The sequence below is a fragment of the Quercus robur genome, chromosome 5, assembly GCF_932294415.1.
Source record: "Quercus robur chromosome 5, dhQueRobu3.1, whole genome shotgun sequence".
In the NCBI taxonomy this organism is placed as follows: Eukaryota; Viridiplantae; Streptophyta; class Magnoliopsida; order Fagales; family Fagaceae; genus Quercus; species Quercus robur.
The window spans coordinates 24,338,758-24,410,846 of record NC_065538.1 but is presented as its reverse complement, the minus strand read 5'-3'; the positions used below and the strand labels follow the sequence as shown (position 1 = coordinate 24,410,846).

The window sequence follows — 72,089 nt, the reverse complement described above, 5'->3', positions numbered from 1 at the left end:
ACATGGTTATGACTTTTGTTTTGCATCCTCTTTCTCACTAAAACTCTATTACCGAGCCCCGTGCTCGATTTTTGCTTTCTCTTTTAGAGTATCTTACTATAGATTTTCCCTTTCATTTTATTCTTTCCATCATAGATGTCTATTGGGATACGATGACTCGTGATAAGCTTATCTTCCCTTCGGCTATCAAGAGGATTTACGCCATTTTTTTGTTCCCTTTCCCGTTTCCGACCACTTCCATGTTATGTATGCCATTGACGCCGCTATCGTAAAATGCAGCGAGGCGTAGTTTCATTCGAGGCGGTCCAAGACGGCAACTCCTCCCACTCCTTCAGTTCCATCCACCTCTGCTCCCTCTTCTTCTGCGAGTGGTGTGACTCTTGATGCGATCATGGCGCAGCTTCAGCGCATGAATGCTTGCCTTGACACTCTCAGTGATGAGTTGTGTTAGGTGAACACTCGTGTTGGCCGCATTGCTAGATGGCAAGCTCGCCTTGGTGGTTTTGTAGGGTCTCCTTCTACTCCTCCCAAGGACGATGAGGCATCCGAGGACAATGTTGACTCTAACGATGATGATGATGAGGATGGAGATGCTAGCTTGTCACGCCCCAAACCCCAAAGGGTCTAAACCATGAGAAAGACATCTTAAAGTACCTATAGATATTTTTTTTCTTTCCTTTGACAATCCAATCCACATAAATCATATCCAATACCAACATCAGGAATTATCATAACAATTCCATTGAATATACTCTCAGAGTAAGTTAGAGCTTTAAGCAATAATTACAAGGACCAATGGCCACAAAAGAATAAATGTTTGAATAAATAATTACATATCAACAGCTTGTCCCATTAGTGGGAATAAAGTCACAACCACTATAATACACAAAAGAATGAGTCAAGCCTACTCTAAGATGTACAACATCTAATATCTCCATTACAAAAGTTCAGCTTCCATCAGTAGTTAGTCTAACTACTATTAGCCACCAAAAAGCTGTCTCAAAAGATTGTTGCCTACTCTGAAAAGTTTATAAAATAATGGAATGAGACAGAGTCCAGTATGTAGCATATTTAATGGGGGTGGGGGAAATGCAAGTTTCATCTTCAAAATAATAATATGACAAGAATAATTAAATAATGAAACACAAAGTTTCTCAAAGTAAATACTTTGAAACTATATACTATAATCTGTGAGCATCAAGAATATAATTTCCAAAGCCATAATATCTAACATAAGATAAATTATCACAAATATACCACACTACCACATAGACCGGTTAGGGGATCCACCAATTCACAACTGGTATGATATTGTCCTCTCTGGTATGCAGACTCTTGGCCCCATGGATAGTAGCCTCACCCATACCCTCAAGGTTTTTCTCTCCCCCCATGGGCAGCAGAGAGAGGGCGTCAAATAGGACCTCTCTTGCATGTGGTCTCTTGGCCCCATGGATAGCAGCCTCACCCACACACAATCAAGGAACCTCTTCTCCCCATGGGCAGTAGGGAAGAACGTTTCATCCAAAGTGAAAGGGCACTGACTTGGATTTGATTCCATTATCACAAAGACTACAGAGACCAAATCGGGTGATCACTGGGAAATCACACATGGCATGGTGTTAAAACAACTCACAGGTTACATTACTTTGAAAACACATAGTGCATATCCAGGTAGTTTCAGAAAAACCTTAAATAATCTAACTTCTACAAAGTTTTTAAGGTTTTCGACTTCATTCTTGTCAAGAGATTTTCTATCAATTTCCCACATAACAAGACAAGATAAGCATCTTTAATTTTCTAATATACTATAAAATCTAAGATTTCCTTATCTAAGATTAAATAAAAGATGCTCATTTTTCCATATCAACAATTCATGCATTTCCCCAAATGCAATACCAAATATGATGCATTTTCATATATAATCATATATATATTAAGGTTACGACACAATAGTTTTTTTTTTTAAGGAAAATATAGTTTTCATAAGTAGTTTCCAAAAGCATGTCCAACCCCAAAACAACATTTATGCAAAATGTTTATTTTTCAAAAATCCCATTAAAAAGCTACTTACCTTGCAACAGCAAAATCCTAATTCTCCAAGCTCCATGGAGATTAGCTAGAACCTAAAAAATATCAAGTAAACCTATCACAATAAGTATAGAGCTTGAAATTGCATCTAACCACAATTTAGGAATTGCCAAATAATCACTTAATTAGGGAAGCCTAGTATTTAACCTCATCAATACTAATATATTCCACTTCCATAGTTTCTCAACAAAATGATTCAGAAGGCGTAAACTCCAATTTATAAAGTTAACCCATTTAATATCATCTCCAACATTATGACTAGTTTCCATAAAATTTACACTACATCATTAAGAGACCCATGAAAGCAAAATCAATATATCCTCTAAGACAAGAAATTTAGAATTTCAGCTAACTCCAAATAAACCCAATGGCAATGAAAAAATTAAATTTACCAACCATCACATGTTATAACTTAAAACCCCTAAATTTTCCACCATACATAAGCCTTAAGTAGTCATCAATAGCACAAAATATATACCCACTCATCAAATAATTCCACCAATACAAAACCCATACATAAAAACACATAAATATCACTTCCAATGCTCATAAATCACATGGGTATCATTATTAAAACTTAGATAAAAATAATCTCAAGCAAAAGTGCAAAACCCATCAAAAAGATGAGAAATTTTTACCTCAAAAAATGGATGTGAAGGTGTTTATGGGTTTTCAAGAATTTTCCGGTGATCTTGCCAGAAAAATGATGGTGGAAATGGTGATGGTGGTGGTGTGGAAGTGCCAGTGGAGAGGATGAGAGTAGAGAGGAGAATGTATGAGAGAAAACAAAAAAATGAAAAGAAGGAAAGGTTGAGAGTGAGCCGGCCAAAGAGAAAATAAGATAGAGTAATTGTGAGGTGGGTAGTGGGGTTAGGTGGGGCTTTGGCACGTGGGAACCCAAAAAAAAATCTGATCTTGACTTTTTTTTTTTTTTAAAAGGCTGACTGGGATGTTACATAGCTCACCCAATGATGATGAGATGTCATACTCTTACCCTTTGTCACTCGTGACAAAAAGGGGGAGTAGTTTTGGATATGAGAATAGTCATACTCATAGGGGGAGGGTTAGTATAGGAGATTTTTTGTTAGGGGGAGTGTTCATACTTTGAGGGATGTAGTGAGGACTTCATGTATCTTTTTCTTTTCTCTATATTTTAGATATCTTGTTCTTGTACCTTAGATCTTGTGATCATATTGTGATACCAAACCCTGTACTTGTTGATATATATACATTTGAGGTTGTTATTACAGTTCTTTTACCTATCTCACCATGTGTTGTTTTTTCTTTCTTTCTATCTTTATACATATGTTTCTTATATAATGTGTGCAATCTATTATTTCTATTTCACATTAAGATGCCGTGATGAGTTTTGTTTAAAGTGTTTCAGTGTTACAGGTTGTCAAAGTCTACTTACCATAAACTCTCTTCTTGCAAAGTTTTTCAAGAGTTTATGTTAGGATAGATTTTTTTTTATTTATTTTTTATTTATTTAACAAGTGAATGTGAGTTGAGGGATATATGACTTCTCTCATATCTCATTTTTTTTTTTTTTTTTTTGTTGTTGTGGTTTTGTCACGGATTGCTAAAGGGGGAGATTGTTAGGACATATGTGATTCAATGATATGAACATATGTCACCATTTTATGTAATTGGCTAATCCTTTGACAAAACGCACTTTACTTGTAATTGGGTAGATCTAAGATGTGTTTAATACTTCAAGAAACAAGGTTTCAAGTTCAAGTGTTAAACCCATGCAAGTTTGTCTAAGAATCAAGTCAAAAAGTGCAGAATTTTAAAGCTCGACAGCTAGCATCTATCGAGGTTTAAAGAGAGCAGTTTCAGCTCGAGGCTCAATAGATAGGGTATCTGTCGAGATTTTTGAAGTTCTGATTTTTAGTTATGATTTTCATCCAATCCATGAACGTATGTTTGGGATTTCTTTTCTCACAATCCTAAACATATATAAGGATTATTTTAAGGGACGTAAAAGGACACAAGTTGCACAAGAGCACAATTCCATAGTGTGAAGAAAAGTGTGACTGGAAATCTAGTTTGCCCTAGTTCTTGAAGAAGCTGTTGTGTTTGTACACCATTAGGTTTTGTGACCAAGCAACTTCATGATCTTCATCGTGTGATGAACTGAAGAACTTTGCAACCAACATCCTTCTCAAGTTGGTGATCAAGTTGCGTATTGGGATCCGTGCAATTGGTTAGTCACGTAATGGGAGCTGTGCATTGAAAAGGAGAGATTGTCACTACAAAATAAGTCCAATTGGGTATTGGGGTAAGGGTTCAACTGTAGATTGGTATAAGGTACTGGAATTCCTTTACTTGTAACCGCTTGTTGTGATAATGGTGAGTGGTGACCTTAAAATCACCCGGTGGGGTTTTTGCTGTGTAGGTTTTCTCAATTTGTAAACAAATCATTGTGTCAATTTATTTTCCGCTGCATACTTTAGTTAATTGGTGATTTGTTTGTGCTACCACGCGCTTTGCATGTTAATTTGATTAATTAATAAACTTGGCTAATTAATCAATTAATTCATCACAAGGGGTCAATACATTTTTAACCTATCAGACAATACTTCAAAGAAAGATAAAAGGGAGGAAAAGAAAATTCAAAAATACAACTAACATTAAATATAATAGAGAAAAGAAAGCAACAAAAGAAGCGTTACACTATTTTTTTTCTTCTATGGGAAGTTAATGATACAAAACAAGTGTTACGCTTGTCTGTTTTGGTTTGATGAGAAGCATTACACTTTTACTTAAAAAGGCTTTAAACTTTTTCCCCCCTTTTTTGGAGAAAGAAACATTACACTTTAGAAGTAAGAGTACAATGATTGGGCTAGTATAGATATATGCAGGTGACATACATGGTAAAATTTTAATACTAGAAAATTAAAGGGATTCAAATGCATTATTAGGAATCACTTAAAAATAAAGGATATTATGGGAAGAAAATGGTTAAAGATTCTTAATTGAGAGAACAAGGTAGCAATTTGATTGCAGAAAAAAAAAAAAATCTATCAAGAAATGCCAAAATTTCCATAAATTTATATAGTGCCCATTTAATGTAATAGAAATTTGAGGAAACATTGGTCCCTCTTGGAGTTTTCTACAAAATTGATCCAGGTTCAAATTCCCCTTCACCATTGTCATAACTATCAAAAAAAGAAAAAAAGAAAAAAGAAAAAGAAAAAAGAAGAAGATGAAAGTAAACATAAAGCCATTTAGGAATGATAATTGTATTTATTATTGACACGTAGCATATTTAGACGCACTAAACCCATGTGTTCTTATTATAACTTGCCATGTGGACTTTATCATTCACATGTTATGAGAAATTTGAGGAACACACCACATGACAAACATTGGAAAGTCTCATATATGTCAAATGATGAACTCTCAAGTTAGGTTTCCGCTTTATTTAAATATTGTTAATAAACAATAACTCGAGCAATCCAAGGACAAATTCAAGATAATATAATATTTTTTTTCCAAGTATGAAATTTAAAAATTATGGTATTTATGAATAGACATTTATTATGAGTTTTTTTTACGGCAACAATAAAATGACACGATATTTTCACCTACCATCATATGCAAAATCTAGTTTAATGCGTTACACTAATTCCAAGACATTCCTAAGATGACTCCTACTATTGCCAAGTGAAATATTATCCATACCTCTATTTCCTAGCTTCTCAAGACATGAGAGAGAGAGAGAGAGAGAGAGAGAGAGAGAGAGAGAGAGAGAGAGAGAGAGAGAGAGAGAGAGAGAGAGAGATTGGGTTTGGAAGGAATGCGAGCATAGATGGTGGAGTAACCAGTGGAAAGGATGGGAGAGGTCATGGCAATGTCTTTCCAGCCTATGCGGAGTTGGGAAGGAGTGGGGTTTAGGTAGGGCGATTCCATTTAATTTGAGCATTGGTTAAAGTTTTATTAGCAACTTTAGATTGTCTTTAATATATTGTTATGGGTTTAATTTTGAAATGGGTTGAAGAGGTTAGAAGCTAGAATTTGGAATTGCAAGCTAAAGGAATTCACAAGAGTGAACTTGGAGGGTCATGCATGCAATTTCGTTCTGAAATTTCATTTCTTGAAAAATAGTCAAGGTAGCAACTTCTCCAGCCTCTCTTTATGAGCTTCGTTTCCAACAAATTTTCTACTCCCAATTTCCAAATTGAAGAGTTAGAGAGAGTCCTAAAACCCTTGTGTAAAAACCCATTCCATTTCTCTATGTTCTCCCTTGTAAATTGTCAAATTCTATGGGAGGAAAATTCATACCATCACACACATTGAAATCTTCAAAGTTCTTGGTATATTAAAAAAAGTGAAATTTTAAAAACATGTATATTAAAAAAGAATACTAACATTAATAGGAAGAAGAAAGAAACAAAAGAAGCATTAAACTTTCTTTTTTCTTTTTTAAAACTTTTTGATGAGCATAGAAGCGTTACACAAAAAAGTAGAAGAGGAGAAAGATTGGGATAATACAGATAAACATAATTATTATATATGGTATTCTTTTTCCTTTATTGAGGAATGACATACATTGTAAAATTTAAAAGTGTTTTAAATACATAATTAGGAATCACTTAATAAAGATGAACAGGAAAAAAAAAAAAAATAAATAAAAAGTCAAAGATTATTATTATTTTTATTATAAATTTGATAGTAGGTGATGGTTTTAGACCCCTTAAAAACACAATAGGATTAACTTAGGTAATTAGCCAAGTTGTTACTTAGTCCAATTTAACAAAACTAGGTTATCACAATCAAAACAATCATATCATGCAAAGCAGCGGAAAGATAAATAACACAAAGATATGATCACCCAGGAAACCAAACCGTTAAAAACCTGGAGAGGATTTAACCTAGCTATCCTCAAGGTAAACTTGAATCCATTATCTTGAAAGAATCGAAGTTCATACAATAAGACTTACAAGCCTCCATGCTCGACTTCTTATTACTACCCACCAGTAGAACTTACTGACACGACCACGTGCAAGCTCCGAATCCACGGACTCCTTCTTTCTTGGATTCACCACCAGATACAAGCACACTCGCTTGTGTTTCTTTAAACTTCAATGGTAGCAACTGAGTTGATCATCAAGGTGTAGATAATATCTCCTCCTTGAAAACCCTAAGTTTGTGTAAAGGAAAGCTCCTCTAGATCTCACAAGAGATTTACACAAACAGCAATATGAGCAACACTAAAATGTGGCTAGGGTTTTCCTTTTATACTTAGGACAAATTAGAAAACCCTAAACATTTTGAACAAACTAGGGTTGAGTTGGAAATCTGCAGAAAAATGTATTCTGCCCGAGATTCAATTGATCGAGCCTAAGCTTCGATCGATCGAGCCAGGCCGAAATGCACAGTAACTTCTGCATCGGCTCGATTCCAACTTTACATAAAAGATACAAATTTGAGCAAGTCTAAACACAACTAAACATATTGTTTTGATCATGGTTTGCCAACAATACACATTAGAGTTCTAAATACATAAAAACCTAAGTCTTTAGAACCTAACAAACTCCCCCTTTGGCAATCCGTGACAAAACACAACTAGAAGCTCAATGTTTACAAAGAAAATCCCTTTACAAAACAAATGCTCATAAAACAAACTCAATCCTAACTACTATCCTTCAGTTGCAAGTGTAGACAGCAGCTCAATTGAATCAACCTGTATATTTCCTGAAACACTAAACAAAATGCATAACCGCATGTGTGGAAAATACAAGTAAACAAATTAAATTCTTGTTTTCAAACAACACACAATAAAGACATATATTAATGAATAACTCATAAATATAAATCAATAAACAGTTGAAAACAAGAGACATATAAAGCAATAAAAGTAACTCCCCCTAACATGAATATTCCAACAAAAATATGGCAAGAGCTAAAAAGATAAAATACAATGTGAAGCACCTAGATACAATCTAAACTTCACAAGCTCCAACCAACAAAAATACTCTCCCCCTGAAGACAAAACTCTACAAGCTCAAATATGTACTCCCCCTTTTTGTGACGGAATGCCAAAGGGCAATCAAAATCCATCATTAAAAGGGAGGTGGCGGTGAAGATTGTCTAAACTATGCCAACTCTGCACGCAAAGCACGGATCTCATCAAGCACGTCCACCAAAATCTGTCCATGAGCCGCTTGAACAGTCAAGACATGATCCAATGTACGTCGAATGTCCGAATCATCCAAAGTAGTTGGTGGAGGAACATTAGCATCAGCAGCAGTAGCACCAGACGTCTTAGCAGCATCAACACTTGTAGAAGAGGGAGGAGGGGGAATAGCACCAGATGACGCACCTTTAGGACGCGAATGAGCAACTCTCAAGTGAGCAGTCCGTTGCTTAAGAAAGGTTGCACCTATGGGAGCAACAACATGAATAGGCTCACCGGAAGGAAAACCATCTAGACCCAGAAACAACAAAATCCTATGAATGAAAATAGGATGAATAAGCGCATGCCCTACGGCAGAACTCTTATGAACCTCGTTCAAAGAATGAAGGAACAGATAAGGGAAACTGATAGATGCACCAAAAACAAAAGCATACAAAAACATACATTGCTTTAGAGGGATGGTGTGGAGATGAGAGATAGGCCACAAAGAATGACACGCTATCCTAAAGAAAAGATAGGCAGTCTCGGTAAGCTCAGCAGACGTGATCCGAGGATCAGAACCTCACTGGATAGAAGACCCAGTGATATATGACATGACAACATCTATGGGTGGAGACTCATTATAGGGTTAGTCAGGCTCCCGAACAACCGAAACCACAAGAGCTTCAACCACTACCCGAGGAGTAATGGTGAACTCAACACTTCGTATCCAACTCCTAACAAAAGTGTTGGAATCATAGACGTGGCAAGAGAGATTCGAGAAGAACTCTCTAATCAGGGCGGTCGGGGGTGGATGATCTATCTCTAAGAGGGACAACCAACCTCTAGACTCAAAGTTAGCCCTAATGGCTGGATCAATCTCATCTAAAATCATAGCACACTTAGCCCAAATCTTACGCTTACTGTTTAGTTTCTCAAAGGCCTCTTTGCTTTTGTCATTCCTAAATACCTCACTCATAGAGGGAGACTCAGAGGAAGTGGAGGGGGTCCTATGGGCTCTAGTTTTCCTAGGCATAGTGCTAGGATAAGGACCAAGACACAAAGCAAAAAAAAAAAAAAAAACAAAAACCAAGGGCAGACTGCAAGTTAGAACAAAAACAATATAGAACAAAAATCTATATGATGCATGAACAAATTAAATGTAGTGATGCATGACCTAATGCAGTGCAATTAAGTTCAAATTTAGTTCAAGTTCACAAATTTGGCTTGAGCATAGAGTTTCTAACAAAAAAATCCCAAAATTTTGAAAAAACCACTTGATCAATTTGTAATAAATTGACGAATTGATCATCATACAAGATAGATTTCAGAAAATAAAGACCAATTACATCAATTCAACAAGCCAATTTCATCAATTGAACCAATTTGAACAAAAAGCCCCAATTCAGATTCAAGACAAACCCTAGAATTTTTTATTTTTCACAAAGCCCCAAATTGATCAAATTAACCAACATATATCATGAATATAACAATATAGGAACAAAACCCAATGATCAATTTTAGAAAAAGAGGATTGATTCAACAAAAATCCCAACTTTGAAAAGTTCCGAAAATCCCACAAAAATGCATGAGTTTATGCATGAAAACATGAAAATAAATGCAAAAGGAAAGGTATAAAGGTCTTACCGGCCTGGGAGAGGAAACCTTGCAAAAAAAAATGGTGAAAACGACAAAAATTTGTGAGTGAGCCTTGACCGAGTCGTATCGAGAGAGAAATAGCAAAGAACATTTTGAAAAAGTGTTTGTTTGATCTGAAACTCAGTTTTTTAAAAATGTCCCATACAATTTTCGATTGATCGAAAAACAGTTTCGATCGAAACACACAGAGGCTCACAAAACTTTTTAAAAACAATTTCGATCGATCAAAAAACATACTCGATCAATCGAAACAGACAGAGACTCACAAAATTTTGAGAAAAACACAGTTTTTGAAATTTTTTTAAAAACAACTCAAAGCATAGAAATATAGAAATCACAATGCATGAGTATGTGATGATATGATTTTCAAAAATAAGAATTGAAGCCCAAAATTCCCAAATTTAAAATCTCTTACATTCTCCATAAATTTTCAAGCATCAAATCAATTTTACACAAAATTCGAAGTATTTGCAAACTTGGTTGGTCAGACCATAAACATACACAATAACATGTACAATGTTTTGCAAAGAGTAACTCGTGTAGTGTCTGCAACTAGCAAAAACTTGAAATACATGTGAGGTGATATGTAAATAGCAATCAATCACACAGTCTACAAAATTCATCACATAGAATTTAAAAGAGACTATCACCTGAAAAGTTACATAACTCCCACATCTCCTAGATCATAAGCTTGCAATTACGTAAGTTTCTTGAATTTTGCCTCATAATATACATACCAATTTTAATTTATTCAGAAACTTATTAAAGATTCAGGATAATGTACACACCAATTTTAATTATGTGATTTGGCATCAAGCCTAATAGTACACACCAATTTTAAGTATTAAGCAATTAAACCGAGGCTACACCTTATGTTCCTTTTGTGCATGTGCTACACTTTCTCAAGCACAAAATCTTACGATATGCACTAAGGTGTTCATGATTGGCTAGTGAACAGTGGTGAGATGGTTATTTATGCCTTTCTCTAAAAGTTTAAGTCTGACAGTCAAAAAACATGTGACTTCAAGATCAAGACAAAGTGATCAAAACCATAAACATCTTTCCCACACAACATGCACTACAAAGCTTCAACTAGTAATGTGCAATAAGTAAGTTCATCAAGGCTAAACAAGGTATAAAAGACATGTTATGTGAAAATAAATTGACCAACCTTGTTTTCAAAAACCAAGAAACTAGTGCAAAACACAATTTCCTTCCTTTTTCTTCCCTTTTTTCCTCCTTTTTATTTATTTATTTTTTATTAAAAAAAAAAACACCTAGAATGAAATGCATGAATGTTATGCAATGCAAATCCTGGAAACAAAAGAACACAAAACCAAAAAAAATGGTCACAAAGGGTAGAGCAATGAAGCACAAGGACCAAGAAGACCAAGATAGATCAAGGACACAGAATCACACCAATTACTTGACGAAGTGTCTCAAACTTACTTCTATCAAGAGGTTTGGTGAAGATGTTGGCATTCTGACGTTGAATATACTCAAGACACACAATCTTTCTTTCAACAAGATCCCTAATGAAGAGATACCTAATCTTTATATGCTTAGTCTTAGAATGTTGAACAGGGTTCTTAGATATGTCAATAGCACTAGAGTTATCACAATAAACAACCATGGTATCTTAGGATATCCTATAATCAGTTAAAACCTTTTTCATCCAAAGAAGTTGTGAGCAACAACTTCCAGCAGCAATGTATTCTGCCTTGGCAGTAGACAAGGACACAGAATTTCGCTTTTTACTCATCCATGCAACAAGATTGGCTCCAACATAAAAACACCCACCAGTGGTGCTTTTTCTATCATCAGCATTACCAGCCCAATCAGAATCAGAAAAACCAGCAAGAGACAGATTAGACTCTTTACTATAAAATAATTCATAATCACAAGTTCCACCAACATATTTAATGATTCTTTTGACAGCATTCACGTGTGAAGCTTTAGGATTAGATTGAAATCTAGAACAAACACCAACACTAAAAGCAATATTTGGCCGAATAGCAGTCAAATATAAAAGACATCCAATCATACTTCTGTATAATGTAACATCAATAGACTCACCTAACGGATCATTTATTAATTTTGCATTGGTGGCCATTGGTGTTCTGGCATGTGCAGCATTGTCCAGTCCAAATCTCTTGAATAGATTCCTTGCATATTTTGCTTGGTTGATGTAGATCCCTGAGTCTGTTTGCTTCACCTGTAATCCCAAGAAATAAGTTAGTTCACCAACCATACTCATTTCGAACATAGCCTTCATTTCATCTGCAAAAGAATGAGTAAGGGAGTCATTAGTAGCACCAAAAACAATATCATCAACATAAATTTGAGCTACAACAAAACTGTTCTTATCCTTTCTTATGAAGAGAGTAGTGTTTGTAGATCCCTTTTTGAAGCCATGCTCAGTGAGATATGCAGTCAATCTATCATACTAAGCCCGTGGAGCTTGTTTCAAACCATACAAAGCTCTCTTCAATTTATATTCATCATCCGGTCTGTGAGGATCAACAAAGCCTTTCGGTTGTTCAACATATACCTCTTCTTGCAACATTCCATTCAAGAAAGCACTTTTGACATCCACTTGCTACCGGAGCAAAGGTCTCATCGAAGTCAATCCCTTCCACTTGTGTGTAACCTTGATCAATAAGTCTTGATTTATTTCTGATAACAGTGCCATGTTCATCTGACTTGTTCTTAAAGATCCATTTAGTTCCAATTACATTTACACCCTTTGGTCTAGGAACTAATTCCCACACATCATTCCGAACAAATTGATGAAATTCTTCATGCATAGAGTTTACCCAATCAGCATCTTGAAGTGCCTCATCTACCTTTTTCGGTTCAAATTGGGACAGATAGCATGAGTGTGTAATTACACTTAAGGCTTTTGACCTTAATCTCATGTTATCATTCAGACTTCCCAATATGTTAGAGGAGGGATGATTAAGCCTTACTCTAGAGGAAGGACCTTTAACTAGAGATGTAGATGTACCTTTCTGTTCTGATGAAAGACTAAACTCATGTTGAGCCTGTTGAGTCTCATGAATCGAAGTGGATGGTTCCGGACTTGAAGGCACAAAAATTGCATCATTCAACACCATTAACTCTTCATCACTATGCTTTCCAACATAATCAATAGGAAGTGAGTCATTAACCTCCGTAGGCTTATCTTGAACCGGAGCAGTACTTTCTGAATGTGCTTCTGGACATACTTCATCATTGATCACAACATTTGACGATTCCATGATTGTTTTGGTTCTCAGATTATACACTCTATATGCTCTACTAGTAGAGGAGTACCCTAGAAAATATCCCTTGTCACTCTTTGCATCAAATTTTTCTAAGTTCTCTCTATCACGTAGAATGTAACAATCACTACCAAATCTCTTGAAAAATTTAAAAACCGGCTTCTTTCCTCTCCAGAGTTCATAGGAGTCTTTTTGGAATCAGGTTTGAAATACACCCGGTTGAGTGTATGACGAGCAGTGTTAACTACTTCTCCCCAGAAGGATTTGGGCAACTTTTTATTGTGTAGCATGACACGTGCCATCTCCTAAACAACCCTATTTTTCCATTCAACTATTCCATTTTATTGAGGTGTCTTGAGTGAAGAGAACTCTTGATGTGTGCCTTGATCATTGCAGAAAGTAGCCAGCTTGGTATTCTCGAATTCTCTTCCATGGTCACTTCTGATCTTGGCTACCACAGTATCTTTTTCAACCTACAATTTTTTGCATAGATGTATCATCTTCTCAGGAGCCTCAGCTTTATCTTTCAAAAGCACAACCCAAGTATATCTAGTGAAGTCATCCACAACCACTAGAATATATTTCTTTCCTCCTAAACTCTGAACTCGAGCAGGACCCATAAGATCAATGTGTAGTAACTCTAAAGGTCTTGAGGGTTGAACACTTGCTACAGACGGATGTTTAGATTTTATCTGTTTACCTATCTGACATGGTCCACATATGCACTTATCTATCTTCTCAAACTTAGGTAAACCAACAACTGCATCACATTTGGAAATCTTTTCTAACTGCTTATGACTTGTATGCCCCAACCGTTGATGCCACAAATCAACTTGATCAATCTTTGCACTAAAGCACTTCTTGCTTATGCTTGGTGTCAATCCATAACCGTTGTCCGCTGTCCTTACACCAACACACATACAGTCACCTCCTCCATCAAGTATCTCATATTCATACTTAGTGAAGAGAACATTCAGTCCATTGTCGCAAATCTGACTGATGCTGAGTAAATTTGCCTTTAGTCCATCAACATACCAAACATCTTCAAAGATCGGTAACCTTGGAATGTCCACAGTTCCAATGTCTTTGATCACAGATTTGCTTCCATCTCCAAAAGTAACTGTCCCAATCTTTCCTTCAAAGAGAGTCTTGAATAATCCTTTGTTTCCTGTCATATGCCTGGAACAACCACTATCCAAATACCAAAGACAAGAATCACGTGCCTTTAAGGTGGTTAAGATAGTATAACACAAATAATTATTATCACATATGATAAGACCAAGATGTTCAAGGAAAGATTTAACAAAAACAACAAGCGACCAATACACAAAGTAAGCAAGTTGATAAATAAGCAAAAAGATTTTCCAAGTATCCATAACAACAGGGGTCAAGGATCAGCTCAGTGATCAAAAGATCAACAATAAGAAAGCAATCTGCTCTGACACCACTTGATGGTTTTTAGACCCCTTAAAAACACAATAGGATTAACCTAGGTAATTAGCCAAGTTTTTACTTAGTCCAATTTAACAAAACTAGGTTATCACAATCAAAACAATCATATCATGCAAAGCAGCGGAAAGATAAATAACACAAAGATATGATCACCCAAGAAACCAAACCAGTAAAAACCTGGGGAGGATTTAACCTAGCTATCCTCAAGGTAAACTTGAATCCATTATCTTGAAAGAATCGAAGTTCATACAATAAGACTTACAAGCCCCCACACTTGACTTCTTATTGCTACCCACCAGTAGAACTTACTGACACGACCACGTGCAAGCTTCGAATCCACAGACTCCTTCTTTCTTGGATTCACCACTAGATACAAGCACACCCGCTTATGTTTCTTTAAGATTCAATGACAGCAACTGAGTTGATCATCAAGGTGTAGATAATATTTCCTCCTTGAAAATCCTAAGTTTGTGTAAAGGAAAACTCTTCTAGATCCCACAAGAGATTTACACAAACAACAATATGAGTAGCACTAAAATGTGGCTAGGGTTTTCCTTTTATACTTAGGACAAATTAGAAAACCCTAAATGTTTTAAACAAACTAGGGCTAAGTTGGAAATTTGTAAAAAAACACATTCTGCCCAAGATTCGATCGATCGAGCCTAAGTTTCGATCAATCGAGCCAGGTTGAAATGCACAGTAACTTCTGCATCAGCTCGATTCCAACTTTACATAAAAGATACAACTTTGAGCAAGTCTAAACACAACTAAACATATTGTTTTGATCATAGTTTGCCAACAATACACATTAGAGTTCTAAATACATAAAAACCTAAGTCTTTAGAACCTAACAGTAGGGATTGAGGGATTTGAAGAAACCAATATCGATCATATAAAACAATTTAGTTGAAAACAATGATACTCAGTAAAAAGTTCATTAAGCATTTTAAAGCTGAAGTATTACAAATAAATGCTACATACGGTTATGTTCTACTATTGTGGTTAAGCTAGAGTTTGCGTGTGATGGTGGGAGATAGAAGAATAAAAATTATGTGTCCCTCTTTTGTATTCTAGTTTATGCTCCGCTAATCATGGTATGCCAAGTGTTTGATTATTAATTTTTTTTTCCATTTTAAAATTAGGGACAATACTTCAAAGAAAGGAAAAAGGGGGGAAAAGGGAATTCAAAAAGACAACTAACTTTAAATATAATAGAGAAAAGAAAGAAACAAAAAAAGCATTACACTTTTTTGCTTTTATGGGAAGTTTGTGAAACAAAAGTGTTACACTTGTCTGTTTTGGTTTGTTGAGAACCATTACACTTTTGCTTTAAAAAGCTTTATACTTAATTTTTTTCCCCTTTTTTGGATAAAGAAACGTTACACTTTAGAAGTAAGAGGACAACGATTGGGCTAGTATAGATATACTTGAGTGACATACATGGTAAAAAATTAATACTAGAAAATTAAAAAGATTCAAATTCATAGTTAGGAATTGTTAGGTTCTAAAGTCTTAGGATTTTATGTATTTAGAACTCTAATTTGTATTGTTGGCAAACCATGATCAAAACAATGTGTTTAGAAGTGTTTTAGACTAGCTCAAAGGTGTGCATTTATGTAAAGTTGGAATCAAGTTAAAGTAGGAAAGCATTGTGCCTTTTGGCCTGGCTCGATCGATTGAAAGACAGGCTCGATCGATCGAAGCTCGGGCAGAATGATTTTCCGCAGATTTTTCCAACTTAGCCCTAAGTGTTTTAAAATGATTTTAGGGTTTCTTATTTGTCCTAAGTATAAAAGGAAAACCCTAGCCACGTTTTAGTGTTGCTCATTATTGCGGTTTGTGTAAATCTCTTGTGAGATCTAGAGGAGCTTTCCTTTACACAAACTTAGGGTTTTCAAGGAGAAGATTTATCTACACCTTGATGATCAACTCAGATGCTGCCATTGAAGCTTAAAGAAAACACAAGCGGGTGTGCTTGTATCTGGTGGTGAATCCAAGGAAGAAGGAGTCCGTGGATTCGGAGCTTGCACGTGGTTGTGTTAGTAAGTTCTACTGGTTGGTAGCAATAAGAAGTCGAGCGTGGGGGCTTGTAAGTCTTATTGTATGAACTTCGATTCTTTCAAGATAGTGGATTCAAGTTTACCTTGAGGATAGCTAGGTCAAATCCTCCCCAGGTTTTTACCGGTTTGGTTTCTTGGGTGATCATATCTTGTGTTATTTATTTTCCGCTGCTTTGCATGATTTGATCTTTGTTATTGTGATAACCTAGACTTGTTTAATTGGACTAAGTAACAACTTGGCTAATTACCTAGGTTAAATCAATTGTTTTAAGGGGTCTAAAAACTATCAGGAATCACTTAAAAATGAAGGATATTATGGTAAGAAAAATGTCAAAGATTCTTAATTGAGAGAACAGGGTAGCAATTTGATTGTATTAAGAAAAAAATATCTATTGAAAAACGCCAAAAGTTCCATGAATTTATATAGTGCCCATTTAATGTAATAAAGATTTTTTCTTCCCCTCATGTTATAGAGATTTAAGGAGACATTGGTACCTCTCGGAGTTTTCCATAAAAATGATCAGGCTTCAAATCCCCTTCCCCCATTGTTGTAACTATCAAATAAAAAAAAGGGGGGGGGGGGGGGGAAAGAAGAAGTGATGTAGGACATGGTTTAATATTTAATTTTTATAATTATTTAACTTTAGTATTATTAGGTAATTTTTGTTATTTTAGGTGTAGGTGATTTACTTCCTTGTTTTAGGTGTTTTTAATGTTTTTATTTTATTTTATCAAATTAGGGTTTTACATGCTTTTGTATCCACCTTAGGGTTTGTCAGCCGCCCTAGGGTTTCTAACCACTCTAAGTTTTCTTTTACTATTTAAATGCATTGTAGCCTCCAAAGGCAATTCAGTTTTCAAATTATTATCAACAAAATTACTGAGTTTTTTCTCCAACTTTTCTCTGGTAGATTCTAGTTTATCTTCTTATGGATTTAGGAAACCCCTCGTAGACTCAAGGTTTACTACCTAGAAACTAACAATTTAGTTTTGTTCAATCAAGAGAGCATTGTGTGTGCTTTCTTCAAACTTCCGCAACGTCAGTTGATATCAGAGCCTTGACGTATCCTGGTCTGATGGTTAACCAGCGAGACGGTAACCACCACAACAATGACGGTGGTGATGACATCAATAACCCAGTCCTCACTAGGGCTAAGTTCCTCAAGTTTGGTAAAGAGGCTCGTGATGAGAATCAACAATTTTGTGAACAGAGTTAGCAAATTATAGGTGAAATCAAGCAAATGATTGCTACCCTTCTAGCTAGGAAATCATCTCACAACAACAATGATCAATATATTTAATGATGCACTCCTAACTACAAGAAAATTCCATTCTTTGATAGAGATATGTGTAAGTTGGATTTTATTGACTAGCTTCTTGATTTGGAAGAGTATTTTAATTTTTGGAAGATTTGTGATGAAGAAAAAGTGCGGCATCTAACAAATTGGACGGTAAAGCAGAGGAATGGTGGGAAGATATTCAAATTGATAGAAAGTGATGAGGTAAGCATCCAATCTGCTCTTGGCAAAGAATGAAAAGGGTATTAATTGATTTAAAGTTTCCTAATGACTATTATGATATACTAGATTATACAAGTGTTGATTATAAATTTGTATATTCATATGAAAAGCAATATGTTCAAAACATAGAAGGTTAACCACAAAACCAAAATTATCATAGTCAAGTCCATGTGTAAAGTAAAGGAAAGGGTTTAAGGGTTGTGAAGAAGCAGCCTATTTCTAAAGAAAATTTTGAAGTGCTTAAAAAAGATAAATAATTTTAACAAGTTTTTGAATTGAAGATTGAAGATATCACTTGCCAAAAACTTGATGAAGAGGTCAAAGAAAAGAAGGTTGAGCTGATTGTGGATAATGACAGAGATAAAGAGATGGTAATTGTTGAGAATATTGTGGAAGATCCAATTGAGATTAAATATGAGGATAAGTCCACAACTCACAATCCTCATGTTTCGGTAGATTTGTTGAAGATGACTACACAATATGTTGATTTTCATGGAGTAGAAGATTTTAATTTTATTATTAGTCCTTTGTTAATTGATGTTGCAAATAAATTGACGGTAGATGAGAATAAATTTTATGCTTCGCTTTATGAAGAATTCATGTATCAAAACTGAATCAAGTCATTAAAGCATTCAAAGTATTTGTTTATTTGGAGTGGAAGATTTCAGATTTCAACCAGCAACTTGAGGACGAGTCTGTTTCAAATGGAGATGTCTGATGTAGGACATGGTTTAATATTTAATTTTTATAATTAATTAAACATATGGTCACTTCAAAATAATAAATGTATTTATTATTGACACGTGACATATTTAGATGCACTAAAACCAAATGTTCTTATTATAACTTGTCATGTGGACTTTATAAGTGGCCTCGTGTGGAGCCTACTCCAGCGGCGGCTACTTTTCATGTTGCAGAGGATTCTACTTTTGCCTCTCGACCCTCTTCATCTTTCAGAATAGAGACATCTCTTACTGCCATTATGGATCAACTTCAGCATATGCGTGCTGATTTTTGGTAGTCGTCTTGACCATATTTCTGATGAGATGTGTCAGATGAACTCCAAAATTGGTCGCATCTCTCGATGACAGTCTCGTCTTGGTAGTTTTACTCATTCTTCCTCTCCCAAGCTTGCTAAGGAGTATTTTGATGGTGGAGATGATGATGATGTTGCTTCTAGCTCTTTTAGCGATGATGAGATGACTGTTTCTCAGTGATTCACCCTTTGTTACTCTTGACAAAAATGGGTAGTAGTTTTGGTTATGAGAGAGTAGTCATGTTGTTAGGGGGAGAGTGCTTTGAGAGATGTAGTGAGTTTTTGTTGTATCTTTCTCGTTACATGTGCCATGGTCTTGAGACCTTTACCTACATTTTTGTACTTCTTCTCTTTATATATATGATGGTGTATGCTATTTCAACTTTATCTCACATGTGTTGTTTAGGGTTGCAAGTCTTTCATGCCATGATCTCTTTTCTTGCAAAGTTTTTCAAGAGCTTATTGTAATAGTTAGGCTTAGTTAGTTCTTTATGTAATGGTTATGGAGATTGTTGTTTTATACTTCTCTCATAATTATGCTTATGGTTTTGTCACGGATTGCCAAAGGGGGAGATTGTTAGGGTCATATTTTCTATGTAATTGGCTAATCCTTTGACAAAATGCACTTTACTTGTAAATTGGGTAGATCTAAGTTGGGTTTGATACATATCAAGTGATTGTATTAAAGACATGAAGATTGATCCAAGAAACAAGTGAAGAAAAGCTATTTAACTGAAGCTCAACAAATAACTTGACAGAGGCATTTATCAAGATTTATTGGGCAAGCTCAACAATAGCTCAATCTATTGAGCTTTACAAATTCATAAATTCCAGATCTGAATTTTGGCCTATGTTGATGTATTTGTTTAGGGTTTCTTCTCTTATAACCCAAGACATATATAAAGCTTATTTTAAGAGCCATCATATACAAATATAGTGAATAAGAGCTTAATTTTTTCTGTGAAAAGCTACTGCGTTTGAACATCATAGGGTTTTGTACCCTAGTGTTTCCTGAACTTCATTGTTGATGAAATGAAGAACTTTGCAACTAACAACAATCATTCAAGATGCTAGAGTTAGTCATGTAGTGGGATCTGTGCAAAGGGTTAGCCACAGATTGGAGATTTTTGCATCAAAGGAAAGAAGGCTACTACAAGATCAAGTCCAATTGGGTATTGGAGCGAAGGTTCAACTGTAGGTTGGTATTTTGGGATAGGCCTGGGTGGTGGTAAGATTCCTCATACTTATAACCGCTTAATTATTGATTAGTGGATTCTTGGCAGTAGTGACCTTAAATTCACCTGGTAATATTTTTGCTTTGCGAAAGGTTTTTCCCATTTGTTAACAAATCACCATGTCAATTTAATTTCAGCTACACTTAGTTTATTTGGTGATTTGTTGGTGCCTCCACAATTTGCATGTAATTTGATGTAATTAATCGACTTGGGTAATTGAATTAATTAACCGGGGTCAAGCTATCTTAACCCAACATCACAAAATTTGAACTCTTCTTTCTGCAGCTTCATAGTCCTTGAATCTTGACTTGAACAATCTTGAGCAATGTCTAACAACTAATCTAGATATGTTTTTGTTCTCGGTTTGCCAACATACATAAATTTAGAATCTAAATATTTAGAACCTCTTCAAAACAAACCCTTCATGGACCCAAACACATGAAAACCCTTTGTGATTATTTCACACATGATCCATGATCTAAGCCCAAGCCCAAACAGTAGCCTGAATAAAATTTGAGGGTTTTGATAAAGAACTTTAACCCTGATGTAGTTTCTTTAAGGCTAAAATGTAAATTGCAACCTCTATGTTTGATTGAAATTCATTTCAGTCTTTTAACTTTACTTTTGTTCAATTAAGTTGTCTAAGTTTTAAATTTATTCAATTTAGAATTTCATCCAATTCAGTTAAAAAATTGCTGTTAAGTATGCAATTAACTAATGAACCAATTTTTTTTTTTTTTTTTGAAAAAACAAATATCACATAAAAAATCTATAAAAATAATTAAAAAAATGTTTTTTTAATGGTAATTTTTTAATGAAATGGGATAGAATAACCAAAATGAATAAATTTAAAACTTAGGTAACTCAATTGAACTAAATAAAGTTAAATGAATTAAATGAATTTCATTAAAACTTAGAGGGCGCAATTTGCATTTTAGACTTTCTTTAATTAAATCCAAATTAACATATTAAGATAAAGAAAAAAAAATGTAGTTATCAGTGAGGCTATAGCATTTCAAAAATTGTTTCGGGTAATATAGGTATGTGTCTTTTTTTAAACTAGGGCATTGATATGGAGGTGACATTTTAAAGCAAGAACTTAATCAACTTTATTGTGTTCTTACTTCTTGGAAACTCTGCTTCAAAGTCTCATATGCACACTTTTTTAGGTTACAGAAATGATTTGGCATCATTTTATTGGACAAACTAAACACGTGTGGCATATTTATGTGGCACTTAACGAAAAATATGATTGGAGGGGCTTTGGATACAAACAGAATAGAACTTTAAAGAGAAAATCCAAATTTCAAAACTTCATGGTGTAAACTTCAAACACCCCTAAACTTTAGGCGTATAGTATGCAATTTATCCTAAAGGAAAAATAGTACCTAAAAGAGGGGGAGGATTCAAAAAGTCAACAAACAATAATAGGAAAAAGAAAGAAACAAATGAAGCGTTACACTTTCTCTTTTCTTTTTTCTTTTTTCTTTTCTTTTATATTTTTGTTTTTATGAGCATAAAAGCATTACACTAAAAAGTAGAAGAGGACAAAGGTTGGGATAGTATAGAGAGATATAAGTGACATACATGGAAAAATATAGATGCATAATTAGGAATCTGTTAGGTTCTAGGATCTAGGATCTAAATGTATTAGAACTTCAATGTGTAATGTTGGCAAACCATGATCAAAACTTAGAGTCTAGATTTAGGTTGGTCAAAGTGATTTATGTGTAAAGTTGGAATCGAGTAGTTGCAGAAAATTAATGTTCAATTTTTGCAAGGCTTGATCGATCAAAAATTAGACTCGATCAATCGAAGCTTGTGCAAAATGTTTTTTTATGCTGAATTTCCAATTCAGCCTAAGCCAATATGACGTGTAGGGTTTAATGTTTTGCCTTATGTATAAAAGGAAAATTCCTAACCACATTTTAGAGGTTGTTGATATGCTATGCGTGTGAATCTCTTGTGAGATCTGGAGGTGTTTGCGTTTATACACACTTAGGGTAATCAAGATCAATATTGATGTCGAGAGCTTGTGTTCACTCCAGTTGCTGCATAAAGAGCTTAAAGAAAAACATAAGTGGGAGTACTTGTGGTTATTATGGATCAAGGAAAGAAGTAGTCCGTGGACTTGGAGCTGTCACGTGGTCGTTGTAGTAAGTTTTCTACTCGAGGTAGCGATAGAATGTTAATGGTCTAAGTTCTATTGTACAAACTTCAATTCTTTCATAGTGGATCTGTTTTACCTTGAGGATAACTAGGTTAAATCCTCCCCAGGTTTTTTACCGGTTTGGTTTTTCTAGGTTATCATATCATGTGTTATTTATTTTCTGCATTGTTTACATGATATGATTTACTTGTGTTAACCTAGATTTGAATAATTTACCTAAGTAATCACTTGGTTAAATAACTAGGTTAAACAACTTGTGTTTTAAGGGGTCTAAAAACAAACAGAATCAATTAAAAAGACAATTGAAAAAAAGAAAAAAAAAATTCATTTTGTTTTTTTAATTCAATAGCTGGAGATTGAAGGATTTGAAAAATCAATATCAATCAGATAAAGCAATTCAATTGAAAACATTGATACTCCGAAAAAATATATTTGAGTATCCTATTCTTGTGTTCCATTTTACACTCCAACAATCATTGTATGCCATGTGTTTGACACCTATAGGTGAAACACCCTTCCGACTAGCATATGGGAGCGACGCTGTTATCATTATTGAGATTGAACTCACAAGCTTCAGAGTGGAGAATCATGACGAGAATAAGAATGATGAGGCCATGCGCCTACAACTGGACCTAGTTGACGAGGTCAGAGCAACAACTGAACAAAGATTAGCACGATACCAGGACCTCATGGCCATAAAACACAGGTATTAATGAGAATCTTCTCTACAAGGAAACACATTTTCCACCAAGAAACAAAGGCCAGTATTACACTACTATAAAAACCCTAAAGCCCTCTTAAATCAAGGTACATGTAATTCCCCAGCTTTAGCACTCTAGAGTTGTAGAATTTCTCTCTCTCTAACTTAACCTTCGGAGGGTATTTGGCTAGTACCACATCAATAGTCTCTATAAGGTCTTCTGTTTTTTCGTTTCGCAGGTTCTGTCAAGAGCATGTGAGGGCCGTGCGACCCACTGATGATTTTTGGCATCATTAGTTGGCGCTGTCTGTGGGAATCGTGATAGCAGCCATATTACTGCTTCTTGGACAAAGAGTTGTATGGTACTCACACGCTTGATGGCAACCAACAACAATCAAGAAGGTGAACCAAGCACTACCACCCACGAAAAACAGGTACAAACTCTAGCCGCAGCTGTGGAATGCCTTACTAAGTAAAACCACGACCTGGAGGAAGAGCTATGCTGAAAGAACGCTGGGCTCAATAACCACGGAGAGGAGCAAGAGGGTACTAGCCCTCAGCACACTGCCGAAAGGAGGGACCAAGAAGGACCATAGGGCAGCATTGCCTTGAGCGAACAAGAGCGACAAGACACTAGCCGTCCATCCGTCGCAGATACAGCACCACCACATATAGTTGAAGAAATGCAGATGATGAAGGAGAGGATGGACTTCATGATGAATGCCCTCAAGGGACGGGTGTCAAAAGGCCTCGACAAGCTAGTCCACTAAACGAACTCGCCCTTTATAGCACCCATCACTTCGTTCTCCCTTCCAGCAAAGTTTTGTATGCCGTAGATAGAAGCCTATAATGGGTCTAAGGATCCTTTGGATCACTTGGAGTCATTTAAAACCCTCATGCACTTACAAGGTGTTCCGGACGAGATCATATGTCGACCCTTCCCAACTACGCTGAAAGGTCCCGCCAGGATATGGTTCAACAGATTGACACCTAACTCCATCGATACCTTTAAAAAGCTAAGTGCATAGTTTGCATCGCACTTTATAGGGGGCACAAGTACTAGAAATCCACTGTGTGCCTGATGAGCATCGAAGTCATAAGAAGACAAGACGTTGAGATCCTACATAGCATGCTTCAACAAAGAAGCCTCTTTGATAGATGAAGCTGATGACAAGATACTTGTTGTTGTAATCACCAATGGCTTGCAGAAGGGGAAGTTTTTGTTCTCCTTATACAAAAATGACCCAAAGACCATGTCAGATGTACTTTATCGAGCCACTAAGTACATGAATGCAGAAGATGCACTACTAGCCCAAGTGGAAAAACCTAAGAAGAGGGATAGGTAGGAAGATGCATGGTTGGATAAAGGATGGAAGACGACAAGAATCGGAGACCGATGAGAGGATAGGCACTCCAAACTGCTCACTGGAAGGTTTATGAATTTCATCCCGCTGACTACCCTGATCGATCAAGTCCTGATGCAAATCAAGGACAATACGACCTTGACGTGGCCTAAAAAGTTAAAGGGAGATCCCAGCAAGAGGTCTAGAGACAAATATTGTTGTTTTCATCGTGATCACGGTCACGATATATTTGAATGCTATGACTTGAAGCAACAGATTGAGGCCCTTATCAGACAGGGAAAGCTACAACGGTTCGTTAGTAAAGAAAGAACAGATAACAACCCACCGCAAGAACAGGCTGGTAGGAGGGATGGCGAGTACCCCAGGCCATCCTTAAGGGACATAAGGATGATAGTAAGGGGCACCACAACATCTAGCTCATCTAGGAAGGCACGAAAAACCTACCTTAGGACGATTCAGAACGTCCAGCTGACGGGGTTTGTCCCAAAGATGGCATGGGTGGACAACCCCATAGTTATATTTTCAGAGGAAGATGCTCGACGTCTCCACCACCCCCACTATGATGCCCTCATTGTTAGCATGTAGATGGAAGACTACAACACCCAACTGGTCCTAGTTGATAATGGAAACTTTGCTGATATCCTCTATTACCCGGCGTTCCAGCAGATGAGAATCAAGAAAGAACGACTTGTACTGACCAATGCACCACTTATCAGGTTCAGAGGCACGAAAGTATACCCCGTCGGGGCGATTACATTGCCTGTGATGGTCGGAGATTAGCCTCAATAGATCATTAAGGATGTTACTTTCCTTGTCGTCGACTGCTCGTCCACTTACAATGCCATATAGGGCCGACCTACCATCAATTCGGGGAAGGTCGTGACTTCAACCTATCACCTGATGACAGAGTACGGGGTAGAAGAGGTACGTGGAGACCAAGTGGCAGCACGTGAGTGCTACATAGTGATGTTAGAGACGGACAACCATTTACAGACTCTGAGCATTGAGGAGCAACGGATGGTTGTAGAGCCCGTTGAGGGGTTGGAAGAGATACCTCTTTATAACTCCAGACCTAAACGGACGACTAGGATCGGCACCCTCGCCAGTCTGCTCATTCGTCAAGCGCTCATGACCTTCCTAAGAGAGAATCAGGATGTCTTTGCCTAGAGCCAAGAAGACATACCCAGGATTGATCCCTCATTCATGGTCCACAGGTTGAACGTATCACCCTTTTTTCCCCTATCCACTAGAAGAAGAGAGTATTTGCCCAGGAGCTAGGCAAAGCTATAGTGGAAGTAGTTCGCAAATTGAAAGATGTAGAATTCATAATACTATCTCGATTGGCTGGCTAATGTAGTAATAGTCAAGAAAGCTAATGGAAAGTGGAGGATGTGTGTAGATTTCATGGACTTGAATAAGGCGTGCTCTAAAGATAGCTACCCACTCCCACGAGTTGATGTCCTAGTGGACTCAATAGCTAGACACCAGTTATTGAGTTTCATGGATGCTTTCTCTGGTTACAACCAAATCAAGTTGGATGAGGCTGATCAGGAGAAAACTTCATTCATCACCAGCCAAGGCCTTTTCTGTTACAAAGTAATGTCGTTCAGTTTCAAGAACACAGGTGCGACGTATCAAAGGCTCATGAATAAGATGTTTTCATATCAGATTGGGAGGAATGTCCAAGTCTACGTGGACGACATGCTAGTGAAAAGTCGACGGGATGATCATCATTTGGAAAACCTCAAGGAAACCTTTGATACCCTCCATTCTTATAACATGAAGCTCAATCCAAGCAAATGTACATTTGGGGTAACGGTTGGAAAATTCCTAGGGTTCATGGTGTCTTAGAGAGGCATTGAAGCCAACCCAGACAAGATCTGGGCAATAATGGAGATGCATCACCTAAGAATGTAAAAGAAGTGTAAAGCCTCAACGGCAAGGTAGCGGCACTGAACAGATTCGTAGCAAGGGCAACGAACAAATGCTTGCCTTTCTTTTGCACGTTGAAGAAGTCCTTCGAATGGATGGCGGAATGTCAACAAGTGTTCAAGGATTTAAAAGAATACCTTTCTTCCTCACCGTTGCTAAGTCCTTCCAAACTTGGAGATGAGCTATTTCTTTACCTGGCCGTCTCCCCAGTTGTGGTCAGTTCAACCTTAGTCAGAGAAGAGGTAAAGGTGCAGAAGCCTATGCACTAAACTAGCTGAGTGCTCCAAGGCGCAGAGGAAAGGTACCCCTCGTAGGAAAAGCTAGCCTTCGCCCTAGTTACTGCAGCTTGCAAACTCAAACCTATTTCTAGGCCCATACAGTGGTCGTCCTGATAGACAAGTCCTATGGAGAAGAATGAGTAATCCAGAAGTCGTCAGATGAATGGCATTATAGGTGATCTAGTTGAGCGAATTCTACATACAATATTGCCACGCACTATAGTGAAGGGACAGGTAGTTGCTGACTTCATTGCAGGATTCACTAATATGGAAGGCCAGGGGGGTAGAAAAGCATCCTCAATGGAGTATCCATATGGATGGATCATCCAACAGGTAGGCTGGCAGGGCAGGAACAGTGATCCACTCTCTAGAAGGGGATGAAATTGAGTGGATGGTTCGTCTTGACTTCCTTACAACCAAAAATGAGGCGGAGTACGAGGCCATTGTGGCAAGATTGGATCTCGCTAAAGTAGCAGGCGCCACAAGTATGATTTTTTATTGCGACTCTCAGGTGATCACGAGTCAATGTGAATGATGACTACAAATGCAAAGGTGAACGGATGAAAAAGAACCTAGAGCAAGTAAAGAAGTGGGTAGCTAACGACATGCAGGCCAAGTTTGTTCAAATCCCAAGGGAAGAGAAGGAGCAAGCAGACCATCTTGCCAAGGCCGCATTAGCAGAACACATGTTCATCTCACGTAAGGTACTTTCTTTTGTTCAGCTTTCACCCCTAATAGATGGCGTGGGTGTGTAGGAAATAGGCTCGGATGGCAACTGGACCACATCAATAGTTTCGTATTTGAGAGATGGCACACTACTTTATAGTAAAGAGGCTACAAGAAAGTTGAAGGTCCAGGCGGCACAATTCGTCCTAATAAAAGACATCTTGTATAAGAGAGGATTCTCCTGACCGTACCTAAGATGCCTAACCACTGAGGAAGTAGATTATGTCATGAGGGAAGTTCATGAAGGAATCTATGGGAACCATTCGGGATCATGATTGTTAGTGCACAAGCTAATTCGAGCAGGATACTACTGGCCTACAACGCAAAAGGATACCTAAGCTTATATCAAAACCTGTGATAAGTGTCAAAGGTTCAGTGACATCATTAGATAGCCAAGGGAAGAGCTTACTCCGATGACAGCCCCGTGGCATTTTGCTCAATGGGGGTTGGACATCATGGGCCCATTCCTAACTGCAGTAAGACAGCTAAAGTTCCTAGTGGTTGGTATAGATTACTTTACCAAATGGGTGGAAGCTGAAGCATTGGTCACCATCACAGAGCAAAATGTATGAAGCTTCATCTGGAGAAACATTATCTACAGGTATGGAATCCCTAGAGTCTTGGTCTCGGACAACAGAAAGCAATTTGACAACGAGTCATTCAGGGATTTTTGCTCACAATTGGGAATCAGGAATCATTACTCTTTGCTTGTCCACCCTCAGGCCAATGGGCAAGTTGAGGTCACGAACTAATCCTTACTCAAAATCATCAAGACTCGGCTTGAGAGGGCAAAGGGGAAACACCTACAGGAGAAACACCCTTCCAACTAGCATACGAGAGCTAGGCTATTATCCCTACTAAGATCGAACTCACAAGCTTCAGAGTGGAGAATCATGATGAGAATAAGAATGATGAGGCCATGCACCTACAATTGGACCTAGTGGACGAGGTTAGAGCAACAGCCGAATAAAGGTTAGCACGATACTAGGACCTCATGGCTAAGCACTACAATTCCAGAGTCAAACATAGGGACTTTCAAGTTGGAAATCTTTTCCTAAGGAAGGTGACGGGTGCCACAAGAGATCCCTCCTAAGGAAAGCTAGGACCCAATTGGGAAAGACCCTACAGGATCACTTTGTGGCAGAGGAAAGGCGCCTATCACTTGGAAACACTTGACGGACAAAAGTTGCATCATCTATGGAACACCGAGCACCTAAAGAAATATTACCAGTAGACGATGGCATACAGACCACCACTCCTCATTTCCAAGTTATTTATTTCTAGTTATTTTTATTGTTTACAACACTTTTAGCCCAAAGGGCATCTTTTTATTTTTTCAAAACAAATTTTGGCTTATGCACTTGTTTTTCATAATAAAAGGAGTTATTTAGATATATCATGCACATACATACATTTCTACAAAACCGCATCTACAACTAAGTCCTTATGTGGAGGATTCAAAAATCCCAAGGGATACCTTGAAATTTATACAAGTCCTTGAGTGGACGGATACAAGGAAATCCCAGGGGATACCTTGAAATTTATACAAGTCCCTGAGTGGACGGGTACATCCCGAGGGATAACTTGAAATTTATACAAAGTCCTTTAGTGGACGGATACAGGGAAATCCTAAGGGATAACTTGAAATTTATAAGTCCTTAAGTGGACGAATACAGGGAAACTCCAAGGGATAACTTGAAGTTCATACAAGTCCTTAAATGGACAGATTCAAAGAAACCCCAAATGAATGGATTACATAAGTCAAAGTTATTTATTAAAACACCGAGGTGGACGAACTATAGTCATCCTAAAAATCTACTAAGTCACACGTATAAAGTAGACGGATCATTCTTGGGTTAAAAACTAAATGAATGGCCTAAAATCTACAAAGCCGACGGGTATAAGAACCAAAATCTTTTTGATAGAACGGAAGCAAATAAACTTATAAATAAAACCTAAAAATTTATGGGCAATGTTAAGATTACATAACCATTGTTCTCAAAAGGATTTCCACAATGAAATAAAAATAAAAACAAAACACCACAGTAAATTTTACAAAAAACACTAAGGCTAGTCAACAGGGGGTGCTTCATCCACAACTTTTTCTGGCTCTTCCTCCTCCCCAACAGGACGGTTCTCGTCCCCAACGGACTTGGCTTGCTCATCTTCAAGAGCTGCCTCTCTGTCACCCTGAACATTAGGCATAGGTTCAACCTCGAAGTTCTTATTAGTTTCTTCTTGGTCGACAGTCCTAGCTGGAGTTTGGGCCACATTGTCTAGAGATACTTGTGACACGTCCAGGTTGGGGTAGAGGGCTTTAACCTGACAGAGGAACTCATGAAAGCCATCAGAGTAGCAGTCGCTGAGCTCAGTGAGGAAGCCATCAAAGTCACGAAACTCCGCCCTCCTGTCTTCCTTAGCATGACAGACTTGCTCCCTTAAGGTGGAGTTCTCCCTCTCCTTGTCCTGGAGCACTTTTCTCAGCTCGTCAGCATGGCTCTTCGACTCTTCCAGAGCCTTCTTGGTCACGCTCAGCTTTTTGACTTGTACTTCTTTCCAAGCCTTAAGGTCATTCAGCTCCGTCTCAATAGCCTCAGCCTTCTCCTTATAACGGTTGACCCATTTGCCCGGGACAGGTAGCGGTCCATCAGACTCTTCATCATTAGCACCCCCTACAAGGAGTTAAAAGATGGTTAGAAATAAAAACAATGGTGGAAAAATGGAATGGAAGGAGGACGATTGTGCACCTGAGCCAAGCCAAAAAGACCTGACTCCCCCATTGCCTCAGTGGCATGGTTGCCCAAGTCTTCATAATCTTCATCCTTGATGATGGACGACAGCAGTCCCATAGCATGTCTTGGATCCTCACGAAGAAGGAGAGGTGCTACTCATAAACAAGACCTTTGGCCGTTATCAAGCCCTTACCGACGTTGTGACGGGGAGGAGGCACTTGGATAGTTGTGGGTTTCTCTCTAGCAGTGGTTGCAGCTACCTCATTAAGCTTTTTTGGAGGACAGTCACCCTTGTCCGTCAGCTTCCTATTTACAAACAGCTTAATTTGTCTACGCCAAAGGGAACAGAAAGAAAAAGTTAGACAAGAATCATTCAAAAAGAACAAAGAATGAATAGTAATAAAGATAAACGACGGACTTACGTTTGCGGACGGTCTCGTTGTAGCAACAGGCTACATCTGTAGGCTCGAGACCCTCACAATACCAATGGATGGTGTCTAGGGTGACAAGCTATTTCAAATCCCTCTCTTCCAGTGGGATACAGAAGATTTTCTCCAAAAAGTTCCACTACTTAAGGGTAACCTCTGGACAGACCTGAGCTACAACCAAAATGAGCATTAAGTTAGGCAACAACAAATGTGTAAATGATGGACAAATCAAGTAAACAGACACCTACCAGACGGGGGCAATATACCCTAGGTTCTATCAAGAACAGGCATATCCGGTTGTTCATCAGGGTGACACACCCAGTTGTCTCCCTAGATGAAGAAGTATCAGTTCTTCTAGTTCCAGTTGGAGTTGGGGGTCTCGTACACCAGTCTCAGTGACGGTTTCCTTGGTAGGAAACTATAAATTCCCTTTGACTTGACTATTTCCAATGGACAATAACAGTGGAAGAACTCTTCCACTGTTAAGCAACGACTCCTCTTACTTAGTACCCCATACAGCACCTCGGCACCAAGGAAGATTCTCCAAACATTTGGAGAAATTTGGGTGACGACTAGCCCTAGATATTGGGCCAAGAGACAGTGGAGTGCACTCAAGGGAAACCTAAATCTAGCCTTGAACATATGCTCATACATCTCGACATCGGTGGCACAATGGTAGTAGCACTTTTCAAATTTGTATGGTAGATGGATAGGGACATCGACGGGAATTTGGTACCTATCTTGTAAGGTGTTGAAGTGTTTTCTTTGAACGGTCAAACTAAAATCGTTGACCATCCATATTAAGGGGAGGACGAAGTTCCTAAGGCCGTCGGGGCCAACGACGGTTCTGAGTGGGGACTTGTCGCTCTCCTTATCACCTGAGACTTCATCCATATCACTCTCCGACTCGTCCTCGTCCAAGTCCTCATCTTCCCCCTCTGAAGGTGAATTGGCGGAAGGAGTACGAGGCGCCAGGGTTTGTTTGACCTGATGGGTACACTTCATTGTAGCCCGCTCCTTCATGGACACACGACTGTTCACTCAACACTTCACTAGACAACTATTACACCCACAAGTGACAGATAAACTCCTAAGACTCTACAGGTCTATATACGCAACGGTCACATAAGTCTTGAATAAAAGAAAAAACAAAATATATAGGATGGGAGCAATTATAGGTATACGGTATGAATAGGAAGATGGGAGCACGGTGAACGGATGCACTGAGATGACGGATTGACGGATTCTTGTAGGCGACGGCTGAGCTTTGACACTGGAAATTAGTAGCAAAAGTTGGAAATGGGGGAAGAAAGCAACATATATATAAAAGAAATTGTGCAGAAGAAGAAGCAATGCTTGGATCTGAGTAACCCACCACTAAAATTGTGCCAGGTGTCCTATCAACATTTATGACTCTCAACTACCCTATTAATCAAAACACAACTCCCTAGAACTGGGTGAAGCCGTCACCCCACGTGTTCGTCCAAAATACCAGGTGACAGACCCATAGAGTAAGGGGGCAACTGATAGGGATAAAATCTCTAAGCAGATAGACACAAATAACGGGGGCAGACATTAATGATAGAGTCGCCAAAAGAGATGGTCTAAGCACTCTACCAACCAAAGAACTAGTAGATGGGCTTATAACATGGATGGAAAGGACAGGCGACGGTGGGATTTCTCAAAGGTAGGCGGAGCCAAGGGAGACGGTTTGCTGAAGCCACGTGGCACTTATGTGGCATCTACGTGGCACCTATGTGGCACCTATGTAGGGCAAATTTATGAGGCACTTAATGGAAAATATGGATGGAGGGACTGCGGATGCAAAAGGAATAGAACTTTAGAGGGTAAAATCCAAATTCTAGAACTCTAAGGTATAAATCCAAACACCCTCGAACTTTAGGGGTGTACTTTGTAATTTATCATAAAGTAAGAATAGCAAGTCAAAAAAACCTTTAAAAAAAATAAAAACAAAAAACAAAACAAGGAGGAGGATTCGAAAAGACAACCAATATTAATAGGAAAAAGAAAGAAATTAAAGAAGCATTAAACTTTCTTTTTTTTAATGAAAAATAAAAAATTTATGAGCATAGAAGCATTAACTAAAAAGTAGAAAAGGACAAAGATTGGGATAGTATAAAGAGATATAAGTGACATGCATGGTAAAGTTTAGAAGGATATTAAATGTATAATTTTGAATCACTTAAAAAAGATGAATATGAAAACAAAGTCAATTTTTTTTTTTTTTTTTTTAATTCGATAACTGAGGATTGAGGGATTCGAAAAATCAATATCAATTGTATGAAAAAGTTCAATTGAAAACAATGATACTCCAATAGAAGGTAATTGAGCATTTTAAAACAATATATATATATATATATATATATATTACAAAGAAACACTACATACAATCAAGTTCAACAATTGTGGTTAAGCTCGATTTTGGATGTGATGGTGGTTGATTAAAGAATATAAATTTTCTTTCTCACTTTTTGTGTTCCATTTTACACTTCAACAATCATTGTATTCCCCATGTTTGATTTTTTTTTTTTTTTCATTTTAAAAAATGGACAATACTTTAAAGAAAGGGAAAAAAAGGGGGGGGGGGGGGAAAGAGAACTTAAAAACACAACTAAAATTAAAATGGAAAAGAAAGAAAGAAAAAAAAAGCATTACATTTTTTTTCCTTTTATGGAAATCTTATGAAAGAAAAGAATTTATTTTGGTATATTGCAAAGCCTTAGACTTTTAATCAAAAAAGAGTTACACTTTATTGTTTTTCCTATTTTTGAGAAGGAAGCGTTACACTTTAAAAGTAGAAGAGGACAACGATTGGGCTAGTATAGATACACATGGGTGACATACATGACAAGTATAGATATGCATGTGTGGCATACATGGTAAAAATTTAATGCTATAAAATTAAATGTGTTCAAATACATAATTTGGGAGAAACCCCAACTCCCTGTAACTCTATTGTCCAACTTTTGTAAGCAAGCTTCATGCTCTACGTATCTTTTGAGAAAGGCCCCTTTTCACTATGCTAGGTATTATTTTTTTAAACGCTGCGTACGGTTAAGTTCAACTATTGTGGCTAAGTTGGATTTTGCATGTGATGGTGGGTGATAGAAGAATAAAAATTATTTGTCCCACTTTTTGTTTTCCAGTTTATGCTCCACTAATCATGGTATGCCAGGTGTTTGAATTTTTTTTTCCCATTTTAAAATTTGGGACAATACTTCAAAGAAAGATAAAAGGGAGGAAAAGAGAATTCAAAAATATAACTAACATTAAATATAATAGCAAAAAGAAAGAAATAAAAGAAGCGTTACACTTTTTTTTTCTTCTATGCGAAGTTAGTGAAACAAAACAAGGGCTACGCTTGTCTGTTTTGGTTTGTTCTAAAGCATTACACTTTTACTTAAAAAAGCTTAAAACTTTTTCTTCCCCTTTTTTGAAGAAAGAAACATTACACTTTAGAAGTAAGAGTACAACGATTGGGCTAGTATAGATATATGTGAGTGACATACATGGTAAAAATTTAATACTAGAAAATTAAAAAGATTCAAATGCATTATTAGGAATCACTTAAAAATGAAGGATATTATGGGAATAAAAGGGTTAAAGACTCTTAAAAAGATTCAAGACATTCCTAAGATGACTCCTACTATTGCCAAGTGAAATATTATCCATACCTTTATTTCCTAGCTTATGAAGACACGAGAGAGAGAGAGAGAGAGAGAGAGAGAGAGAGAGAGAGAGAGAGAGAGAGAGAGAGAGAGAGAGAGATGAGGTTTGGAAGTAGTGCAAGCATAGATGGTGGAGTAACTAATGCAAAGGATGGGAGAGGTCATGGTAGTGTCGATCCAACCTATGCAGAGTTAGGAAGGAGTGGGGTTTGGGTAGGGAGAATCCATTTAATTTGAGCATTGGTTGAAGTTTTTTTAGGATCTATAGATTGTATTTAATGCATTGTTCTGGGTCTAATTTCGTGATGGGTTGAAGAGGTTAGAAGGAATTCACTAAAGTGAACTTGGAGGGTCATGCATGCAATTTTGTTTGGAAATTTCATTTCTTGAAAAATAGTTGAGGTAGAAACTTCTCCAACCTCTCTTTATTAGCTTCATTTCCCACAAATTTCTAGTCCCAATTTCCAAATTGAAGAGCTAGAGAGAGTCCTAAAACCCTAGTGTAAAAACCCATTCCATCTCTCTATGTTCTCCTCTGTAAATTGCCAAATTCTATGGGAGGAAAATTCATACTGTAACACACATTGAAATCTTCAGAGTCCTTGGTGTTAGGGAATCATTGGAGCAATCTCAAAATTGCCTAGGAGACTTGGTCATTACGATTGGATGCTTAATTGCAAATCAGAAGACCATCAAGAAGAAAGGATTCGAGAAGTCAATTACTAGTAGGACCTAGAGGCTCAAATACAGTCATTGATGGAGGGTTTTGTAAGTGACATCTACCATAACTATTACTGATTAATGGATCACTTGGCACTAGCGGCCCCAGAGAGTTTTCTTCGACCGATTCTCAGGTTATTTCTCTCCTTAAATACTTCAATGTTTTTGTAGTTGCTTATTTTGCTTTGTGTTTGGGATTTTTTATTTTTTTTTTATTTTTTTATGATTATCTATCCATGCTTATGTCAATTGGTTAATAACTTAAACAATTAGGATTACTTTCACTAGTTAGCTTAAAACAAAACCATAAAATGTGGGTTCTAAATTGGTTCCTTTCAAGTTTGATCTGGAATGCGATTTTGGGTTGGTGATTCAATCTAGAATGATGATTTTATTTTGCAGGGGGGGGGGGGTGATTAAAACTTAAGTATAATCCTAGAGCCCATTTATTAGTTTCCCAATTAAGTTTTAATAATTTGGTTGTATTGACCGATTAAAAATAGATAATGTCATCTTTTCCAAGGATAATTAGAATCAATGCAATTAGGTGTTTGAATTCAATTATGAAATCTAATGTAATGCACCTAAGATACTGTACCATTTTTCCTATATAAGAGAGTGATGAAGATTATAGAGTTGAAGGGATTTATCCTTTTTTATAATATTTTTCTTAAATTTTAGATTTTTTTTTATTTGAGAAACTAAAAAATAACTAAACTGTGTCTTTTTGAGTCACTTATTGGAATTATAACTAATGGAGTTGGACAGAAGGAATACATTGAATATGGATCAAAATTAAAAAAATGAAATGAACAAGAACAAAATTATAGGACTAAATGGAGTTTTGATCAACATTAAAGGGTGTAATTTGTAATTTAATCTTCTTTTTATATTTTTATAGTGTGTGAAAGATCTAATTAAATAAAAGAAATAGCAACTTAAGATAAAGAAATCTAGAGATAAAATAATATATAACTTTTTTCTTTAATTCGTCATCCACATGATACTATTGATTTTTGAATATATCTATTTTCATTATTAATTAGATCACATATTTTTGTGTGTTAAAAGTTGGATGAATGAAATTCTTAAGAATGCAATGCCATGCACTAGAGAATGTAACTCCATCCCTTTACAAAGTAACTCCATACATTTCTGTTGCTTATGCATTTTCAACACAGATCTAATTTTATTTTTTGATTTGCAATTTCTATATCATCTTAAATTATGCTTAGTTTATTGCTTTGATATGTAAGTCAAGATCTTTGATATGAATTTCAGTGCTAATATCACATGAGCTACTCAAAGCATCATTTATGTAATAGTATAAGTTGTTATAAGAATAAGGCAACTATCATGCAAGGCAAAGAACATGGTGTTTAGGTTCTTTGTATTTTGTGGAATGTGCACATTTGAATTTGACAATTTTTGTACGCAATCACTACAAGAAATCTGGGTTTAAGCGACGTTTTTAAATTTGCCACTATAAGTGATATACTGTGACGTTTTCTGAAAACGCCGCTAAAGAGTGAAATTTTAGCGACCTTTTTCTAAAAACGTCGTTGTAACTCAAAACAATAGCGGCGTTTCTTAAAACGTCACAAAAATATAGTTTTAGCAGCACATTTATGGTTTATAGCGACGTTTTCTGAAAACGTCACAATAGTTATTAACAAAAATGTACTCAGTACGTTATTAAAAATAAAGACTCTATAGCGACGTTTTAAAAACGTCGCTATACGTTATTAACTTTTGGCCTTTCACCACTTTTTCAGATTCCCTCACTTTTTTCCCCCTTTTTTTTTTTCTTTTTCTTTTTTTTTTTAGTTAGTCACTCCGTGTCCCACTTTTTCCTTTCTTCAGTCAACTATTCATTAAGCCTTTCTTTTCTTTTTTGTTCCTATTGTTTGTTTGTGAGCCATTTTCTCCAACACCACCACACATTTTTCCTACCACCCACTACCACCACCATACTTTTTTCCATCTTTTTTGTTGTTCTAGTTTCTTCAAAGTGTAAGTCTTTGTTCTTAACTTATGGGTTTGCATTAATTTGGTATTTCTTTAATGGGTCACTGCGTTTTTGTGCTAATTTTTGTTATTTTTCAGTGTTGGTTGGAACCTTTTTGTTGTTCAAGTTTCTTTGAGTGTAAGTATTTGTTTTTAGCTAATGGGTTTGCTTTGATTTGGTTTTTCTTTAATGGGTCATGGAGTTTTGTGCTAATTTTTTCTGTTTTTCTATTTTGGTTGGAAATTAGTAGAGAAAACTCTTATTTAGATTTGGCTTCTTGTGCAAAAGGACTTGAGGATCATGGGCTGAATCATTGTAAGTATTTTTTTAGAGTGTACATATTTGTTTTTCAATATTATACCATGAAAGTTTATATATTTATTATTATTATATTTTTTAATAAATCTTGACTTCTTTTTTAAATATGGCTCTGTGTGATGTTTATTGTGAATGCAATTCTTGGAAGCATTGATAATTTTTTATCCATGAAATTTTATATATTTATTATTATTATTATAGGGCTAATATATAAAAAGTGTACCCACTATATAAAATCTTCAAAGGGCTAATATATAAAAAGTGAACTATTAGCATGCAATAGATATCTATTATGGCCTCAAAAGCTTGATGGACCACCTAAGACAACATGCACATCAAGCTTTAGATTGACATCAGTTTAAAATTCAAATTGTCAACAGTTTTCCATTTGCAATTTGAACATCCTTTTGAAAACTTTCTATAGTATATAAAAATGGTCTATAGCCATTTCTACAGTTACATTGGTTTAGTCAATTTTTGTCTGTTTGTGAGCAAAACAGTACGTGTTGTTGCAAAAGCCAAAGTTATTTCACTGTAAGACCAAAACAAAACTTCAATGGCTCCCAATTACATTTTTTCAATATTATATCCATATTTTGAAATCAATGGCAGGGGATGGATCCTTATCAATAGCTAGGATGCTTTTTTTTTTTTTTTCAATATCTACATCCAAGTGTCTCCTATTAATTATTTATACACTAGGTGTTTTCCATGCATGTAGAAAAAGTGAAAGCTTGATGAAAATATAACCAAATGGGGTCCTAGACTTCTAGTTGATGGCAAGTTTAGTCATGATGAACTCTATCCGATTCAACAAAAAATATTTTCTAAAAAATCATTTTTTTCATTTTCTAATATTTAGTAGACTAGAAAAATCTAGTCAATAAAAAACTTGTAGTCTAATCATTGAAAAACAAGGGATTTGAGGTGGGGAATATTTTCCTTTTCTTTTCTTTCTTTTTGTTGTCAAAAAACACTTTTTAACTTTTAAAATTAAAGCTACTAGAGTTAAAATAGTTTCTATTTTGGAACTATTAAATTAGAAAAAAAAATTAATAGATTTCGAATGTACTGGGACAACTACTCACTTATTTTGGAACTATTTTAAGTGTCTTCTTTTATTTTGCAGGTTAACTACTCACTTATTGTGATAAGTTTGGAATTTATATTTTTGGAAAGGTGCATGCTTGGCTTGAGTATAGTAAGTAATTTTTGCTTAAAAATTTGTACTTGAGATGTTGATGATTGTGTTGGGGTGGATTGTTGAGTTGGAGCAAGCAGGTGGCTTGCATTGTGCTATAAGGCGGTTTACATTTATAATTGAAGTGTTTATTATTTTTTTGAAAATTTGGATGGATATTTTTGAGTTATATTTGTTGATTAATTTTTGGACTTCAATACTTGTAAGTATTTTATATTTATGATTATGATAATTATATTGGGTGGATTGTTGTGTTGGAGCAAGCGGGTGGCTTGCATGGTGTTATAAGGTCATTGTAATTGATATTGGAAGTGTTTATTAAATTTGGAAATTTGGATGGATATGGTTGACACTTGATTGAGTCTTTCTAGCATCTTTTAATGAGAAACAGAATAAGGAATAGAACTACTACCAATTCCAAATAATTATTATTATTAACAAATTTCAATTCAATCAAACAAAAAGATATTGAGTATTTCTAATGTATTAAGAGGAGCATAGTGTCTAAGTGCAAAACTTATACTAATTACCATGACTACAATTATGAACTAATACTCATTTGTCACAAATTTGCAAAAGTTATAATAATTATAATGACTACCAATTATGAACAAAGATTTGTTTGTCACAAACATCTTTTCTACTATTTAATACATTGGTTATTTGCAAAACCCACCTCATCCCTAAAATTGGAAAATTATGCCAATAGTAAACTTGGTCAATGCTTCACATTTCAATGTGATGCTACTCATGGATTAGCTAGAAACATTCTTCAAAGAGAGGAAGATAATAAAATCTAAATTTAGTGACTAGCTACATTTTTGTATTGGCATCATTGGATAGTGGTAGCTTTATCATATAATTATTGAAACATTCTCTCCATTAATAAAATTTATTTTTTTCTTATTAGTTAAAAAGAATATAAATATTTCTTTTTGAGCTTTTTACCTTTTAGATTGTTGGGGGGGGGGGGGGGGGGGATAAGGAAAACAGGACTTGAAGTCAAATGGGTACAATTGATCAAAACTTCATCAAATATTCAGCATAATTAAATTGCATAATCAAAATATCACCCTAGCTTTAATACCATTTGTTATTACCTAAGGGAGCGCTATATCTACATTATGCCCCAAAGCATTAGTTATAATTGGGGCTCATCTTAATCACATGAATAGCCTAAATTGATCTATAGTACATGTTATATGCGAAACTTAGGACATGTTGGTGTTGCACACACTCGTACAATTCAATCCCCACAACCTAGAGTATCACAACAACTCTATAACAAATTTTTATTTTTATGCTACCTTGATTTCTTGAACTGTGACTTCCAATTTGATGACACCTCAGCACTACTAGTTACAAATCATGGCTTTAACTATTTCACTTATACATTTATTGGGAAAAAAATTTAGTAATTAACAAGTAGCTTGTAAGAATTCACCTTATGAAATCTAGTTTCAATATATAAGGCATCTAGTTCATTCCAGTTCTTTCTCTCTTTGTGTTCAATTTTTCTCCATTTTTATTGGTGGATTTATTAAATTTGGAAATTGTATTGGAGTTATATTTTTTGATTAATTTTTGGACTTAATCTTATATTCTATATTTGTGATTATGATAATTGTGTTGGGGTGGATTGTTGAGTTGGAGCAAGCGGGTGGCTTGCATAGTGCTATAAGGTGGTTTACATTCATATTAGAAGTGTTTATTATTTTTTGAAAATTTGGATGGATATTTTTGAGTTATATTTGTTGATTAATTTTTGGACTTCAATACTTGTAAGCATTCTATATTGTTATATTGATAATTGTTTTGTGGTGGATTGTTTAGTTATTTTGTTCTATAGCTATGGATAAGAGTTGGATGGACATTAGAGATAGGACATCTGTGGAATATAGAAATGGAGTTGCACAATTCTTGAATTTTGCATCTCAACATAAACAACGAGATGGTACGTTTGTTTGTCCATGTCGAAAATGGGCACATTCAACAATGTTGGCTATAGATGTTGTACGAATTCATCTAGTATCACATGGGATTTGTAGGGGTTATCAACGTTGGATTTTTCACGGGGAATCATCATCTAGAAAGACTTCTGTTCAATTCAAGATGATATATGTATTGGTATTAAACATATATATATATATATATATATATTGAATCTATGGTTAATGTGTTATTGTGGAATATTGATGATCAATAGGTATATTTGATTTATTAAAAGTTTGTGTTAGTTACTGTTCAATTTTAAGCAGGTTTATATAGCATTTTTACTATTTGAGGAAAAAAAATGAGCAGGTTTTTGTGACGTTTTGAAAACGTCACTAAAAAGTAAGAGGAAATCCTTTTTAGTGACACCTTTAAAATGTCGTAAATAATCAATCCTATAGCGACGTTTTAAAAATGTCACTAAAAACAAGGGGACAAATGCTTTTGTGACGTTTTTGAAATGTCACTATAGGTGTGATTATATATGAAAATGTAATATTATTTAGTGACGTTTTATAAAACGTCGCTAAAAGTTTTTAAACGTCACTACAGAATAACATATGGCAACGTTTTTTGAAACGTCGCAATAGATCTATAACGACCACTCTATTGTGACGTTTTTGAATGTCGCAAAAGAAAACGTCGCCATAGACCATTTGTATCTATAGTGACGTTTTTTGGGTTTTTAGTGACGTTTTTAAAACGTCACCTAAACCCAGATTTCTTGTAGTGAATATTTATCACAAAATTGGCAAAATCTGCACATTCTAGTACTGGGATTAAATATTGCGCCTATTTTAACATTGATTCAAACTCCAGTAAGGTTAAATTGGCAAATTTAGACTCCTCTTGTTCTCCAAGCCTATTATAATACTGATTATGTTGGGGACCCACTGATTGACAATCCACTATGAGGCACTGTTTCTTTCCTAGCTCTTCTTTGATTCCTAGCAAAACAAGAGACAGTTTGATGAAGCCTATTAGACTATGGAGAATATATATATATATATATATATATATTGTTACCTAGCTGACACAACATAAGAACTTTTTTGGTTACTTCGGTTGCAACAAGATTTAGTTGTGCTCATTGCCTACGCCACTCCTATTAGTTGTGACAACTTAAGTGTCATTCAAATTGCTCATAATAATGCCTTTTCCAAGATTCCCTCCAGCTGAACTTTATTGCTTCCCATGATCAACTTGCAAACATCTTTACCAATTCACATCGCTCAGAACACTTTCATAAACTACTTTCCCAAATTCAAGTAAGTCTCTCATTCTCCATCTTGGGTTTGAGAGACAAGGGGGGTTGTTAGCATATGTCATAGCCCAAGCGTAAATGACTTCAATTACTTGTACTGTTGTACATCACTCATATATCTTCATACACAGTTCAATATATAGAGAATTCATCCTCGTTCACACAAATGTTGTATGTTGATGTCTTAAGAACACTTGAAATTTTTATTTATGAATCCATTATTTGATGTGAATCATTCTTTATATCAATATTTGGAAGATAATTAAAACATTAGATAGGGCCTTGCACAGTGAATGGAAAAAACTATTTCAAATGCAACAATGTTCGGAAGATAATAACAACATTTGATAGGCCTTGCAACAGTGAATGGAAAAACTATTTCGAATGTGCCCGACTCATACAAAAACTTTTGGGGAACTACTTAAAATTAGACTCCACACACCACTATGACCAATAAAAGTCAAGTATTATGCACACAATTCACGTCAACTTTATAGTAAATGGTATACGTCTTTTTCCTTTGATCCAACAGAACATCCCTTATTCAACCTTGGTTCAAGGTTCAACCTTTTTTTGAGTAAATGAATCTCCCTTATTCAAAAAACGTGAATGAGGATTTAACACAAAATTTAGGCTCAGTAATTTCATCATAAAGTATAAATTATGTGAACGCAGGACGCACTGAATAAAGGAGAGAAAATAAAAGTAAAAAGAAGATACAAAGATTTCACAAATAAAAACACTCCATGCGATGTCAGTATCCAAGGTGAAAAGTGAAAACTACACTTTTCATTTCAGAAGTCCACCTATAACTTTATTAAACCACACACTAAATCACGACAAACATGAAATCCCCATCGTACCATACCCTGTTGAAAATTCTTCATAGTTTATACTTTTTAAGGAAAGGAAAAATAGGGTGAAGAAAATGGCATCAGGTGCCGCAAGCACCCAAGGTTCAAATAGATTGAAGAAAATGGCATCTGGTGCGGCAAGCACAGAAGGTTCATTTGTTCCATCTTCAATCTGTTGCAACAAATAAAGGCTTTCAGTGAGAACACTAATTGTCAAGTTGATTAATAAGAAGTTAATCATTGAAGGAGCAAAGCCTACTATTTATATATCTAGAAAAAATAAAACTATCAACTTTCAACATCTAAAATGTGACTATATATGTAAAAGAAATGGTTGAGCTAAACATAAAATCCGAGGTGGAATCATTTTGCAAGTTCACAAAACCAAAACATCACTACTTTCTTCTTTAAATAATTTTAAACCAGTGAAAACCTACACCAAAAAAAAAAAAAAAAAAAAAAAAAATTAAATTAAATTAAATTAAAAAGAAAACACCAGCAGCCTCAATTAAAAATTTGATACATGTAAAAAGGAAACAGCATTCCAAATGCATCTATATTTTTTAAAAATTAATTTTTCTTCTCAGTAATATGAACTCCCTTCCTCCTGTTGAGGAAGCGATTTCTTAATTTCCAAGTACCTGATTGACCTTACCATCATGACCCTTCAGATTGTTTTGTTTTGTTCTGTTCCCCCCTCCCCTCCCCTCTCTGAATTGGCAATTTTAGTAATCATCGAGTCTTGGTAATTTCAAGTATTTCTAGAAGTCTTTTTTTCATACACTGTTGAGTAATTTTTCTGTTTGGTTTAATTGTTTCCGCTTTTTCTGATTGAGAAACCCATTGGTGTCTTGATTGAGTGAACTCCATAGATTTTAAATCATATAATAACCATATAAAAATTAGTTTTGTACCTGCATTAGAGTTACTTTTATTTATTATTTGTCATATACATTGTGCTAAACGTCAGGTTATCCAAACATACAAAAACATAGATACATATGTAATGATCAGTTAAATAACTTTTCTCTTCTTTAAAGTTTTAGATAAGTTTTTTTCAACATAGTTAATCATGATAAACTATGCACAATATAACATTGAAGAGAGAGAGAGAATATACTGTTGAGAAGAAAAGGTTTACACGCAGAAGAACCCCTTGGTAACTCTGATATTATCTTGAAAATTTGATGACTTTCCTCCAAATCTGATAAGCCAGTAAGAATGTCCATTCTTTCCAAGACTTTAGCATTCTTCAGAATATATTTTATGAGTTCCACTTCATGTTCCAAGCTTCTAAATTGTAATAAAGAAATTCTCCAAATGCGTAATTCTAGACATTTGGGAACATGGGTTGGCTCTGTCCAGCTCAACTCATGTGGTCCTTCGGTATCCTCCTGATTAAACCAGACCCACCAGTAATAAAACATGAAGGTTAAAAGACAAAGGAGCATTGTATAAAAAAAAAGAAAAAAGAAAAGACAAAGGAGCATTCAAAGAGTTTTACCTACCACTTCAGGGCTTTTCCAATCAACCACCAGGCACTAGTGTTCTCAAATGGCAACCCGCAAGACGGAGTCAAGATTTTTTTTTAATGATACATGAAAAATAAAATCAGTATTTATTCCTATTAACAAAATATAAACAAAATATTAATAAATTTTTACTCAATCATCTCCATTTGTAATATATCATAATGGAATTTGATTCTTTTTTAGTACTAATTATTGTAACAATTTCCTTTCAGTGTACAAGATCAAAGAATCAGTTTTAAATTCATCTATGATTTTGTTGCAAAGCCTAATTTTAAAAATCTTCATAATTGAAAATTCTTGTTATGATTGCATTAAAAACTGGAAGAATAAATAGAAGCAATTGATATGGCATGAAACATGAGAGTAGAAAGTTATAATAATAATCATCATTGTATATCCAATTTTCCTCTTACCAATAAACCAATTAGTGTTGTCATGTATTCTAAAAAATAACCCAAACACAAAGGCAAAAAAAAAAAATAAAAAGCACTCGGATAAACTCTTTTTTTTGGTGGAACTAAATAGCATAATTAACATCACTCAAAACGCAAAGTATCAAACATTTAATTTTCAATGCCAAACATCAAACAAACAAATTGAATTCCAAACACATATACATTAAGTGATATATATTTTAGATTTCTTGGGCCAACTTTCAATTTGAAAAGGCTAGTTTTTAATTATGACACACACAAATAATAATAATAATAATAATAATAATAATATATATATATATATATATATATATGTTAAAGACACAACTGATGAGAAATGTTATATTCAAGACTAACACAATAAATTCTAAATGACAAGTTATTATTGGCTATTACTAGTGAGTAAAAAAGTAATTTCAATGTCAAGTTCAAATTAAAACCAATAATAACTTACCATCTAGAATTTGTTGTGAAAATGTATTCATCGTCAACATTTGAATTTATATAGGATAAACTTCCAAATAGATAAAGATAATTACGAACTTCCTATAATCTATTCATAAAACTAATCCTAATCCAACATTCTCACAACAAATCATAGGTACGTGGTTAATTGTTGTTGGTTCTTGATGGTGTTACAGAAAAAACCAACTCTTGAGCTCATCCATATGGCTCGTCCAATGAAAGATCAACTAGGGCAAACCAAGCGCTTGTAGTGATCGTCCTAGGCATCCTTAATGACCTCGTCCGTCCTTAGAAGCGTTTAGAAGGATGAGCTTCCTTAAAAATCTCGTCTGTCCTTATAAACATTTGGACGGACGAGCTCTACACTTAATAAAGGAAATTAGGCCTCTCTGTTATGAATTGTTTCCAACGATAGTTATGGAAACGATAGTCAAAGAAACATAACTCCCACAGCAGTTACAGGAGTTGACTCCAAATCCTACGGACTCCTTAAAAATAGGGGGAGTTATGAGATGAATAACTGCTTACATCGACCTATATAAACACTTCTACTCCTGTGAAGAAGAGTAAGTTCATTCTAGACAATATTCCTAGAATCTTGAAATTTCAGATTTCCTGAAGAAAGAAACTAACTTCATCATTGGAGGATTTGTGGTCGGTCACCCCGGTCTCCTCTGACTTTTGTCAATTCTTTTTCAGGTCCGACACATCATCTTAATCCGCATCATCCAACTTACTGATTTTCTGAGAAATATCAGTTCTAATTTAAACCTACTACTAAAATTACTCTTTTACTCTAATAATAACAACCAATAATAACCTGCCACTGAGGATTTGTTGTAAAAGTCTTTTGAAAATGTTATAGACATAGTATTTCTCTTAACATATTTATCTAGTAATAACCAAATAAATTGGGCACATAATCTTCCTTTTCCATAAAGTGCTTCCCTTTGGTGGCTTAAATGTCATTAATATGTTAGGAATTCATTCTTGAAACTTATTTTTTGGCAAAGACATACATCCTTGGTGAATGATGTAGAGTTACAGAGCTTTGAGCCTTTTTTTTTTTCGTGTTCAAACTCGGCCAACCTTCAAGACCTTTCTACTACTCTTTAGTTCCTCGGATTTCCTATACCTGCCAATATTTTGTGAGCCTACGTTGTCATTGCAGCTATACTCTTCATGGTTAGCTTTGCATGTTCTCTTCTTCTCTATATGATGCATACATATTGAGCTTGTTAACTCGATCATTTTCTCCATGATCTATTGCATCTGCTTCTAAACGATAGAGGAGGGAATTAACTTTTTGTTCCAACTGCCTCATTGGCTGATCTATAACCTGCTGTGATGCCAATTCTTAAGGATCCAATTTTGTTATTGGTTGCTTTGAGTGAACTTGCTGTTATACAAGACAAACTTCCAATTATATAAAGATATATACTAACTTCCTATATAATTTATTAACAAAACTAATCCTAATTCAAAGTCGTCTAACTAATTCTAACCCAATATCATTTATTTGAATATATGAATTTGGACCGGAAATGATTCCTATATATTGATAGTGATAGCAGTGTATATATATATGGTGTTTCCATAACATGCATCTTCCCCCTCACATGGGGGTGGACATGTGAGGGGGTGGACCCTGTCCACCCCCATGTGAGGGGGAAGATGCATGTTATGGAAACACCATATATATATGGGGTCCACCCCCATGTGAGGGGAAAGATGCATGTTATGGAAACACCATATATATATACATGGGGTCCACCCCCATGTGAGGGGGAGGATGCATTTTACGGAAACACAATGTATTTTGGGGTCCACCCCCATGTAAGGGGGAGGATGCATTTTACGGAAACACAATGTATTTTCTGATCTATAAGGGGTCCACTCCCATGCGAGGGGGAGGATTCATTTTACAGAAACACAATGTATTTTCTGATCTATAACCTGCTGTGATGCCAATTCTTAAGGTTCCAATTTTGTTATTGGTTGCTTTGAGTGAACTTGCTGTTATACAAGACAAACTTCCAATTATATAAAGATAAATACTAAGTTCCTATATAATTTATTAATAAAACTAATCCTAATTCAAAGTCGTCTAACTAATTCTAACCCAATATCATTTATTTGAATAAATAAATTTGGACCGGAAATGATTCCTATATATTGATAGTGATAGTAGTGTATATATACCATAGTCATAGAGAGATAATATTAGTTAGTGTTAAGATTGGTCTTGAGCTTAAGTCTTAATTTCATAAAAGGAAAAAAAAAAAAAAAAGCCTAAGTCTTAATTGTATAAAATATTAGTATAATGGCATAAGAAAGTATTAGTATTTTTTACAATTAATTATTGAAATCTGACTATTAAGCTATTGATTTTTCTTAATAGTCCATACCAAATCCAAAGTTTCCAAATGCAGCTGCCATTTTCTTTAATTATAGTACTTTAATTACATCATTCAAATTCAGAAACAAGGACTTGACTGTATTGAGAGTATAGTTTTTAATTGTTAGTTCAAACCATTTAACATTATTTTTATCTGATAGGAAAAAAGAAGAAGAAATACTCCTGCCTATTTTTCAATCTATGATGTCATACACTTTGCGGAAAAATGGGGTTTTGCCCATTTCAGCCAAATTTTCCAGTAAAATGCGCTCTATCTGAAACTATTTAAGGATATGCTCCTATTTTGAAACTTGATTTTTAGAAAAATTGAGTTTCAATGAAAAACTCGATTTGGGGAAAATCGAGTTGCTTGAAAAAACTTGCATGGAACTTGAGTTACACGCAAGCTTTTTATTTTATTTTATTTTATTTTTTTTAAGTTTGATTGCCTATAATTCAATTTCCACCAAATCGAGTTTTTCATTGAAACTCAATTTTTATAAAATTGAGTTTAAAATATGGGCATATCCCTAAATAGTTTCAGACAATAGACATTTTGCTGGAATGTTTGGCTGAAAGGGGTATATCCTCATTTTGGCCTACACTTTTCTTGAATGGAACTTGAGTTTTTTTTTTTTTTTTTTTTTTTTTTTTTTTTTTTTTTTTTTTTTTTTTAAGTTTGATTGTCTATAATCCGATTTTCACCAAATCGAATTTTTCATTGAAACTCGATTTTTAGAAAATCGAGTTTAAAATAGGGGCATATCCCTAAATAGTTTCAGATAAATGGCATTTTGTTGAAAAGTTTGGCCGAAAGGGGTATATCCCCATTTTGGCCTACACTTTGCCTATATAAAGAGCCACTATTTCTCTCCATAATAACCAATCCTAAGTTCCACCTATACTACTAGCATCTACTACTCCTCCTTAGTACTATAGCTAAAGATGTGGTCAGTAGTTTGGCTTTCTGTAACTAGCTTACTTATAGTGATTGCCACACATTGGCTTTATAGGTGGAGGAACCCTAAATGTAGTGGAAAATTACCTCCTGGCTCTATGGGCTTTCCACTTATTGGGGAGACCCTTGGACTTCTTGCGTCAAGCAAGTCGATAGACACACCACCTTTTATCAAGAATAGGGTGAAGAAGTAAGCCCACGATAACCCATGCAGTGTTTTTTTTGCATCTCATCTAATTTGTTTTTCACATTTCTGTTGCAGACTTTCCATTTCGCCATCACATTTTAGATATGGGTCATTATATTACACAACCACATGCATTTTTGTTGGCTTTCATTTTGATAACTTATTTTCCTTATTTTTTTGGGTCATTTTAGATATGGTCCAATATTTCGAACAAGCTTGGCAGGAAGACCAGTTGTGGTATCATCTGATCCTGAATTCAATTATTATGTTTTTCAACAAGAAGGAAAATTGGTTGAAAGATGGTATATGGACTCCTTTGCAAAAATTCTCCACCAAGATGCAGCAAGAATTAATGCTCACAAAAATGTTCATAAGTACCTTCGGAATGTAATCTTGGGTCATTTTGGTCCTGAGGCTCTCAAGGAAAAGATGCTGCCACAGTTAGAGGATGCAATAAATAAAAGGTTACATGGTTGGTCCAAACTACCCAATTTGGAAGTGAAAAGCAGCACATCAGCGGTAAGCTTATATAATTGATCCTGGTAATTATTTTAAATGGAACTTATATTTTAAACTTCCAAGACATAACCTTTTCAAGAGGTACAAAATAAATGGGAAAAAGGAGATAAAATTGTATATATGGACCCATGGTCTATATATAAATAATCTTAAAATTTTAGTTATTTTCATGAAACAATGGTTAATATTAAAACATTTGAGAATACATTATTATGATCATTATGGGTTCCGTACTCTCAAAGAACTTGATGCCACATACAAACACACACACACATTATAATGGTGTCCCACCCATTTTTAGTTGCTAATGAAGCCTGAAAAAATTGTTTAAGGATCATTATATGTTCCTTCTTAGCATTTTGAGTACTTGAAGTTGAAGTAGCTACTACAAAATACATATTTTTCTTTCTTTAACAACTTATTTGTTGATCATTTGCAGATGATCTTTGATTTTACAGCAAAGCAATTATTCAGTTTTCAGGCAGACAAATCAAAGGAAGATATTTGTGAATCTTTTACTAACTTCTTGCAGGGACTTATGTCATTCCCTATTAATATCCCCGGTACTGCTTATCATAGGTGTCTACAGGCAATTTCCTCAAACTTGATCCTTATAAATTTCAAAATCTAAAACGTCCTTCTCATATTATGTGTGAATATAATCTAATATAGTTATTCAATTGTCATACAGAACCAGAAGAAAGCAATAAGCATAATAACTAGCGAACTAGAAGAGAGAAAGAGTAATCCAGAAATTTGCAAAGGAGATTTTCTTGATCAGATTCTGGCTGACATGAAAACAGAGACGTTCTTGACAGATAAATTCGTCATCTACATGATGTTTGGGCTTCTCTTTGCTAGCTTTGAGACCATATCGTCAACTCTTACTTTAGCCATTATGTTAATTAATGACAACCCAAAAGTGATAAAAGAATTAACGGTTAGTGACACAAAGAAGTTCCAAAATTTTACATAACATAGATTTAGAAGAAGCTTTTTTGGTGTTTAAATGTTAATATTACTTAAAAATGTATATATTATTCTTAGGATGAGCATGAAGCAATTCTTAAGAACAGAGAAGATGTCAATTCTGGACTTACATGGAAGGAATACAAATCCATGACTTTTACTCATAATGTGAGTAGATAGATACTCCCCCTTTATTTTCAGGCACACAATCTTTCTTTTTAATTTTTAACAAAGAACTTCAAGCTATTGGCTACGATTCTTACAATCCAATGAATTGGAACATATAGGTTATCAATGAATCGCTTAGACTTGCTAGTGTTGCTCCTGGGATTTTGAGAAGAATCCTCCAAGACATTCAAGTAAATGGTAAGTTCAAAATTAAATTGGTTGACTTGTCAACATATTTTTTCCTTTTTTCTTTCCTCTTTTTTGTGTGGGGGGGGGGGGGGGGGGGGGGGGGGGGGGGCGGTGTTGGGGATAGCCAAACCAATGAAAAGCGAATCATTTAATACAAAAACTATTTGTTTCACATGACTTTTTATGTTATATTATTTTGTTATTAGACCATGTTAACGGATGTTCTAGAACATTTACTAATAAACGATTTTAGAAAAATTTTACTACCAATTTCATGGGAAATATAAAAAAATGTAAAAAGAATTCATTGATTTTTTTTTTCCATAAAAAACTTCTAAAAATGTTTCTTAAACTAATGTTCTTAAAGAATCTATTAACCTTTTTCCGTATTAAATAACTAGTTTTTATTGTTGCAAAGTAATAAGTTTGTTGTACTTCAAAAGTGCTTAATAATTACTCTCGGCAGCTAGTCTCATTGTAATTAGTTGTTGTCTTAATTATAATGCAAGTCAGAGAATATAAGACATGCACGTTCATTATGAAATAAGTAGAGAATAATAGGATGCACGTTGACTGTAGGATATACAATTCCAAAAGGTTGGGCGCTTATGGTAGTTCCAGCCGCCCTTCAACTAAACCCAAGCACTTATGAGGATCCTCTAACCTTCAATCCATGGAGATGGCAGGTGGGTTGGTTTTTGTTTTGTCTTTTTTTCCATGTTAAAATCTTGATATATACTCGTCATGGACTAATTAGTTATGGTGAGAATCCTTAATCTTTGTTTCTATATTTGACTAATCTTTCATTTCATTATGGGATTAAAGAATATCTCAGCCAATGTGTCAGCAAAGAATTTCATACCATTTGGGGCAGGCATGACATCATGTGCAGGAGCCGAGTTCAGCAAAGTCCTAATGGGTGTTTTCTTTCATATCTTGGTCACCAAATACAGGTACTTTATTTCTTATTCTTACATGCATATATGCAGCACTTAGACAAGTTGAACAAAAACTCATTTTTATTTTGTTAATTTATTGTATTTGAATTATGGCTGATTAAGGATGACTACAATCAAAGAAGGAGAGGTGATTCGATCCCCTGCTTTAGGATTTGGAGATGGTTTTCATATTCAGTTTTCAGCAAAGCATGGATGATTTATAGAGCTTAATACCGGATCTCGACATTTACTGTACAATAAAAAAAAGATCCCTAGTCAAAAAAATCATCGTTTCCATGTAGTATTAAATGTTAATAAAGTTGACGATGTTGGTCACACTTTGTCTTTCACTTACACTAAATAAAATGAATTTCTTTTCGTATTTTTAATGAAGCTCTCGGTCTCTGTATGTTTACAAGAATGAATGTGTGCCTGACCGTATATTTCATTAAATGAATTATTTATTTTTTTTCTATTTTCTCCTACTAAATCTTCTTACAATGTGAAGGAGGTAGTCTTTGGTCAGAAAAATACAATTTATGCAGTTATAAATAAGGAAATACTGCAGTCATACGTGTGATACACAAGCAGTGCTATAACATTAATAAAAATAAATAAATAAAAAAGCAATGTTACACCCTTCCCAGACCAACAAAATGAATGCTCCATGGAACGCTGGATATGAACAATTTTTTTTTATTCGATAATTACAAATGGGGAAGAAAAGATTAAAACATTGGACTTTTTCTTTGAAAATATAAAAAATGTGACTTTGACCAAGGCCTTGATATGATTATTAATTGTATGCTGTTTGTGACTTTCCATCCAAATAAAATCGTACTTTCTTTCTATGAGTAGTAGCGAAACTTCAGCTGAAACTTTGGCCAAGGCTTCGTAAAATGGGGGAAAATTTTGTGAGTAAGTGATTTTGATTGCTCTCTTTAAAAATTTTAAAAAAAAATGTTAGGGATACAAGATGTTGTAGCACGCAAGAGAAGAAATTTAAGATAGTTAATTACTGTATCTATGCAAGGCACGTGATCGTTATTCAAACATTTGGACTTTGCTCTAGAATTTGAGACTTACAGGCGGCTAGGTCAATGACATGCCTAAGTTACAAATAAAATATGGAAGACCTCTTCCTTTCCTTTCTTCTACTAAAAATAAAAATAAATTAGAATTAGGAAAACAAAAAAGTCTCTAATGTATCTGTCCAAGAACTATTCTTATCACAACTTCTACCACACATTTGTTTTACAACTATTTTACGTGATAGACTATAAACATTTGTCATATTAGAACTATAGCAAAGTTGTATCACAAAATGTTATGTTCTTAGATTTCCTTGCCCAAAAAAAATATATTATATACCACTCTTTTTTTTTTTTTTTAAGACTTCAGCTATTTTTTTTTAAAAAAGTGAAAAGAATATGTAATAGTTGAAAATTTGTAGTTGGTGGAATATGAAAGGTAAGACATAAAGTTTGTGTTCATGGATTGAGATTGTATGGTGCAATAGCTTTAAGAGAAGTGTTACGTCCACATTATTTTCACAACAAATCACAAGTGGTAAGTTGTTATTGGTTATAATTCGAAGCCACCTTTAAAATTAGAGAAGTGTTACGTCCACAACATTTTCACAAGACTTTTACAACAAATCACACTACAAGAAAATGTATTTTTAGTGACGAAAAAATTCGTCACTAAAAGTCCAGTTTTTCGTCACTAAGAACCTTTAGTGACGAAATTGGACTTTTAGTGACGATATTCGTTTCGTCGCTGTAGCCCCGTCGCTAAAAGTCCTGGCGACGAAAAATTTCGTCACTAAAAGTCCAATTTGTTTTTTTTTTTTTTAACTTTTAGCGACGAAAATATTTCGTCGCTAAAAGTTTTCCTCGCTAAAAACAGTATTTAGTGACGAAAATATTTCGTCACTAAAACCATTTCAGTTTATTAAATCATATTTAGTGACGAAATTTTTCGTCACTGAAACTATTTTCTGGTACATATAGTGACGAAAAATTTCGTAACTAAAACTTTTTTCAAGAAAATCCAGGCACATATAGCGACGAAAATTTTCGTCACTAAAACTATTTCTTACAAAATTCCACTGCATTTAGTGACGAAATATTTCGTCACTAAAACAATTTTTTGTTGCCATATTTGTGACGAAAAAATTCGTCACTAAAACTTGTTTTTTGTTTTTATTATTTTTATGACGTTGATATTAACCTGTAACCTGTCATCACATTATTAAAACCTCACATTTGATTAACACATTTATTTCAACAACACATTTATAAAAAATCTATCCATAAATTCCACTAGTTAAAATTAAAACAAGTATCCAATTCAAACTCCTTCCATACAATAATTGTTTGCAACACATACAATAACTTAAGATGTTTTATAGTGATACAAAAAATGTAGCATAATATAATTAGAACTAACGAAAGATGTCCTCATATGTCTTCAAATAATGCCTAAAGGAGATCCCCTAAAGCCACCAATAAGAAATCTGCACAAATATAAAAACACTACTACATTAAAATCGTAAAGTAAAAATATTAACTATGTTATAAGAAATATTTCTGATAATGAATTAAGAGTAACCACACCAATAAATTAAAATCACAACTCCTAATGTATAAGTTGTAGAAAGCAAATATAAATTTTCAAGTGTAATATAATACAATTAGTTTCAAATGATACATAAAAAATTAACTTGAAGATAAAGTACTAACCAATAAAATACTATTCATCACATCTAATCAACAATATTCATTCACAATTGCACACTCAAACACTCCCAATATGAATTTAAACCACCTTATAACACCATGCAAGCCACCTGCTTGCTCCAACACAACAACCCACCACAAAACCAATTTCCAACATCACAAATATAGTCTTACAATAATTTAAATCATATAAAATACTATTCATCACATCTAATCAACAATACTCATTCAAACCAACAATCCACAAGAAAATCAAACACAAACATCACAACTATAATGCTTACAAGTATTGAAATCTACTATTCATCACATCTAATCAACAATACCCAATCATAATTCAAAAGAATGTAAAACACTCCCAATATGTATTTAAACCACCTTATAACATCATGCAAGCCACCCGCTTGCTCCAACACAACATACCACCACAAATCCAATTTCCAACATCACGAGAATAAAATTTTATAAGTTTTTAACTAGAATTTACTTACTTTGCTCAAGCCAAGCTTACAACTTTCAGAAAAAAAAAAAAAAAAAAAAAATCCAAAATTATTGCAAATAATGTGTATTTAGCCTGCAAAAGAAAACTTAAATTTATAAGTCCTTTAGTCTTGAAAATGATACAACTACTAGAAACAATAAAAAAGAAAAAATTATACCTGTGAAAATTAATGAAGATGAGTTAGGAGCTTAGTTGATGACTGTAAGGAATACATGGGTATCAACATGGAATTAAACTATTAATTATTACAAGGAATGCCCAACATTTCTACTCATTTTTTGATAATCAAGAGAATTTTATCGTAAACAAGTTGGAAAACTAGAAATAAGGCCAAAGGCCACACAATTAGAGCACACTACCAAAGACCAAAAACAACAGTAACTACTATGCCCATACTCATGGCAGCAAACACACAAAGCCAATACATTATCTATTCACCATACAACATTCCCTAAAGGGATTGACATTTCACAGGTTCAAGACTTCAAGCTCCAAATATACCAGCTTGTCCACATGACAGCTCATTTTGCATATTTATGATTTTATTTGACCATTAGTATCAAATACCATAAGATTCAAATGTATATGAACATCTCACAGCTTAGTATGTTAGGAATTCTCAAGTATAAAAAAAATTTCAAGCAGCCCAATTACAAAGAATCAGGAATATTCTAACTATCTAGGGTCAAATGCAAAGAATCATAAATACAATAGTAAAAATCCATCAATGAAGTCTATCTTGGGCCATAAAATTAGTACACAAATATTTGAAACAATTCTAAAAAGAAGTCATGGAAGATATGATGCATATTAAAAAAATTCTTGTTAAAATCAACTCATAAAGATGTTTGTGAGAACCATAATAACAATAATAAGAACCTTGCATTCCAACTGGCCCGGCCTCTCTGCGGGTTCTTCTTTTTCCTTCACCTTGTCCTTAATAGCCTTCAAATTGATAAAATAAAAAACACCCAAAAACAAAAAATCAGCACTATAGAAAAATAGAAAAAGAAAAGTGCCACTTGAAAGTTAAAACCCTAATATACACTACCATTAATTTTGATAAATATTCCATCCATTGAAAAAAAAAAGGTCATTCTACTAATTCCCTCCATTAAATTTCAATAAAGAAGAAAATGCAATCCTATAAAAAATATTCAGAAACAAAACAAAACAAATTTTCCTTAAAACTAACTCAGCCCCCTAAAAAGCACTGTCATACAAAAATCCAACCCACCAGAATCCCCAATATCACAACAACAACAAATTAGCAACCAAAAAATATATATCACAACCACCCCCCACTTCTCCTCTCAAACATTAATAGAACTCCCCATCTCCAAACCAGTACACATTCCTCCTCATAACTTAACACACCATCTAACACTTGCCCACAAACAAACACAACACAAACCCTTTTGCAAAAACAACAATTTAGACAAATAAACACAATCAAAGAAATATATGCATTCCCGTATGTGTGTGTGTGAAGTATTGCAGACTGTAGAAAAGCAATAAATAAATATAATTTTAGGAAAAAATTTTTTTTTGAAGGGAAGGCAAAGGGTCACCGGTTGAAGTGGAAGCCGAAGGGTCGTAGGAGCTGAATTGGTGAAAGGAAGCTGAAGCGACGACGACGAGCTTCAGCGACGACGGCAAGCTTCAGCGACGACGGCAAGCTTCAGCGACGACGCAAGCATCAACGATGACGGCGAGCAAATGCGACGACGGCGAGCAAATGCGACGACGGTAAATGCGACGACGGCAAGCAAAAGCAACAAGTACGGCGAACGATTTGGCGGCGACGGCGAACGATTCGGCGAGATCGTCGCGAATGGGGATCGTCGCGACGGTGAGATCGTCGCGAATGGAGATCATCGCGACGGCGAGATCGTCATGAATGGGGATCGTTGCAACGGCGACGGCGAGATCGTCGCGAATGGGGATCATCGCGACAGCGACGGCGACGGCGAGATCGTCGCGAATGGATAGTCGCGACGGCGACGGCGACGATCGTCGCGAATGGATAGTCGCGACGGCGAGATCGTCGCGAATGGATAGTCGCGACGGCGAGATCGTCGCGAACCGGTTCAGTGTTGGGATCGTTTGGATGTTGTCAATGGCTTTGGGATGTTGCGAATGGGCTGTGAGGGAGAGAGTGAGCGAAAGAGAGAAGTGAAACAAAAAATAAATAAAAGTACTGAAGGTCATATTAGTATAAGAGCTTTAGTGAGGAACTCCAATTCGTCGCTATTGACTACTATTAGCGACGAAATAATTTTCGTCACTAATAGTGTTCTCATTAACACCTTTAGCGACGAAATTTTTCGTCGCAAAAAACTTAAACTTTTAGCGACGAATCAGTTTCGTCGCTGTAGCTGAATTTTGTTTGGCACCAAAATTTTTCGCTTGCCGCCTGAGTTCATATTAGTATAAGAGCTTTAGTGAGGAACTCGAATTCGTCGCTATTGACTACTATTAGCGACGAAATTATTCGTCACAAAAAACCTAAACTTTTAGCGACGAATCGATTCGTCACTGTAGCTGAATTTAGTTTGGCACCAAAATTTTCTGCTTGGCGCCTGAGTCCATATTAGTATAAAACTTTTAGTGAGGAACTAAACTTTGTTGCTATTGGCTGGCTTTAGCAACGAACATGGATTCGTCGCTAATAATATACTGATATTTATGTTTTTGTTTTTAGCGACGACTTATTTTCGTCACTATATGTGATATTCAGCGACGAAATAGTTTTCGTCACTAATAGTGTTCTCACTAACACCTTTAGCGACGAAATTTTTCATCGCAAAAAACTTAATCTTTTAGTGACGAAAAATTTCGTCGCTGTAGCTAAATTTAGTTTCGCGCTAGCATTTTTCGCTTGGCGCTTGAGTTCAACACAACATATAGCGACAAAATCTAATTTTCGTCGCTAAATATTACTTATTTTTTTATAAATAGCGACGAAATATATATTTCGTCGCTATATAGTACTTTTTTGTGAGGAAAAAATTTTCCTCACTAAAATTCGTCACTGAAACTACATTTTCTTGTAGTGTCACAAGTAGTTAGTTGTTATTAGTATAAATTTGAACCTACCACTGAGATTACTTTTTTGCCCCAACAATAACAACTAATAACAACTTACCACTTAGGATTTATTGTGAAAATATTATGGACATAGTATTTTTCCCATCAATAATAGCCAGTAACAACTTGCTATTGGATATTTTTATAAAAATATCATATTTTATTTTAATACTCATTTATGTGAATTGAGGAAATCAACTTAAGTGTACAGCTATTTCTGAATTATTATATGTTATAATAAGTTACCATATATACTAGCATGTACTATTTGGTTAAATAGAAAGTCAAAATAGTTGATAATATTTTAAATAGGGCAAGACTTAGGTACAGTATTTAGGTACTATTCCTCATGTTTCATTCTTAAGATTCTGCCATATGGTCTTTTTCTCATAGGATGGAAGTGCATTTTTTAGTTAAGTGGCCACATGACAGAATTTTAAGAAGGGAACATCACCTAAGGTATTGTACATAAATTTTGTCCTTTCAAATATATATTCTGGAACTTTCTAAATAGATTTGTAAAGTTTGGCCACGTTATGGGCTATTGATTGTCTATTGATTTCAATAGCTTTATGACCATTTAAATGATAGAGAAATGCTATGACTACAACATTTTCACAAAAAATTCTAAGTGGCAAGTTATTATTGGTTGTTATTATTGGGGAAAAAAAGTAATTTCAGTGATAGGTTCAAATTTGAACCAATAACAACTAATCACTTATGATTTGTTGTGAAAATGTTATAGACGTAACACTTCTCTAAATGATATTAAACATTTTGATTCTATTTGTTTGTTTAGACCTCTTAAAGCAGATTGCTTAACTTAATATATTAGCCAAGTGATTACTTAGGTTAATTATTTAGATCTAGGTTAAACAATAATAAATCATATCATGCAAAGCAGCAAAAAGTATGAAAGCTTGAATTTGTGTGAAACACAAGAGCTTGTTTAGACCCCTAATTAAAAATTACGACTAGATTGCTTTTACTCTAACTTATCTAAGTGCGGAACAAGAGCAAATGAAGCGCAAACAACCAATACTACTTTGGTGCATAAACATGAATAACAAACAATAAAAGTAAAGCACAAAAGTAAGGGAAGAGAGAATGCAAACACAAGATAACATGCCGATGTGTTATCGAAGAACTCGGCGAAAAATCTCTCCGCCACCCTCCAAGCGGTAATCGATCCACTAGAGAATAAGTTGGAGTACATGAATAACAAAAGACCCTCCAAGCTTAGTTTACCCCATGTACTCGAGCCCTCCAATCTCCTGCTACCAACTGACTTCACCAAGCTTTGTCTTCTCTACCTCTCTGGATCACACAATTCAGCCCAATTGCATCTACCAAACAAATGGCTTCTTCCAATGCCTCCAAGCAACACCAAAACCTCACTTTACACTTAGGATGGATGTGGTAAGTGTTTGGGCTATCAACCTCTCAAGGATTTGGAAATGGAGAGTTAGGAGTTGAGGAAAACCACAATGGATTGTGTAGAGAATTGTGGGTATAACAATCTCTAACTCTCAAGGGTTGTGGTTAGAGTTTTCTCTCTAAAAGCACTCCACTACATATGTGGGTAATGTGGGTATATATAGTGTGGGTAGGTATAGGGTGTATCAGATATCACAAATTGGCAAAACAGAATGTTTCGCGGGTATTTCGCGGAAACGCCTTACCTGCGAGACACTTGCGAAAACCAGCTGTCACAATTTGTCACGACTCTTCGCATTCCAGTCATGTGTTGAGCACATGCTTCACTTTGCGGAAAGGCTACTCGCGAGCTACCCGCGAAAACTTCTTTGGTCTTCAATTGTCTTGAGTCTTCACACTCTCTCTCACACACAACCCTTACAATAAAAACCCACATAAAATATAGGGTATAAAAGATTGAACATAATTACAATCAAATTTGGCACAGAATTAAAGACAACACAAAATAGTTGTAAATCACAACTTTACAATCTCCCCCTTTGGCTATTCCATGACAAAACCCCTAAAACAGACTCTAGACTTAAACGTGAGTTTGTGAACAATGGTAAAACTCACTCATACCTAATCTAGAAGCTATGAAGCACTTGCTTGTATATACCTGTAACTTGAAAACACTCGCACACAAACAAAACTTTCATTGAGCTTATGACAAGTTGAATACACGATACGTATATGAGCGAGTAAAATGCGATCAAGGTAATAAACACTATATTAACAGTTAAGCATATCTTGATCAAACAAGGTTAGTCATTAAAGAATGACTACAATGAACATTTAGTTATTAAATGATCATTCAGACAAGCAATGCAATTAAGAGCAATGCAAAAATCAATTGCATGTCCAACACACAACCAATGCAAAAATACAAGAAGTATTTGCATCAAGGATACAAGATCCAACAAAGGCACAAGTGTGTAGTACTTAAGATAATGCAACAAAATCTAGAAGTACTTAAAAAATTGCTACAAAGCAAGGATATAAAAGAAAGTACTGAATATAAACTGAAAGTTTTAAACCAAAGTACTTAAAGCTTTAAAAGAAAGCAATGTAAATAACCAAAAGTTATAAAAACTATAAACGTAAAACTACTAGGCCACCAAAATGAATCAATAAAATCTATGATGTGCTACGCTATGCTCCCCCTCAAAACTTTCTCTCCCTTTTTGACCGGAATGTCCAAAGGAGCTAGAATTGCTCAAATTTTGAGTCAGATCCCTGCACCATGGTCATGTCTTCAATTTGTGATGATAATGCAGTAATCTAGCTTTAGATATACGCAAACTGATTCGCGGTGTGCTACACTGGGATTCGAGCATGCCATACATCTACTCTACTCTAGCAATAAGGTGATCAAGGCGATCGAGCTCCCATGCTTGTGCTTGGGAAGATGGCTATGTAGAGCCCTCCGAGGCTGAGGTGAACCTATCAATTTCCTCCTCCGTGTCTCCACCTTCTTCCTTAACATTATCCCTTATGTTAGGACATATGTGTTTCACTTGTTAAGAATATATATCATTCTTTTATGTAATTGGCTAATCCTCTGACAAAACGCACTCTACTTGTAATTAGGTAGATCTAGGATGTTTTAAATACTTCAAGAAACCATGTTTCAAGATCAAGTGTTGAAGCCTTCAAGTCTGTCCAAGAAAACAAGCTGAAAGTGCAGAGTTACTAAAGCTCGACAGCTAGCATGTGTCGAGGTTTAAGGAAGCTGTTCAGCCTATGTGCTTGACAGCTGCTCGACACCTCCTATCTGTCGAGGTTTAAGAATTTCAGAATTTTGATCTAATTTTCTTGGGATTTGTGAATGTGTCTTTAGGCCTTCTTTTTTCCTAACCCTAGACAGATAAAATGATTGTTTTAAGGGCCATCAAACAGTTCACAAGTTGCACAAGTATTGAGCAAACTCTGTTCAAGCAAATTATGACTGGAGACGAAGTTCTTGCCCTAGTTCATCTCTTTCTCTTGAAGAAGTTGCTGTGTATGTGTACCGCAGGGTTTTATGACCAAGTATCTTCTTGATCTTCATTGTGTGGATGAACTGAAGAACTTTGCAGCCAACAACCTTCTTAGTTGGTGATTGAAGTCGCATACTAGGATCTACGCAATTGGTTAGTCACGTACTTGGGAGCCGTGCGTCAAAAGGGGGAAAATGTCACTACAGAACAAGTCCAATTGGGTATTGGGGTAAAGGTTTAACTATAGGTTGGTAAGGTACTTGGGATTCCTTTACTTGTAACCGCTTGTTGTGATAATAGTGGAGTTTCGGGAGTGGTCACCTGAAAATCACCCGGTGGAGTTTTTACCGTTAGGTTTTCCCCATTTGTAAACAAATCACTGTGTTATTTATTTTCCACTGCATAATTAGTTTATTGGTGATTTGTTTGTGCTACCACGCGTTTGCATGTTAATTAACTTAATTAATTCACTTGGCTAAATTAATTGGTTAATTTATCACAAGGGGTCAATTCTTTTTTGGCCAATCATGTGGTATCAGAGTAGGCATACTCTGATTAGGGTTAATCTTTGCTGTGTTTGATCCGTTGACCCCTGTTTGGTATGGATAGAGGATAGTCATTAATCATACCTCCTTTATTTGATGGCACTAACTATGCATACTGGAAAGTACGCATGAGAGCTTTCTTGCAGTCTTTAGATGAGAAGATGTGGCAAGCTGTCGAGATTGGTTGGACTAAGCCAAAGGAAGCGCTGGCTGATTGGGATGAAGCCAAGATCAAGGCAGCAAACTTCAACAGCAGGGCATTGAATGCTTTATTCAATGCGGTCACCAATGAGGAGTTCAAGAAGATATCTTTTACTGAAACTGCTAAGGAAGCATGGACCATCCTCCAGACAACCTATGAGGGTACAAAGGCTGTCAAGGATTCAAAACTTTAGAGGCTCACTACAAGCTTTGAAGAGATAAAGATGGAGTAGGATGATTCATTCGATGAGTTCTGTGCCAAGCTAAAGGACGTAGTGAACTCAGCCTTTTAATCTTGGGGAAACCATTCTTGAACTCAAGATTGTGAGGAAGATGCTTAGATCTCTACCCGAGAGATTCCATGCCAAGATCAAGGTGATAGAGGAATCAAAGGATATTGATAAGATTCCTTTGACTGAGCTAGTTGGAAACTTGCAGACCTATGAGCTAGGGTTAACAAGAATAGGGAAGTCGGGTAAAGGCAAGAGCATGGCTTTGAAGGCCAAGAGCAGTGACACAGATGAGTCTTCCGACGATGAAGATTCCAAGATGAAGTCCTACATCACTAGGCAGTTCAAGAAGTTTATGAAGAATGCTAATGGAAAGGGCTTCGACAAGGACCGTAGGCAATCTAGTTCTTCTTAGTTCAAGAGCCAAGATAAAGGGAAGAAGGATCCAAGGGATGGCAGTTAGTACACTGTTCCCGCAGGGTCTAAGTGCTTTGGGTGTCAAGGCTTCGGTCACATGAAACACAAGTGTCCTACATATCTCAAGAGCATTGGGAAGAGCAAGGCGCTTGCTGCTACCTTGAGCGGCGGAATCTTGAATGCCTTCACTGCCACTGTTAATCCTATTGATGGGATTATTGAAGATGTGGTTAAAGAAAAGGAATTGGTGGAGTCTAAGTTTAAGAAGATGGATGATTAGGATGACATCCATACAGCCTATGAGAAATTGTACAAGCTTTCTGAGAAGCTGAGAAACTGTATAGGCTGACCACCAAGAAGCTCAGTGATGTGGAACTTGATCGTGAAGAGCTTTCCACAAAGTTTAATAAGGCTAATCAAACTATTGGAGCACTGAGGTTCGAGAACAATTTCTTGGCTGAGAAGACCAAGAAGCTTGAAGCAGAGCTGTTTCAAGTTAGAGCTCAATTAGAGAGGACTTCAAGTGCGAAGCTTGATGAGATTCTTACCATTTAGAAATCTGCTTCAGGTCAAACAGGTTTAGGGTATGGTCTTTCTTCCGCTAATATTGTTTATGCTAGTACTACTATTTTTGTTCCTCTTGCTAATAATGTTAAAATTGAGAACAATGAGATTAAAACTGAATTAGCTAGTGAGAACTTAGACAAGGGTAAATCTATCTTAGGAGCACCCCCTAAGTAGGATAAGAAGGATGTTAAAAACCCTAGGACTAAGAAGGCTAACTCTTAAAAGCCTAAACAGAAGAAGCAGCATCTCTGTCATCATTGTGGTGTTACCGGTCACACTCGACCAAATTGCTATAAGTGGTTATCCATTCAACAGAGCAATAATATGATAGCATCTGGAAGCCAGAATTAGCTTCAATCCTCTCTTGCTCCCCTTAGAGATCTTCTCAAAGCCCTCATGTTCCTTTCGAACTTGAACGGTTTTAATTCTTCCCCCCCACGCCGGTTCAAGGGTTTAATCAAAGGAAAGGTTCTTCCAAGGTGTGAAGGAAAAGGGCTCCAAGTGATTCTATCACTTTTCTCTTTCTCTCTTCTTGTTTTTTTGTGTGTGCATTACTTGTGTGTTTTGCTTTCAAGTTTTGAGTCAGTCTAGTTTTTATACTTTGCTTTGTTTAACATGTTTTTGTTTGATTATTTTTTTGTTTTGTTTTATTTTGTTTTTCATATAAAAAAAATATTGAAAAATCAGAAAAATACAAAAACAGTGTGTGTTATGTGTACATTGGTACTTGTGTACCTTGGATGGCCATTGAAACAAAATTTTCTAAACTTTGTATCTTTTGTAGCTTAGATGAGCATCTATATGCACAACTAAGCAAGTGAGCTTTGTGGCTCGTGTTTGTGATAAGTAAGATTAAGTAATCTCTTGTACTTAACACTCGTATCACTCTTTTTGATGGGAAGAACTAAAAAATCCTAAGAAAAAGACATAAATAACCATCTTATCACTGTTGCCCACCAATCATAATATGACACCTGTATGCTTCAGCATAGCAAAAATGCAGTGTCAATGACATTTGTGTGCTTCGGCATAGCAAAATTGGAATGTCAAAAGCTTAACATAATTGGATAATTCCTTTCTATCTCTTATATGCCCATGCATGATATGCTTGAAAAGAATAATACGCAAAGAAAATAAAAGGCAAAAACATCAAAAATGCTTTTAAAAATGATTGCAGGCGTGTATTCTAGGAGATGTGGGAGTTATAGGATGTACCTCGAATGTGATAGTTTCCATCAAACAGTTATGATTGTGTGTGAGTTAAAATGATTTTCTCATATCTCAAATCGTCATAACATGAATACACTTATGCAATCTTGTGATGTTTTTCACACACAACACGTAATATTCTTTGCTACTCTTGATACATGTGCAGGTACAATGTGATTTGGCCATCACAAGGTTTTACATGTGTTTATGTATGCTCACTAAACTATCTTGACTTGTTTTTGAAATATAAAATTTGTAAACTTGTTTAGTGTGTGTGTGTGTGTTTTTGAGGATCCATGTGCTTAAAATTTTAGTTGAGAGATGATTTTGAGAGCTTAATATGTTGATTGGATCATTGGTTGAGTTGCATGTTGGATTGCATTCATGTCTATGTTTTTCACTTCTCGAAAAACTGCTTTTAAAAGCTAGCTCGACACCTCCTCGATACCTTGCTATCTGTCGGGCTTCTTAAGTTTTTTTTATCACAATCTCGACAGCTTCTCGACACCTGGTGGATCAATCGAGAAAGTTCCTGCCTCCTCGATAGCTTCTTGACACCTGGTGGATTGATCGAGCTTCTGTTCTTGTATCTGATGGTTTGTTCCTCGACACCTCCTTAATACCTGTATCTGTCGAAGACCATTTTCTCGACACCTTCCTTGACAGATGGCTCGACACCTCTCAACACCTCATCTGTCAAGATTTACTGAGGGTCTTTTTATACTTCTTCGTGCGATCCGACCCTCATTTCTCTCGATCTCTCTCTCGATAGCTCTCTCTTTTTCTCTCCCAAACAACCTCATCTCACTCCAATCTTAATCCTTAAGGTTTCTTCAAGTTTTTTCAAGATTTTATTCTCTTGGTAAGCTTCTAATCACTCATTCTTCATGCATTTCATGTTTTGAAACTTAAGTTTTGGGGTTTTTGAAAATTTTTGGGGTTTTTCAAAATTGAGAGTTATTATTGAAATTTTGGGATGGGTTTTTACTTAAATGAGTTTAAAATCTCATGCATTGGATCACATTAGCATTATAATAGTATTTTCATGCATTTAGATGTGAGCAAACTGTTTGTGTTGGATAGATTTGGATTGGGCTGAGCCTATAATGCAATTTCTTTTGCATGTCATATGTTCATGCATTTCCCATGCATATGTACTTTCCTTTCAATATACTTGTTATATTTGAATTTCTTGGGACTTTTTGATTGTCTTTCTTTCTTTCCCTCTCTTTCTATTTATGTTAGTCGTGTTTATGGCACCTAAGAATAAATCTACTCTTGCTCGGAACCCTCTTCGTTCCGGAGCTTCTTCATCTTCCGATTCTGCTCCTCCCTCTCTTCGGTTTTGTGATGATGATGCCCACAAGGCATTCTCGGAGAAATTTTCTAGATGAGGTGTTCATTTGGAACGCCAAGTCATTCTGGCGGACTTCATCGACACTGACCTACCCACTGTCATTCACAGTCGGGAATGTCCCGGTCACTTGTCCTCTCGTGTTTATCCAGGAGTTTTACTCCAACATCACGGGATTGATTGTTCAGTACCTCTTTTTTTCACTTGCGTTCAAGGTACACACATTCCTGTCACACCGCAACTTGTTGCGGATGTGCTTCGGGTTCCTAGGATAGAGTTTCCTAACTATCCTAGTTGTGAGCGTCTGTGGAATGTGTCCAAGGATTAGCTCATGGCTGCTTTCTGCGAGCGCCCTTCTAATTGGGGTGATTGTCAGTTTACACCACGTAGGCCTTTTGCTAAAGGTCCTAGATTCATAAACATGGTGATGACTTTTGTACTCCATCCACTCTCTCATTACAACTCCATCACAGAGCCTCGTGCTCAGTTCTTGTTGTCTCTTCTTGAGTATCTTACTATAGATTTCCCTTCTTATTTCATTCTTTCTATTGTAGATGTTCATCTAGATTCAGTGTCCCGTGATAAGCCCATCTTTCCTTCCGTTATCACAAGGATCTTACGCCATTTTTCTGTTCCTTTTCCCTCTTCCGACCATTTTTCTGTCATGTGTACCATAGATTACGCTACCGTTAAATGTAGCGGGGCGCAATTTCGGTCGAGGCAGTTGGATTCAGTAGCTCCTCCCTCCCGTTCACCTCCATCCCGTTCTACTCCATCCACATCCGCTCCCTCCTCTTCTTTGGGCGATGTGACTTTAGGAGACATCATGGCGCAACTGCAGCGTATGGATGCTCGCCTTGATACACTTTCTATAGAGTGTATCAGGTGAACGTCCATGTTGGTCATATTGCTCGACGGTAGGAGACCATGGGCGGATTTGCTCCCGAGGCTACTCCTTCACCACTTTCTGTTGATTCTGATTCTGATGATGATGGTGATGACGACGATGATGCTTCTGAGGATGATGATGATGGAGATGCTAGCTCTACCGATGAGATGTCTACTTGACACTCTTACCCTTTGTCACTCGTGACAAAAAGGGGGAGTAGTTGTGATATGAGAGTAGTCATACTTAGGGGGAGAGTTAGTATAGGACATTTTGTTAGGGGGAATGTTGACATGTGTTTGAGGGATGTAGTGAGGATATTATGTAGCTTTTCTTTTCTTTCTTTTTTAGATACATTGTTTTTGTATATTAGGTTACGTGACCATTTTTTACACATACATTGTACTTATTCTCTTTATATGTGGATGTATGTTTCTTTCACCTACCCATACATGTGTTGTTTCTTTTTTTCCTTTATGCACGTGTTTCTTATGATTGTATGCAATCTATTATTTTTGTTTCACACTAAGATGCCTTGATGAGTTTTATTTAAAGTGTTTCAGAAATACAGGTTGTCAAAGTCTACTTGCCATAAACTCTCTTCTTGCAAAGTTTTTCAAGAGTTTGTGTTAGGATAGATTTTATTGTATTCAACAAGTGAATATGAGTTGAGTGATTTATGACTTCTCTCATATATTCATTTGTTTGTTCTGGTTTTGTCATGGATTGCTAAAGGGGGAGATTGTTAGGACATATGTGTTTCACTTATTAAGAACATATGTCATTCTTTTATGTAATTGGCTAATCTTCTGACAAAACGCACTTTACTTGTAATTGGGTAAATCTAGGATGTTTTAAATACTTCAAGAAACCATGTTTCAAGATCAAGTGTTGAAGCCTTCAAGTCTGTCCAAGAAAACAAGCTGAAAGTGCAGAGTTACTAAAGCTTGACAGCTAGCATGTGTTGAGGTTTAAGGAAGTTGTTCAGGCCGTGTGCTTGACACCTTCTCGGCAGCTACTTGACACCTCCTATCTGTCGAGGTTTAAGAATTTCAGAATTCTGATCTGATTTTCTTGGGATTCGTGAATGTGTCTTTGGGCCTTCTTTTCTCCTAACCCTAAACATATAAAATGATTGTTTTAAGGGCCGTCGAATAGTTCACAAGTTGCATAAGCATTAAGCAAACTCTGTTCAAACAAATTGTGACAGAAGACGAAGTTCTTGCCCTAGTTCATCTCTTTCTCTTGAAGAAGTTGCTGTGTATGTGCATCGTAGGATTTTGTGACCAAGTATCTTCTTGATCTTCATCATGTGGATGAACTAAAGAACTTTGCAGCCAACAACCTTCTTAGTTGGTGATTGAAGTTGCGTACTAGGATCAGCACAATTGGTTAGTCATGTACTTGGGAGCCGTGCATTAAAAGGAGGAAATTGTCACTACAGAACAATTCCAATTGGGTATTGGGGTAAGGATTCAACTGTAGGTTGGTAAGGTACTTGGGATTCCTTTACTTGTAACCGCTTGTTGTGATAATAGTGGACTTTCGGGAGTGGTGATCTGAAAATTTGCTGTTAAGTTTTCCCCATTCGTAAACAAATCACTGTGTTATTTATTTTCCACTGCATAATTAGTTTATTGGTGATTTGTTTGTACTACCACGCGTTTGCAGGTTAATTAACTTAATTAATTCACTTGGCTAAATTAATTGGTTAATTTATCACAAGGAATCAATTCATTTTTGGCCTATCACCTTATGATTTGAGAAATGCCAGTTTTTGATCTGGTGATGTGGGCTTTGCTTCGGGTCACTATGGTCACAGGGTCAATTTTTCTCTTAAATTTTCTGCCTGTGATGGCACTAAGCCCACTGACTTAGTCTCAGCCAACACTCTACACACACACACACACACACACACACACACACACACACACACACACACACACACACACACACACACACACACACACACACACACACTACAGGAACACTTATAACAGAATTATCAAGGGAATGCACACACACACATAGCACACACAGTATTTACAGGGCACCAACTCCAACCTTTATTACTCAATATCAAGTACAAAGGAAACCTGAAGAATACACACGAAATTCTCTAGGAAATAATACACACTCTACTATTGACAGCCCCAACAGCCTAGAATAAATATACAGAATTAACTGTCACAGCAGTTATTGCCAAGTAACTGCCCCTTGTCCAGGACTTGCTGCCACATGTGGTCTGACTTAGGACACCTTCAACTGCTGCTGTCTTGGCATACTTTCCACGTTTCTAGTCCCTACACAGTAGGTCTGAACATCCATAAAGCCAGGAATTGCTTGGTAACTGCCGATAATTGCTGTTGCACACTCTGCACATGCTAGCCCATGCCTCAGCACATCATCATGGGGCTTTTGCCCATGCTCCAATAACCCACACACAATAGTTCTATCACGTTTTAGAAGGCTTGGCCCCCTGCCCAAGCCCTTCTCATCAGCATCACAACCTACATAGCATGTCCATATGCAGCATACCAAGTAACTGCCATTAGCCCACTCACTAACAGGAGTAGTGAGCTTCTCTCATCCGTATTCAACGGAGTTCCACACCCTCTCATCAATGGATTTCAGGATTGCTTTCATCCTTACTTTCCAATAAGTATAATTATTCCCATCAAAGTGAGGAGGAATAACTACAGAGTGTCTGTGTTCCATGACAACAGGGGTCAAGGATCAGCTCAGTGATCAAAGGATCAATAACAAAAGAGCTACACGCTCTGATACCACTTGATAGTTTTTAGACCCCTTAAACAATTGATTTAACCTAGGTAATTAGTCAAGTTGTTACTTAGTCCAATTAAACAAGTCTAGGTTATCACAATATAAAAGATCAAATCATGCAAAGCAGCGGAAAATAAATAACACAAGATATGATTACCCAGGAAACCAAACTGGTAAAAACCTGGGGAGGATTTGACCTAGCTATCCTCAAGGTAAACTTGAATCCACTATCTTGAAAGAATCAAAGTTCATACAACAAGACTTACAAGCCCCCACGCTCGACTTCTTATTGCTACAAACCAGTAGAACTTACTGACATGATCACGTGTAAGCTCCGAATCCACGGACTCCTTCTTTCTTGGATTCACCACCAGATACAAGCACACCCGCTTGTGTTTTCTTTAAGCTTCAATGGCAGTAACTGAATTAATCATCAAGGCGTAGATAAATCTTCTCCTTGAAAACCCTAAGTTTGTGTAAAGGAAAGCTCCTCTAGATCTCACAAGAGATTTACACAAACCGCAATTATGAGCAACCCTAAAACGTGGCTAGGGTTTGCCTTTTTATATTTAGGACAAATAAGAAACCCTAAAAACGTTTTAAAAACACTTAGGGTTGAGTTGGACAAGTCAGCAGAAAATCATTCTGCCCGAGCTTCGATCAATCAAGCCTGTCTTTCGATCGATCGAGCCAAGCCGAAAGGCACAATGCTTCCTGCTTTAACTCGATTCCAACTTTACATAAAATCACAACTTTGAGCTAGACTAAAAACACTTCTAAAACATTGTTTTGATCATGGTTTGCCAACAATACAAATTAGAGTTCTAAATACATAAAATCCTAAGACTTTAGAACCTAACACATGCATTATGCCAGCACCAACCGGCCTAATGCCTTGCACAACATATCATCATCACAGCAGCCCAGCACTGCCTTGCACCCAAGCCACCAAGCCCACATACAAAGCAACCACTGGCCAAACCACCATGCCATGCACTATCACATAGGGTTAGCACCATTTGCTGCTACCCATCATCACCAAAACCATCTTTGCCCACCATGACCATCCTTTGCCATGGGCTTGGAGCACCATGTGGAGCAAGGTGCCTCCACATGCTGCCCCTCATCATGCTCATCAATCCGAATCCAGCAGGGAGACCGGACTTGTCCCCCTCAAAGAGCAATTAGGAGCTTCACTAGATAGGCTTGAGGAGCCATTGGTGTCTTGAGAAAACATTGAGCCATGTGACTGGCTTGATGTTGTCCAAGCACTCCAATTCCTCATGCCATCATCAGCAACTTGTAAAGCTCCTAACACTGTGTTAGCAACAATGAGATAGTCTCTTGGCACGATTGTAAGACCACTTGGAATCTTCAGTCTTGTCTTTGCAATAAGACCCATAATGAGACTAGGGAATGGTATTATTGTCCTTGAGTTCCTCTTGGTGATGCTCTTGGTCAGGAGGTGGTATATATGTCTGCATATGTTGATCTCCTTCTGTGTGTAGAGATCATATAGGATAATTGTTCTTGGTCCGGACAATGTTATCAAGTTTGTCACCGGGTAAAGGCTGTGAATCATGACATATGCCAATGTTCTCATCTCCGCATTGAAAGGGATGGTGTTCATTGACTTCCTATTGAGAGAGCCACCAAGGAGCTCCGCCATAGGCTCAAGAGAGTCCAATTTGTCATCGTAGTGTACGAAGATTGGCTGAGAGGGTGGACGAACTTCTAAGAACTCTTGAATGGAATCCCTTGTGATAACGAATTCCTTTTGTCGTACCCAACAGTTGATGTGGTCTCCTTCCACAATGGCATTGGCGAAGAACTCCCTTATGAGTTCAGCATACACATTTCCACTCATTCAGTAGCTTTGTCCAAGTTCTCTCCTTGAATATCTCAAGAATGGCATTGTTTTCAAGGGTTCCCATTCTTACCACCCTTTCCATGATGATTGTTGCCTTTTTGTAAAAGTCATTGTAGGCCATGTTAGCCTCAATGGTTCTGAAATTTTATGAGTCCGTGCGTGGACGCTTTAACGACTTCTTGGAAGCAGAATGCTTAGTGGGATACATCTACACAAATAGACACCAAAAAAAAAAACAAAAAAAAGTGCAAAAATACAAAACAAGAACACAAACTTGATTAGCTCCAAGTTAGTCCATAACAATAAGCACAAAGTCCTAAAACGAACATAACCAATGTCACAAAATCATGTTATAAGTGTTAAACATGTGAGCAACAAATATCTAGCATGAGTGATATGCAAAAGATGATAAGTGAACAAGTGTGTGCATTAAGTGTGCAGGAGGTGTGCCTATGGTGATGCATGTGCAAGGCATTGCTAAGCGCATTTGGGTTAAAGTGTGTAAAACACACAACCAATGATCAAAACATGATAAACATGTATAATCATGGTAATTCCCAAAGTTTGGAACTCAATGGAGTCCAAAACAACACCAAAATGTCATTTGGGCATTTTATCAAACACTTGGTATGCATCTATGAAATTAACATGTAGGCAATGCATGAACA

The 72,089-nt window shown here is 36.0% G+C and overlaps 1 protein-coding gene and 2 long non-coding RNA genes across 3 annotated transcripts; 2 read left to right on the top strand and 1 right to left on the bottom strand.

Annotated features, from left to right (window-relative positions):
* The first annotated feature begins 37,431 nt into the window (after positions 1–37,431).
* On the top strand, positions 37,432–40,770 carry LOC126729042 (uncharacterized). Its single transcript, XR_007656469.1, has 3 exons — positions 37,432–37,499; positions 38,632–38,681; positions 40,537–40,770. It is a non-coding gene; the product is annotated as an uncharacterized LOC126729042 (long non-coding RNA).
* A 7,758-nt stretch (positions 40,771–48,528) lies between these two features.
* Positions 48,529–51,959, top strand: LOC126725577 (cytochrome P450 87A3-like). Its single transcript, XM_050430371.1, has 9 exons — positions 48,529–48,790; positions 48,979–49,306; positions 49,746–49,895; positions 49,998–50,246; positions 50,354–50,443; positions 50,563–50,641; positions 51,212–51,318; positions 51,458–51,585; positions 51,694–51,959. Exons 1-9 carry the CDS (start codon positions 48,588–48,590, stop codon positions 51,785–51,787), a joined length of 1,428 nt encoding a protein of 475 aa, XP_050286328.1. The 5' UTR covers positions 48,529–48,587; the 3' UTR covers positions 51,788–51,959.
* A 2,879-nt stretch (positions 51,960–54,838) lies between these two features.
* LOC126729041 (uncharacterized) lies at positions 54,839–56,485 on the bottom strand. The gene is made up of 3 exons (XR_007656468.1): positions 56,385–56,485; positions 55,693–55,758; positions 54,839–54,885 (listed from the first exon to the last, which is right to left on the bottom strand). It is a non-coding gene; the product is annotated as an uncharacterized LOC126729041 (long non-coding RNA).
* Positions 56,486–72,089: the final 15,604 nt, after the last annotated feature.

What these genes read in the sequence shown, in the direction of transcription:
- LOC126725577 (XM_050430371.1), top strand. Translation starts at nt 48,588, where the DNA reads ATGTGGTCAGTAGTTTGGCTTTCTGTAACTAGCTTACTTATAGTGATT. An exon ending in TGAAAAGCAGCACATCAGCG is followed by an intron (nt 49,307 to 49,745) that starts GTAAGCTTATAT and finishes GATCATTTGCAG; the next exon opens with ATGATCTTTGATTTTACAGC. An exon ending in ATCTTGGTCACCAAATACAG is followed by an intron (nt 51,586 to 51,693) that starts GTACTTTATTTC and finishes TGGCTGATTAAG; the next exon opens with GATGACTACAATCAAAGAAG.